We start from the raw sequence: 72,089 nt of genomic DNA on the forward strand, positions 1-72,089 counted from the left end.
ATGTAACTAACCTGCACATGTACCCAAGATCCTAAGAGTTTTGTTTTTAAGAAAGAAGGAAAATAAACGAGAAAGAAAACAATAAGGATATTTAGCCATCTAAGCTAGGAATATCAAAACACTTTTCTGTCTTTTAACATCTTCCTTAAGTTATTTGACATTGAGGAGAGGGAATAGAAGTTTCTAATTCTATATTTTAAAATAAGTCCTGTATTTTATGTTTATCTCATAGGTACTTGTTTCATGAGAAAATGCCTTAGCATAAACTTTGCAATATAAAGAACTCAAATTTCAAGCTCTGATTATGTCCACAAAGAGAATTTAATATATTGTACATGTGAGAATATGGTTTCTTTGAAGAACCTCAAGATTTGGGGGTTTTCTGTGGACGTGGAATGAGTTATTAAATAACGAAAGTTGGGCCAGTAGTTTTATTGACTTTATCTGACAAATTTCATTAATATTCATAAGATTTTATTAGCAGAAAATTTTAGTAATGCTTTGTTTTGTAATATACTTTGAATAAATAAAATAAACTCATAATAATTATTGTATCTGTTTTCATTGGGACCAACTAGACTTCAAGTGCTTAACATATATTAATTTTGGCTAATAATTCTCCAAGACATTCTCCAAGGTAGTTATTAACTCCATCTTACAAATAAGAATAACATAAATGTCCAGAGGTTAAGAAAATAGCCAAACTCATACAATTCATTAATCAACCTCAAGGTTGCCTTCAAAGCCTGTGCTTTTACTATTAGACTGTCTTTCCTGCAATCAGCATGTTTATTTTCAGCCAGTGCCAACTATTTTAGCGTTAATTTTAGGTTGCACTGCATGTGCTGGTAGTCTCTTTTCTATTTGGATCAGTCAGGGTAGACTACTAGGATTTGTCGTGGTAGCAATTTAACTCTAAAATGTCCATGGCTTAACAGTAATCATGGCTTATTTCTTACTCATGTATGTTGTCAAGTTGACAACGGGAGCTCTGCACTAAAGGTCCCAGGAAGACTGAGGCTCCATCTTCTGGAACCTCACAGGTGCTTCAAGAGAGGGAGAGAGAATGGGGTGTGCCACAGATTTTTCAGTGCCTTCACCTGCAATGATGCAGTCACTTCTACTCACATTTTATTGCCCAGAACAAGTCTGAGGGCCCCATATAACTATATGGTCTTAGGGAAGCACAGCTTCTCTTATGCAGAGAAGAACAGGGGAACTGTTCATTGGTGAACACAAGTATTATCTACCATAGCACTCATATTGTATGCTAATTCTAATTAGCCTTAAGAAGTCTGGTAGGTATTCATTGATATAATTTTTAAAAGACTATGCCCTCCAAATTATTTAGGGAAAAGCACACAGACCATATAGCACATAATACATTATAAAAGGATCAGAAGGAGCACAAAAACAAGCACATAAGCACACAAGCAAAAAGAATTAAATAAATGAGGGAATAAAACCATGCATAATTACTAAAAATATTGATTAGAAAATAACATAAGGACAGAATTAAATTTTTAAAAGATGGTGTCAGCTCTTTTAAAGAAACAAAGTCGAATTACAATGCATCCTATGTGGATGAGTCATATCTAAATCTAGTTAAAATATGACTAATGAGTATGAATTAGTCATATGAATAAAATATGAGTCAAATACAGGCAAAAAGACAGTAGGAGATGAAATCAGAGATGTACACAGAAAGGCAGGTATCTTAAATAGCTTCACCACCAAATATGAAAGAATTGAAATCAATTAATTAAGTGTCCAAGCCAAGAAATTGGGAAAGATCACCAAAATATATGTGAGGAAAGCAATAGGAATGATTTAATAAAAATATTAATGAATTTTCGAACAAAAGGGGAAGGCAGAATCAAACACACATTCCCTAGGTGTGATTCTTGGAAAACAGCAGCAGTAACAACAACAACAGCAAGATGTCAAGCTTTATCAAGCATCAATATCAAGCTTTATCAAGCATCAACTATAATTACCCAAAACACAAATGTTAATGTCACAAGAAGTAGCATACCTTTCTTCTTTCACAAAAAACCTGTATTTTGAATTTAATCATTCTCAGATATATGTCATTGCTAACTCCAGCCTATTTTCTTCTATTGCCAATAAATTTGATAATCCAAATAAAGAGAAAAACAAAACCGACAATAACAAGAAAATTAAATCATGAAAGACAGGAATATTTTAGAAATTAGAAACTCATAATTTTCTCAACGAATGAATAATAAATTCAATAATATATAATGAATAATAACTAAAATCCAATATAAACTGATATTGTTGATAAAATACAAATTATATAATTTGATATAAGAAGAGAAACATATCCAAAGTCCAATAACTGGAAAATATTTTGAGGAAGTTGTCAAGAGATCTTTGAACAATATTTCCAATCAAAATGATTTCAAAGATGTATTCTTTCAAAGCATGAAGAGAAATAGAAACATTGGTATTTAAACTGTGCCTGATTTCATAAAAAGAAAGAAATCTTTTCAATTATTTTGCAAAGTGAGAATTACACATACACTGGAATCTGAAAGGGATAATATAGAATTAAAAAAGAAATCTTTCTCTAATCTGTGCAAATAAAAAACCCCAGTAAAACAAATAATAATTTAAAAACAAAATTTGAATATTGATGCAAAAATATGGCATAGTCCCCAAATGGTTAACATCATAATGTATTTAATATTTTTGTACATGACCTAGTGGAATTATTCTTGGAATTAAGGAATAGTTCAACATCCAGAATCTATTAATTTTATTAGTTATTTTAAGAAGTTACAAGAGTAGGTAAATGATCTTACCAATGAGTACTAAAACAGGTTTGCTAAAACTCAACTATGATTCCTTTTTAAAAAATCATAAACAGGTTGGGCGTGATGGCTCACACTTGTAATCCCAGCACTTTGGGAGGCCAAGGCGGATGGATCACCTGAGGTCAGGAGTTTGAGACCAGCCTGGCCAACACGGTGACACTCTGTCTCTACTAAAATACAGAAATTAGCTGCGAGTGGCGGTGGGCGCCTGTAATCCTAGCTACTCTGAAGGCTGAGTCATGAGAATTGCTTGAACCTGGGAGGCGGAGGTTGCAGTGAGCCGGGACCATGCCACTGCACTCCAGCCTGGGGTAACAGAGTGAGACTTTGCCTCAAAGAAAAATAAAATCATAAACACAAGATGGATATCATTTCTATTTCTTATATACTAAAATGATATTATGTTTAAAAGTATCATTATATTAAATGCACCTTAATGTATAACTATGATATATATCTCACGGTTTGCAAAATGCTTTATAGTGAGCCATAAAAGTATTCTATTAAAGTCATGAACGAGAAAGACACAGATACTTGCTACCATCTCTGTTATTTAATATTGTCAGAGAAATGTTAAAGGAGTTAGAAGTTAAAGAAGGAAATACAATGTGTATGTACTAGAAAAGAAAATATAATACATGAATGTCTCTAAATGACATTGTTATATGCTATGCCTAGAGATGCCAAGAAATTAACTGAAAAACCAATAGAAGCAAATAAGAGAGTTTGAGAAATTAAATTGCCAAATAATCTAAATAATGTACAAGATAATGTAAAAGTCTCTTTAATGCCAACAACCGCCAGATAGAGGGAAATGAAGGAAAAAGAGATGTCATCTACAATAATAATACCATGATAATTTCCAAGGAAAAAAAACTTTAAATAAATTGTACAACATGCATATGTATAAGCCACAGACTTTACTAAGAAGTGTAAAATAAAATTTGAATGAAAATAGAGACATCTTCTATTCTTCATTTGAAATTCTTAAATTGGAAAGATGTTGACTTTACTAAATTAATTTAAATATGCAATGTAGTGCTACTCAAAATCCCAACAGAAAGTTTGGAACTTTATTACATGATTCTAAAGTTCATCTGGAAGAGTAAGCATGGGGAAAATTTAAAATATAGCAGTAATGTGGTATATAGCAATAAAGCAGTGTGGTACTGCCTCAGAATGGGGAAATCAATAGAAAGGGCCAGATGTAAGAGATAAATCAAGTATATGTGGGATAATTTTCTCATAAGGTATATGATAAAAGTAACATTTCAAATTAATGGCAGACAAATAGATTATTCAATAAATAGCATTGAGATAGCTAACTAGCCTCATAGGAGGAAGTGAAATTGTCTGTAATAGCACAGACGTAAAGCCTATTGATTTGGCTCCTGGCCCTTCCATTTCTCCACTGCTCACTGCCAGTAACCAGGAGAAGCCATCATCACCTCTCCTGGACTAGAAGAGTCTTCTAGCAACTCTCCCCAACCCAGTTTTTTCTTTAACTTAAGTTTAAACAAACTTAAAACCAACTATCCAGAGTTTAAAAGAATAAAAATTCAGATTAAGATATTTATATTAATAGGAATTTTCAGAAAAGTTTTCTGAGATGTATTACTGATTCCATAATTTTGTTTATGGTTATATTATAAAGCCAGTATTTTAACAGTATCTCACTAATAATATGATTTCAGACCTAGAATGAAATTTTGGAATATAATAAAGTAAGGCTTCTATGTTCAAATACAGTCACTTTTTGATTATTCTCTGATTTCACAATAAGAAGTAAACTTTGATGCAAATAATATACAACATTAGATGATACAGAAACATTTCCCTTGGTTCGGAATAGGTTGTATTTATTTTTGGAAGTAGATTTTTCTTTGCAACAGTCACATTTTTTATAGGTTCACATTGGGTGATGGACCAGACCTTAGCACTTACAAAGTATGATTCTGTGACCAGCTGTATCATCTTTTCCTGGGGACTTGCATGGAATGAAGAATCCCAAGAAACATCCTGTAACTATTGAATCAGAATTTGAATTTTCACAAAAACCGTATGTGATTCTTAAGAACATTAATATTTAAGAAGCACTGAACCCGAGTGTCTTCTGGGATAATCTCAGATTTGAAATTTTCTTTCCATAATACATGAAATCACAGAGAATAAACAGCTCAGTGTGTCTTTCTGTTTGTCCACCTCTTTTCTACCCCTTCACCAAATGTAAAAATTAATATATATCACAGAAAATGAGAATTGACAGGAATGTTTTGCCCTATGTTCCATGATATTAAGCTTAATCAAGCATCAAATATACTTACCCAAAACATAAATGTTAATGTCACAAGAAGTAGTATATTTTTCTTCTTTCACAAAAAAACGATATTTTGCATTTAATCATTCTCAGCTAGATGTCATTGCCAACTCCAACCTGTTTTCTTCTATTGCCAATGATATATATATATATTTTTTAAATTTACAATTCAAAGCATTGTGCAAAGATGAAAATATTGAAACAATTTGGTTCAGTCAGTACGTGCATGTGTTACTACTCTCTATGACATTTATAGTCTCTCCTGGCAACAAATATGACTTTACAGTTTATGAATGACCTTGAAAGTAGTATGAAATTGAAACCTGTATCCCAAATTTTGAGACTATGCTTCAAATTTGTCTATTTTATATATATCTACCTACCTTGGGGAGACAAATTTTTTGTCTTTTCATTCTTTCAGTCAAAGTAAATTGAACAATAATTATGGGTGTACTTTTGAGGCATAAGTACTTTCTAATCTTTCTCTGTCACAGCAGGAAATTGCTTATTGGTATTGTGTATTTCATTTAAAAGCAGATGATCTACCCAACAAGATAAATCTTAGCCATATGCTGGCAGCCTGACAAAAATATCCTAAACAGAAAATATGTTGAGAAAATAAGGTACTTATAAAATTGTCCAAGCTGCCATTGTTTTAGGGATTTGGATATTGCAAATATATGCTACTCTCCTGGATCTCAAGGTACACAATGATTTTTATTTTTTATAACAATGCTAAAACTCTCGTTTTCAACCACTGGAGTTTTCTCAATGTGTTTTCTTAGACCATGAAAGAAGGAGGAATTTCCTTTTTGTGCCAGAGGGAAACTTCATATTGAGTAATTCCTGTAGAGGAGACATAGAACTTCATGGAAGGAGGAGAAAGGGAGGCAGTGTTGCTGGTCTCTGAGCCACAGTGTGGTGGTGCAGGGTGAGTCTGGGAGAGGAGATGGCATCGCATAGCACTCATGTTGTGGCCTCAGGTACAATGGGATACCTGTGGCTACACTCTATCAGCATCTCTTCATTCGTCTTCTCAGCAACTCTCCATTGAACACTTACACTATTCTAGACACTCAAGAAAAAGCACTCATTAAAGCAGACAAAATTGCCTGCCCTCAAGAAGCTACTATTCTAGTGAAAGAAGACAAACAAAAATAAATCAACCAAAAAGTGGAATATTAGAAAATAAGAGTTAAGAGAAAAAAGTAAAGTTGGGGTGGAGCACAGGCAGAATTAGGAGGGGTCACTTTATATGGCTAGTCAGCCACCCTTCAAGAATTGGTTCAACACCGTTTGAATCTCAGAGTTCCCCTGTGCTTTATAAGATGAATGCTGATAAAAGATTCTCCCTGTCCATACCTATAGGAGATATTACAGCCCTGTGTCTCAGGACTAATTTCTTTTCCACTTTTGTTCATTTACCCATTCAGCTATTTTTAAACAAATATGTGCTTGATTTTATGATGTCTCGCCTCACAACCATCTAAGAGCTTACTGTCTCTGTCTGTGTAAAATCCCAAATCCTTATCATGGCCTATAAGTCCCCTAACTACGAGCCCATGATCTGGTCTGCCACTGTCTGACTTCATGCTCTGCCTTTCTCCTCCTCGCTCACTCATCTCTAGCCATCATGGCTTCCTTGGCACACCAAATCTTGCCTCATGGCTTTTGCACAACTGTTCCCTTTACCTTAAAGGTTTGTTGTCCAGATATCCACATGGCTTGCTCTTTGGTCTTTCCTCAGTATATTTTCAGAGAAGCCTTTTTTGAGCCTCCGCCCCCACCCCCATTCACCCCATTGATCTGTCCTCTTCCTGGATTTCAATTTTATTTATAAACACAGACTGGGTATTTACATCCCTAAACTGGATAATTTATGAGAGGCTTCTCCATGTAGCTGACACTTATGCTGTGGTGCTGATATGGTTTGAGCCTCTGTCCCCACCCAAACCTCATGCCAAATTATAATCCCTAATGTTGGAGGTGGAGCCTGGTGGGAAGTGATTGGATCATGGCAGCAGATTCCCCCTTTGGTGCTGTTTTTGTGATAGTGAGTGAGGGTACTAGTCTGTTTTCATACTGCTGATAAAGACATACCTGAGACTGAGAAGAAAAAGAGGTTTAATTGGACTTACACTTCCACATGGCTGGGGAGGCCTCAGAATTATGGCAGGAGGTGAGAGGCACTTCTTACATGGCAGCAGCAAGAGAAAATGAGAAAGATGCAAAAGCGGAAACCCCTGATAAAACCATCAGATCTCATGAGACTTACTTACTACTATGAGAACAGTATGGGGAAAACTGCCCCCATGATTCAAATTATCTCCCATTGAGTCCCTCCCACAACACATGAGAATTATGCGAGTACAATTCAAGTTGAGATTTGGGTGGGGACACAGAGCCAAACCATATCATCCTACCCTTGGACCTCCCAGATCTGATGTCTTCACATTTCAAAACCAATCATGCCTTCACAACAGTCCCCAAAAGTCTTAACTCATTTCAGCATTAAGCCATAAGTCCACCGTCCAAAGTCTTATCTGAGAAAGGCAAGTCCCTTCCACCTATGAGCCTGTAAAATCAAAAGCAAACTAGTTACTTCCTCGATATAATGGGGGTAGAGACATTGGACATTGGGTAAATACAGCCATTCCAAATAGGAGAAATTGACCAAAAGAAAGGGGTTACAGGGCCCATGCAAGTCCAAAATCCAGCAGGGCAGTCAAATTTTAAAGTTCCAAAATGATCTCCTTTGACTCAATTTATCACATCCAGGTCACACTGATGCAAGAGATGGATTCCCATGGTCTTGGGCAGCTCCGCACCTGTGACTTTACGGGATACAACCTCCCTCCCAGATAGTTTCATGGGCTGGCATTGAGTGTCTGTGGCTTTTCCAGATGAATGGTGCAAGCTGTTGGTGATCTACTATCCTGGGCTGTGGATAGTGGCCCTCTTCTCATAGCTCAACTAGGCAGTACCCTAGTAGGAATTCTGTGTGGGGGTTCCAACCCCACATTTCCCTTCTGTACTGTCCTAGCAGAGGTTCTCCATGAGTGCCCTGCCCCTGCAGCAAACTTCTGCCTGGGTATCCAGGCATTTCTATACATTATCTGAAATCTAGGCAGAGGTTCCCAGACCTCAATTCTTGACTTCTGTGCACTTGCAGGCTCAACACCACATGGAAGCTGCCAAGGCTTGGGGTTTGCACCCTCTGAAGCCATGGCCCCAGCTCTATGTTGGCCCCTTTCAGCCACAGCTGGTGAGGCTGGGACAGAGGGCACCAAGTTACTAGGCTGCACACAGCATGGGGACCCTGGGCCCGGCCCACAAAACCATTTTCTCCTAGGCCTCCAGGCATGTGATGGGAGGGACTGCTGTGAAGGGCTCTGATGTGCCCTAGAGATATTTTCGCCATTGTCTTGGGGATTAACATTCAGCTCCTCCTTACTTATGCAAATATATGCAGCCAGCTTGAATTTCTCCTCAGAAAATGGGTTTTTCTTTTCTATCACATTGTCATGCTGCAGATTTTTCTTAACTTTTATGCTCTGCTTCCCTTATAAAACTGAATGCCTTTAGCAGCACCCTAGTCACATCTTGAATGCTTTGTTGCTTAGAAATCTCTTCCACTAGATACTCTAAATCATCTCTCTCAACTTCAAAGTTCCACAAATCTCTAGGGCAGGGGCTAAATGCTGCCTATCTCTTTGCTAAAACATAACAAGAGTCACTTTTGTTCCAGTTCTCAGTGGGAACACATAGCCAAACCATATCAGTGAGTTATCCTGAGATCTGGTTGTTTAAAAGTGTGTAGCAACTCTGCCCTCCTCCTCTTCCTCCTGCTTCAACCATGTGAAGACACATCTGGTTCCCGCTGGCTTTCTACCATGATTGTACGTTTCCTGAGGTCTCCCCAGCCATACTTTCTGTACAGCCTGCAGGAACCACAAGCGAATTAAACATCTTTTCTTTATAAATTACCCAGTCTCAGGTATTTATAGCAGTGTGAGAATGGACTAATACATATGCAAATGACAAAGATGGATTCAGTCAGTGAAAATCAGAAGAAATGCTTTCTAGACAAGTGGAAATTGAAGCAAAAGGTCTAAAATGGGAATGAGCTTGACACCTTTGATTTACAAGAATATCAATGTGGCCAAAACAAGAAGACAAAGAGCAGCAAAGTTTTTAGATAAAATTGGAAAGATAAGCAAGGGCCAGATCATGTGAGAACTCGGTTTATGATAAAGAGTTTAGGTGTTATTCTACATCTGATGGGAAGACTTCGTAGAATTTTAAGTGGGAAAGTATTTAGGCAGGTAGTATTTTTCAAGAATCACTTCAGTCATGCAGTAGTGCTATTATCATAGAGACTAGGAAGTTGAGAGAAGGAGCTGCGTTGGAGGAAAATCATGAATTTTCCTTCACCTCTCCTTGGTATGATGCACATATAAAATATCCATATATAATCATTAAATATCCTGGAGTTCTAGGAAAATACTATAGCTACAATATTGTTAAAATGAAAGATGGAGATTGCTGGCAAGATGGCCAAATAGGAACAGCTCCTTTCTGCAGCTCCCAGTGAGACTGATGCAGAAGGCGGGTGATTTCTGCATTATCAACTGAGGTACCCAGTTAATCACATTGAGACTGGTTGGACAGTGAGTGCAGTCCATGGAGGGCGAGCTGAAGCAGGCTGGGGCATCGCCTCACCCAAGAAGTGCAAGGGGTTGGGGAATTTTCTCTCCTACCCAAGGGAAGCCATGAGGAAATGAGCCTGAGGAACCATGCACACTCCGGTTCAGACACTGCACTTGTCCCACTGTCTTCTTTGCAACCCGCAGACCAGGAGATTCCCTCTGGTGCCTACCCCACCAGGGCCCTCAGTTTCAAGCACAAAACTGGGCAGCTGTTGGGGCAGACACCAAATTATCTGCAGGAGTTTTTTTTGTTGTTGTTGTTGTTTTCCATATGCCAGTGGCACCTGGAACGCCAGGCAGATAGAACCGTTCACTCCCCTGGAAAGAGGTGCTGAAGCCAGGGAGCCAAGTGTTCTGTCTGGGCAGGTCCCACCTCCAAGGAGCCCAGCAAACTAAGATCTGCTGGGTTGAAATTCTCGCTGCCAGCACAGCAGCAGTCTGAGATCGATCTGGGATGCTCTAGCTTGGTAGGGGGAGAGGCATCCACCATTGCTGAGGTTTGAGTAAGCAGTTTTATGCTCACAGTGTAAACAAAGCAGCCAGGAAGTTCAAATTGGGCGGAGCCCACTGCAGCTCAGCAAGGCTGCTGTGGCCAGACTGCCTGATTTCTCCTCTCTGGGCAGGGCATCTCTGAATAAAAGGCAGCAGCCCCAGTCAGGGACTTATAGATAAATCCCCCATCTCCCTGGGACAGAGCACCTGGGGAAAAGGGCGGCTGTGGGTGCAGCTTCAGCAGACTTAAAAGTCCCTGCCTGATGGCTCTGAAGAGAGCAGCAGACCTCCCAGCATGGCGTTCGAGCTCTGCTAAGGGTCAGACTGCCTCCTCAAGTGAGTCCCTGACCCCTGTGTGTCCTGAATGTGAGACACCTCCCAGTAGGGCCGAGAGACACCTCATACAGGAGAGCTCTGGCTGGCATCTGGCAGGTGCCCTTCTGGGAAGAAGCTTCCAGAAGAAAGAATAGGCAGCAACCTTTGCTGTTCTACAGCCTCTGCTGGTGATACCCAGGCAAACAGGGTCAGGAGGAGGCCTCCAGCAAACTCCAGCAGACCTGCAGCAGAGGGGCCTGACTGATAGAAGGAAAACTAACAAACAGAAAGGAATAGCATGACCACTCAAAGACCCCATCTGAAGGTCACCAACATCAAAGAACAAAGGTAGATAAATCCACAAAGATGGGGAGAAACCAGCAAAAAAGGCTGAAAATTCCAAAAACCAGAATGCCTCTTTTCCTCCAAAGCATCATAACTCCTTGCCAGCAACAGAACAAAACTGGACAGAGAATGAGTTTGATGAATTGACAGAAGTAGCCTTCAGAAGGTGGGTAATAAAGGAGCTAAAGGAGCATGTTCTAATCCAATGCAAAGAAGCTAAGAACCTTGAAAAAAGGTTAGATGAATTGTTAACTAGAATAACCAGTTTAGAGAAGAACATAAATGACCTGATGGAGCTGAAAAACACACCATGAGAATTTCGTGGTGTACACAAGTATCAATAGCTGAATCGATCAAGTGGAAGAAGGGAGATCAGTGACTGAAGATCAACTTAATGAAATAAAGTGAGAAGACAAGGTTAGAGAAAAAAGAATAAAAAGGAATGAACAAAGCCTCCATGAAATATGGGACTATATGAAAAAAACCAAACCTACAATAGATTGGCATATCTGAAAGTGATGGGAGGATGGAACCAAGTTGGAAAACACTCTGCAGGATATTATCCAGGAGAACTTCCCCAGTCTAGCAAGGCAGGCCAACATTCAAATTCAGGAAATACAGAGAACACCACAAAGATACCTCTCGAGAAGAGCAACCCCAAGACGCATAATCATCAGATTCACCAAGGTTGAAATGAAGGAAAAAAATGTTAAGGAGAGCCAGAGAGAAAGATCAGAATATCCACAAAGGGAAGCCATCAGACTAACAGCGGATCTCTCTTCAGGAACCCTACAAGCCAGAAGAGAGTGGGGGCCAATATTCAACATTCTTAAAGAAAAGAATTTTCAACCCAGAATGTCATATCCAGCCAAACTAAAATCCTTTACAGACAAGCAAATGCTGAGAGATTTTGTCATCACCAGGCATGCCTTACAAGAGCTCCTGAAGGAAGCACTAAACATGGAAAGGAACAACCAGTACCAGCCACTGCAAAAACATACCAAATTGTAAAGAACATCTACACTAGGAAGAAACTGCATCAACTAATGGGCAAAACAACCAGTTAGCATCATGATAACAGGATCAAATTCACACATAACAATATTAACCTTAAATGTAAATGGGCTAAATGCCCCAAGTAAAAGACAGAGACTGGAAAATTGGATAAAGAGTCAAGACTCATCAGTGTGCTGTATTCAGGAGACCCATCTCATGTGCAAAGACACACACAGGCTCGAAATAAAGGGAGAGAGGAATATTTACCAAGCAAATAGAAAGAAAAAGAAAGCAAGGGTTGCAATCTTAATCTCTGATAAAACAGACTTTAAACCAATAAAGATCAAAAGAGACAAAGAAGGCCATTACATAATGGTAAAGGGATCAATGCATCAAGAAGAACTAACTATCCAAAATATATATGCATCCATACAGAAGCACCCAGATTCATAAAGCAAGTTCTTGGAGACCTACAAAGAGACTTAGACTCCCACACAATAATAGTGGGAGACTTTAACACGCTACTGCCAATATTAGATCAATGAGATGGAAAATTTAAAAGGATATTCAAGACTTGGACTCGGCTCTGGACCAAGCAGACCTAATAGACATCTACAGAACTCTCCACCCCAAATCAAGAGAATGTACGTTCTTCTCAGCACCTCACTGCACTTATTCTAAAATTGATCACATAATGAGAAGTAAAACACTCCTCAGCAAATGCAAAAGAACAGAAATCATAACAAACAGTCTCTCAGACCACAGTTCAATCAAATTAGAACTCAGGATGAAGAAACTCACACAGAATCACACAACTACATGGAAACTGAACAATCTGTTCCTGAATGACTACTGGGTAAATAATGAAATGAAGGCAAAAATAAATAAGTTCTTTGAAACACAACATACCACAATCTCTGGGACACATTTAAAGCAGTGCTTAGAGGGAAATTTATAGCACTAAATGCCCACAAGAGAAAGCAGAAAAGATCTAAAATTGACGCCTTAACATAAAAATTAAAAGAACTAGAGAAGCAACAGCAAACAAATTCAAAAGCTAGCAGAAGATAAGAAATAACTAAGATCAGAGGAGAACTGAAGGAGATAGAGACACGAAAACCCCTTCAAAAAATCAGTGGATCCAGGAGCTGTTTTTTTCAAAAGATCAACAAAATAGATAGACTGCTAGGCAGACTAATGAAGAAAAGACAGAAGAATCAAATAGATGCAATGAAGAATGATATAGGAAATATCACCACTGATCACACAGAAATACAAACTACCATCAGAGAATACTATAAACACCTCTATGCAAATAAACTAGAAAACCTAGGGGAAATGAATAAATTCCTGGACAGATACAGCCTCCCAAGACTAAGCCAGGAAGAAGTCAAATCCCTGAATAGGCCAATAACAAGTTCTGAAATTGAAGCAGTAATTAACAGCCTACCAACCAAAAAAAGTCCAGGACCAGATGGATTCACAGCTGAATTCTACCAGAGGTACAAAGAGGAGCTGGTATCATGCCTTCTGAAACTATTCCAAACAATAGAAAAAGAGGGAATCCTCCCTAACTCATTTTATGAGGCCAGCATCATCCTGGTTCAAAAACCTGGCAGAAACAGAACAAAAAAGAGAAATTTCAGACCAATATCCCTGAAGAACATTGATGCCAAAATCCTCAATAAAATACTAGCAAATCAAACCCAGCAGCACATCAAAAAGCTTATCCACCACGATCGAGTCAGCTTCATCCCTGGGATGCAAGGCTGGTTCAATATACTCAACTCAATAAATGTAATCCATCACATAAAGAGAGCCAATGACAAAAAACACACAATTATCTCCATAGATGCAGAAAAGTCCTTCAACAAAATTCAACACTCCTTCATGCTAAAAACTCTCAATAAACTAAATATCAATGGAACGTATCTCAAAATAATCAGAGCTATGTATGACAAACCCACAGCAAATATCATAAAAAATGGGCAAAAACTGGAAGCATTCCCTTTGAAAACTGGCACAAGACAAGGCTGCCCTCTCTCACCACTCCTATTCAACATACTACTGGAAGTTCTGGCCAGGGCAATCAGGCAAGAGAAAGAAATAAAGGATATTCAGATAGGAAGAGAGGAAGTCAAATTGTGCCTGTTTGCAGAGACATGATTGTATATTTAGAAAACCCCATCGTCTCAGCCCAAAATCTCCTTAAGCTGATAAGCAACTTCAGCAGTCTCAGGATACAAAATCAATGTGCAAAAATCACAAGCCTTCCTATACACTAATAACAGACAAACAGATAGCCAAATCATGAGTGAACTCCCATTCACAATTGCTACAAAGAGAATAAAATACCTAGGAATCCAACTTACAAGGGATGTGAAGGACCTCTTCAAGAAGAACTACAAACCTCTGCTCAAGGAAATAAGAGAGGACACAAACAAATAGAAAAACATTCCATGCTCATGGATAGGAAGAATCAATATTTTGAAAATGGCCATAGTGCCCAAAGTAATTTATAGATTCAGTGCTATCCCTATCAAGCTACCACTGACTTTCTTCACAGAATTAGAAAAAAACTACTTTAAACTTCATATGGAACCAAAAAAGAGCCCGCATTGCCAAGATAATCCTACTCAAAAAGAACAAAGCTGGAGGCATCACGCTACCTGACTTCAAACTATACTACGAGGCTACAGTAACCAAAACAGCATGGTAGTGGTACCAAAACAGATATATAGACAAATGGAACAGAACAGGGGCCCCAGAAATAACACCACACATCTAAAACCATCTGATCTTTGACAAACCTGACAAAAACAAGCAATGGGGAAAAGATTCCCTATTTAGTAAATGGTGTTGGGAAAACTGGCTAGCCATATGCAGAAAACTGAAACTGGACCCCTTCCTTACACCTGACACAAAAATCAACTCTAGATTGATTAAAGACTTTAACATAAGACCTAAAACCATAAAAATCCTAGAAGAAAACCTGGGCAATACCATTCAGGACATAGGCATGGGCAAAGACATCATGTCTAAAACACCAAAAGCAATGGCAACAAATGCCAAAATTGACAAGTGGGATCTAATTAAACTAAAGAGCTTCTGCACAGCAAAAGAAACTCTCATCAGAGTGAACAGGCAATCTACAGAAAGGGAGAAAAATTTTGCAATCTATTGATCTGACAAAAGGCTAATATCCAGAATCTACAAAGAACCTAAAAGAATTTTCAAGAAAAAAACAGACAACCCCATCAAAAAGTGGGAGAAGAATATGAACAGAGACTTCAAAAAGAAGTCATTTATGCAGCCAACAAACATATGAAAAAATGCTTGTCATCACTGGTCATTAGAGAAACGCAGATCAAAACCACAATGAGATACCATCTCACGCCAGTTAGAAGGGTGATCATTAAAAAGTCAGGAAACAACAGATGCTGGAGAGGATGTGGAGAAGTAGGAATACTTTTATACTGTTGGTGGGAGTGTAAATTAATTCAACCATTGTGGAAGACAGTGTGGTGATTCCTCAAGAATCTAGAACTAAAAATACCATTTGACCCAGCAATCCCACTACTTGGTATATACCTAAAGGATTACAAATCATTCTACTACAAAGACACAGGCACATGTATGTTTATTGTGGCACTATTCACAATAGCAAAGACTTGGAACCAACCAAGATGTCCGTCAATTATAGACTGGATAAAGAAAATGTGGCACATATGAACCATGAAATACTATGCACTATTCACAATAGCAAAGACTTGGAACCAACCAAGATGTCCATCAATGATAGACTGGATAAAGAAAATGTGGCACATATACATCATGGAATACTATGCAGCCATAAAAAGGATGAGTTCATGTCCTTTGCAGGGACAAGGAAGAAGCTGGAAACCACCATTGTCAGCAAACTGTCGCAAGAACAGAAAACCAAACACCGCATGTTCTCACTCATAAGTGGTATTTGAGCAAGGAGAACAGATGGACACAGGGAGGGGAACATCACACACTAGGGCCTGTCAGGGTGTGGGGAGGTAGGGGAGGGATAGCATCAGGAGAAATACCTAATGTAGGTGAAGGTTTGATGGGTGCAGCAAATTACCATGGCACGTGTATACCTATGCAACAAAACTGCAAGTTCTGCACATGTACCCCTGAACTTAAAGTATAATAAAAAATAAAAAAATGAAAGATATTAATCAGGTAGTATTTATTAAGTACCTTCTATGTGCTCTTCACAATGTGAGATGCCAGAGGAATACAGAAGATATATTAGACATATTTATTTCTCTAAGAAATTTGCAAGCTAACTAGAAGTATTGCTAAAATCACAAATTAATTATAGTAATTTAAGTGCTAAATTTGATAATCTCATCAATAAGAACTGGGGGAAGAGGATGATTTGTATTAGTGTTAGTTGTCAAATAACAGCTAATGTTACTTTGCCAGATTCTTTTTCTAATTTAGTTATTGTCAACTGCAAATTCATTTATTCTTTGTAACTGGAACATAGTAGTGAGGAAAATAGACCTGGTCCCACTTCTCATGGAGCTTATGATATAGTAAAAGATAAAATATGTACACAAAATCTGTGACTTAAAACTGTGATGATTGTTATGAAATAAATACTCCTATGTGTTATGAAAACATTTGAGGGGCCTGGTCTAATCTGTTACCAGGAAAATCTTCTGTGCTCAAGTGTCATTTGAGTTGAATGTGAATGAAGAGAAGAAGAGAAGATAGGGGATAGAGGTGGAAGGAAAAGCATTGGTTCCAGAGAATCATGGGTGAAGCCTCTGGATTGTTGGAAGCATGGTGTACTTGAGGAAGTGAGAGGAGGCTGTTTTGACTGGAGGTACTGGATGCCTGGCTGGAGAAGGAGAGTCAAGCAAAGGCTGGTTTAATAGGTTCTTATAACCATGTGAAGAGTAATGAAAAGCCAGTGAAGGATTCTACACAGGGAATGTCATGAACAGATTCTCATGTTTTAAGGATCCTCTAGCATGTATATATTCAATAGGTTTGGGAGAGTGTAAAGCAGGTTTCATAGGGATAAGAGGTTGGCGTAGTACAAGGACCTCTGGTAAATGAATGGAATGCTGGTGGTGAGGCTGTTAAGAAGTAGATAAATTTGCTATTACATAAATGCATAGATGGATAGATGGTTAAGTCAACCAGATGTGGTGATACATTGCATGAAGGTTTTAGGAAGATAGAGCTGTCAAAGATGATTACCTGGTTTGTGATTACCTGGCTTGACGATAACCTGGTTTGTGTAGTCACAAACCGGGGAGCTGGTAATCGTCTTTGACACCTATACCTTAGAGGATGGTGTTTCCCTTCACTAAGATGAGGCATTTATTTTTGTTGTCGTTCTTAACAAATTTAAATAAGAAAGTGTGAAGAGTACAGACAGGAAGGATTTTTAAATAATATTTATAAAACTCAGTTTTTAAAATGACTGGTGTTTATGACCACACATTAGACTTTTCTTATAACAAAAAGACTGATTTATTATTATAGTACCTTCTACCTCAAGAGAGAATAGAATTATCCCCTAATGACATATGGTATAATCTTTAGACCCGGGCTAAAGATTTTATTTAATGACAAAATATTCTGCCAAAAAATAATGTGTCTAAAGTGTTTGTTTCATGTGCAATTGGGAAATAGTCTGTCAAAAAAAGGTCTTTTCTCTGTGATTTCTTTTTTTTAATTATTTTAAGTTTAAGAGTACATGTGCAGGATGTGCAGGTTTGTTACACAGGTAAGATAGGGCATTTAGTAATGTCACACTGCTTTCCAAAACAATGTGTTGTATTGGTCACTGCACAGTGACCTTGTAAAATTAAATGAGGTTTTAAAGCTCACACCATAATTCCAGGTATTACTTTATTTTTGAGGGCTTTATTTTACAGTGCTTTGCATTTAAGCCAGATACATTCTATATATATAGAAACTCTTTTATACACTTGGCTGATGTTAGATATTTACTTGCTATAAGTTTACCAAGTTAATCTTGTTAATTTTCCTCACAAAAGCATATCCATAATACATTCTGACCATGAAAATCTTCTTAGCTAGTAATTATGATTAATGAAAACGATGCTGTTGGCCTCAACTCTCATCTGCTGTTTTCTCTCGTTATAAGCCATCTTTATCCTTTGGAGAGAGCAAAGGGAGAAATTTTATTCAATGAGTGGCACATATTTGCAGCTTTCTTACATTAATCTCAAGATAATGAAAATTTAAGAAGGCAAAGATTCTTTCCTCCTGTCTGACTTTTTCACATTATTTCCTGATAATTTTTTTTTAAATGAAATGCACATAATACAAAATTAAGTGTTTTAAAGGGTAGAATTAAGTTGCATTTGTTGTATTCACAATGTTCACCTCTATCAAGTTTCAAAACATTTTTGTCACCCCAAAATAAAATCTCATACCCATTAAGCATTTACTCCCATTCTTCCTTCTTCCCAGCCTCTGACATTCGCCAATCTGCTTTCTGTTGATGTTATGTCTTCTACTACTTCTCAAAATTAACACTTATGTTTAAGTATAAAAATATTTATTCAGAATATGCTTAACATTTAAGTATATTCTTTTGCTATATAAAATTTGAAAGCTTCACCAAATTAACATTTATATCTAACCTACAAATTCTAATTTAATATACTAATTTAAATCTCCCAATTGTTTTAAATATTCAAATTCATTCAACAGAATTATAATAACTCAACACCTTCTACATACTAGGGATCATAAGGATTAAAAGAAATGTAGTAGTCCAAGCCTGGTGGCTCATGCCCGTAATCCCAGCACTTTGGGAGGCCAAGACAGGCAGATCAAGGTCAGAAGTTTGAGACCAACCTGGGCAACATAGCGACACTACATCTCTACAAAAAATGAAAAGACAGTTGGGCATGGTGGCGCATGCCTGTGGTCCCAGTTACTCAGGAAGTTGAGGCAGGAGGATTGCTTGTGCCTGGGTGATAGAACAGGACTCTGTCTCTCTCACATACATACATACATACAAAAAGAAGTATAATACATGGTTCTTACATTCAGGGAATAAATTTTATTAAATTTATTGTGAGTAGTCAGTTTGAATTGTCAGTAGTCAGTTTAAACTCAGAATCCATCTCATTTCTCAGGTGGAGAAACTGAGGCTCATATGCTAGAAAATGTTTCTGTATCATGCTTTGTACCAACAAGAAGCTACTGGCTAATCAGGAGTGTTGGCGTTTTATTGTCTGAGTCTATGTATTGTCTGGCAGTCTACTATAAACATGTTTATTTGGTCTAGTATATAGGGAAAAAAAGAATCTGATTCTCTAGTGGGAGTTATAGTTGGAGTGGAATAATATTCATTCTAAGTAAAATTTAAATGCTGCTATCAATAAGAAAATGAAGCATTTCAAAATATGAGACTGGACTATCTCTTTATTGGATAAAGATGGATGATAGATAGATAGATGTTAGATAGATAGATAGATAGATAGATAGATAATAGATAGATGAAATTTATTTTAGTTGCCAACAGCTACTCCATTACTTTTGCAAACAAAAGGGAGGATGTGGAGGAGATAGAGAAAATTTATTGACAAGATACTGGACATTTTCAGTAATTTAGAAAGAATTGAGCAATCATATCACTTAAATCCAAGGATGCAGGCTCATTGTCTCTCCTTTTTAGATTTCAAATTCCTAGGGAAAATTTAATTTGCCTGGTTTGGACCAGGTATCTACCAAAAGACTGATTATTTATGGTGAGTGTTAGAGGAAGAAAACAGACATGCATGGCTTCTGGGGATATTCCATTCAGCACAGTCGTCTCTTCCAGTAAAGCAGAAATAATGTCTATAGGATAAATAGCTCCAGAGGTTATCTATTACTATTAATGTTTGTTTCATGTGCAATTGGGACATATATTGGTTTAAAGGATGTGATGTTACAAGGGTCAGACAAACCACATTTCACAATTAAGTAGCTTAAAAGGTCAGATAGGGAAAAGCAAGATAAAATACCATTAAAGCTGCTTTACACAACTATCAATCTTGATCACAAATACAGAATTGCAATGAAATTCTTCTATATCTTTTGGCTATGCAGTCTCTGTATTATAGCTGTATATTTTAGAAATAGGAAAATAAAAACAGAATACTAATGCAAAGTTTCAGATATTACATTTCTGGATTGAAAAATATGACTCCTAAGAGGAATACTGATCATATTCATATCTCTCTGAAATCCTGTGGAAAATGTGAATTTCTTCTGCACAACCTGATTACCTACCCAGATGAGCCAGGCTGGATAACCTGCAAACTTAGAGGATATCTCTTGTTCCTTGATATGATTTAGATTTGTGTCCCTGCCCAAATCTCATGTCAAATTGTAATCCCTAATGTTGAAAGAGGGGCCTGGTGGGAGGTGATTGGGTCATGAGGGTGGATTTCCCCTTTGCTGTTCTTGTAATAGTGAGTTCTCATGAGATCTGGTTGTTTAAAAGTGTGTAGCACCATCCCCTTCACCCTCTCTTCCTTTTGCTCTGGCCATGTAAGACGTGCCTGGTTCCCCTTCGCTTTCTGCCATGATTGTGAGTTTCCCCAGGCCTCCTTAGCCATACTTCCTGTGCTGCCTGTGGAACCATGAGCCAATTAAACCACTTTTCTTTATAAATTACCCAATCTCAGGTATTTCTTTACAGCAGTCTGAGAATGGACTAATACATCTCTTTAACTCAAGAGAAAGACCTGGATTATTTCTTTTCTCCCTCCTCTAAGTCTGAGTGGTACCTAAGTCATAGTAAAGATCAGATGATGCACAACAAATCCTGCAAACCTGCTTCTGCAGAGAAGTTCCACTTTTGTTTGTTTTGCTTTTGTTTTCTGCTTCAGGCTTAGCTTAAAGAAAGGGCTCTGCTGCTAAAAATAATAGTCAATCAATTGCAACAAACACGAAGGTTGCAGAAGTTTTTACAAAAGGGTAAGAATTGAAAGGGGTTTAAATAGATGACAAAAAGGAGGAAACTCAACTCCAGGTAAAAGGAGACTGTGAATGAAGTTCAATCACACAGATGAGGTAGTGATGTAAAGAATTTTCCTACAGCATCCCGAAATCACATTTTCTATGTCCCAACATTTTATTAATGCTTTCCCTTTTCAAGAACAATAACTGGAAGTTAAAGAGAAGAAAAGCGAGTAGGGCCTGAAGTCTGAAAACCAGGGTTCCATTATGATTGTGCTATGTAATTGTAATATTGGTAAGCTATTTATGCTTATAAACTTCACTTATGTACAAAGAGATCTTGTGACAATTGCTGATTTTTATTAACTAGGCTGCCATTGTAGAGCTTACATCCAGGAGGGAAATAGGGACAATAGAAAATGTAGACCGTGCTACTTGGTGATAAGGACAATAAAATGAAAAAGAGTAATGGTGGTTTGGTTCTGAAGGCCAGTGGAGTGGTATATGTCCTTTTACAAATAGCAGTTGGAGAGGGTCCCTGAAAGCTTAGCATTTGAGGGGAGACTCGAATGAAGTGATGCACCAAGCCATGTAGTTTTCTAAGGTAAGAATAGTTCAAGCAAAGGGAATAGCAAATACAAACACTCTGAAATGGGAGATTACTTGGTATAATCTAAGGAGCCAGGATATCTGAAGCAGAGTGACCAAAGGATGAAAATGGCATCAGAGAAGAAGTTGATCTGGGGGTGGGAGGACAGACCAAGTACAGTTTATAGGTTGTGGTAAGGATTTTGGATATTATGAGAGACATGGGAAATCATTGAAGGGTTATGAGCAGAGAAGTTACATACAATGACATATTTTAAAGAAACCACTAAGGTTGTTCTATGGAGAATAGATAGCATGGGGTCACGAATAGAAGTGGAGGGACCAGTTGGAAAGCTACTGCAACCATCCAGGTGAAATACAATGCTGTTGTACAGATTATATCTGTAAACTGTAATACACATATTTGTTATTACATTTTCCTTTTTTTCCATTCCATTCCAAGAAATCCAGTTTAGCTCTGAGTATTTCCTCCTATTTCTTGCTAGATCCAGGAAGAGAGGATTGGGCCACAATGCAATTTCCATAAATCTGACTCCTACAATCTAGTTTTCATTATTTTCTAGGCTCTGGTCTGTCCTATTGATAAGGATGCACAGTGTTTACTGTGTGAAAATGGCTGAGATGTCAGAAATCACCTAGTGGTATTTTGAAATTTACTTTTTACTTCATAAGTGCAGGGTTTTCTTTATTAGATGGAGGTAGATAAAAGACATAATTTCTCTTGGGGCAGATTCCTTTTAGGCATGCATCTGTAATGAAAAGCACCATAGTTAGGGAGGGCTGTTGTACTTTAGAAAATTGGATTGAAACTGGATTAAAGAACATTTTATTATAAATTATATAAAAACATAATCAGTTTTAAAAAATACAGTATAACCCACTCAGTTTAAAAGATAGCATATTACAACTTGCACTGCTTGGTTTTAATGGGTTGTTGTGGTAGTCATAAGCTATTGTGCTGAGGCTTATTAATGTAGTTATTCAAATTTTAAAATATGACAACCTTTAAAAAATATTTATCCCATTTCTTGGCTTAAATACTTATTTTGTGAAGGTGAACAATAAGAGGATTCTTAGTTTTTTGTTTTTGTTTCATTTTTTCTATCCTCAACATAGAACTGATTTGGAACAAAAGCTTTGGTCCAAGAATGGCGTAAATGTCAAACAGTCTCAAATCCGTAATCTTCAGAAGTCCCAGGTTTAGGGGAAGCTGCAGTGGGGAATATTAGTTGGGGCAGGGTTTTTAAAAAACTGCTTATAATTCTGTTTTTCAAAACAAAGAATCACCTTATTTGTCCCTCATTTCAAAAGCAGATGGTGATGATTTCAGAAGTGTTGTTTTCCATAGCCACTCACCACTCGTTTGCATTCATCCTGCCACTTCATCTTACAATATTTGCCACCATGACTTCTATGTTACAGGAAACCACACTTCAAAAAAATTGCCATTTACTGAATTTTACTGAAATGATTCACTTACCACCTGGGTTTTCTGACTTGTTGCCAAACTGCTCTCATTTCTCTACAGTCTCTTTTTAAAAGAAATTTAGAACGGCAAAGTTCCCACTTTTAATCTATTAATATTTTAAATAGACAGTTACCACTCCAGGCACTCCACAATCTTCTTAGCAAATAATACCATAGACTATACTGGTATACATATGGGTAGGGGAAGGAATAGAAATATAGAAAGAGGAATCAAGGTAAACATACGGATCAGTAAATGATTCAATAGAGGGATGCAAAGTTCAATTTCTATATTTTTCAGAGCAAAAGTACTTCACAAAACATTTTCTAAAAATGATACATGCAAAATTCAATGAAAAACACAACTGGAAATATAGAATATATTTTTATTTCTTTGAAAAGTTATATGAATAACAAAGTAATTTTTACAATTTTACGATATTACAGTAAGTGGTCTTCATATGCATACACTTTGTGCCTGTTATTGGATCTATTGAGTTGTCTTAAAGATTGCTGAGCAGAAGAAAAGCGTAGGATTAGAGCCAAAAGCTTTAAGTTTAAGCCTAGTGGAATGACTTTGGTCATTTAAATTTTCAGAACTTCCTGGATTTCCTTTATTTTTAAACATATAAATTTCCAGTCTCTTTATATTTATATCTGTATCTATACTTATAGGATTGATGTAAGAGTCAAATAGATTACAAATATATAAGCTTTTTGAAGGAGCAAAATATTCAGCAAAAATTTTTGATCGATTTCTTATATTATTACCTTTTCATAAATTAACAAATGATCTCTAGAAAGTGAGGGCAGAACTATGAGAATTTCAGAGGATAAAAATGTAATGCAAGGACTTCTACACCCAATTGTGTAATATATATACTATCTTAGTTCTTTCTGGCATATTTCAATCAAATTAGGCTTTCTTAAACTAAGGCATGTATAAAAGAAGAAATAATATCTTTCTATTGTGTACAGCATAGGAAAATATAAAAGCAAGCAAGCTTTGCAACAAATTATTATTTTTCATATTAATTGCATCAGAAATAGTGACTTATATCTTAATATTTCCAGGTGGGATAGGCTATTGTTTGACAGATATTTATTCCCTTCCCACACCTAATACCCCTGTGGAAGCAGATACTACCTTAAGCCCAGATATTGCCCTGGCCTGTGGACTTCTGCCCAATAGATGAGAGTGACAGTGCGCCAAACCTAATCCTTATGAACAACTATTCCCACTACCCTATCTGGGAGCTTCCAATTTTCCTTATGAGAAAATACACCTCAGGATTTTGCTGTACCTCCTGTCTGGGTGCAAAATGAGACACATGGAATGGAATATCTTTCCTAGCCTATCTGCAGACCTGCAAGCAAGTGACTAAATGCCTATTGTTGTATGCTACTGATTTTGGAGTGTTTGTTAGGTGGCATTATTATGACAATAGCAAATTATTAATATTATAATTAGTCACTACTAAGCCCTAAATGAGCCTCTGACTTCTCCCCAGCCTAATTTTTAGAGTAGTATTAGCAGGGTAGTCTTTAGAGTTGGAGGGAAGTTTTGGGTCTTCAGAGCAGACACTAGCACCCAAATCACTTAGTGGAGGGCAGGTAAGGGTAAAAGAACAAATGCTCTTGGTTTAAGATTTGGGAAAATTTAAGTTTACCTAAGTGAGAAAACAAAAACCAAAACCAGCAGATAACTCAGTCTATCTTGGTGGGAGGAATCAAGGAAGTGAATCAAGAGGTTATTAATGTTTAAGGACAATCCCTCCTCCTGGAAACTAGAAAATTCGAGATGAAGTGTACCCTCTTCACAAACATACACAGCTTGTGCTTTTAATACATTGGACTTAACAATTAAGCATAGGTCAAGCAGGAGCATGAGCAAGTACTGTTATGGGATCCTTTGGGTGTCACTTTTCTGGCAGGAAACCTCTGTGGCCAGTGGCACCTTTGCCTGAGTTCTGGTCCTGTGTTCAGGAAGAATGAGATATGCAGACAAATGGAGGGTGAGCAAGGTGAAGAGGAGCTTTACTGAGTGTTAGAAACAGCTCAGAAGAGACACACAGTGGGTAGCTTCTCTCTGTAGGCAGGCTGTCCTGTTGAACGTTCAGGTCTCAGCAGAGAGGAAGCCCTGGAGTGAGTGAAGGAGGAAGAGTGGAGGCCCTGGAGTGAGTGAGCAGGAGAAGGCTCCTCTCTGCAGGCAGATCATCCCAATGAGTGTCCAGTTCTCAGCGGAGAAGAAGCCCTGGAGAGGGTAGCTCCTCTCTGGAACTGGTAGTCCCATCATCTCTGCAGGTCTCTGAAGTTCTCAGCAGAGAGCTCCTCTCTGCAGCTGGTCACCCAATTACCTGCTCAGCTCTGGCTGAGCACAGGTCTTTTGTGGGCCTCAGAGAGGAGGAAGTGGATGCCAATTGCTCCATGAGTAGCCATGGGGGCCTGGAAAAGGCACCACAAGTTCCCACTTTGGTCCACAGGACTGGCAGCCTGACCCTAGCCTCAGGCCCTGCCTGGCCTGAAGGTGGAGCCTCATGAGGGACCCGCTCCTCTGTCCGGAAATCTGTCTGCCTCGTGCTGCTGTTCATCACCTCCCAGGCTCAGCAGGACTCTGCCCTGAGATCGAGCAGGTGCCAACAGCAGGGATAAGCCAGGCAGCGGGAGCAGGCACTTCTGAGCCTGTGAGAGCAGTGGGAACCTTCCCAGGCCCCCAAGAGCACAGGGAGGCTGGATCCACAGCTGCAATTTGGGCAGCTGCAACCCCTCCGAGGAGGGCAGGGCTTCAGCCTGGTCCCTGGAGCAGGAGACCTGGGTCTGCAGCCACAGTTTGGGTGGCTGCAGCAGCACCCAGGAAGTTCCCACTCCAACTTGGATGGGGCCGGGCTCCCGCTGGCTCCATGAAGCGTGCAGCCTGGGCAGCGCCTCCCCACTGCAGGCAGGTGATGGCAGAAACAAGCTTTCTGGCCTCTGTCATCAGTTCCTGAAAGACAGAGGTCCGCAGCCTGTCAGGCAGTTCGGTTTCTACCTTCATAAGCCCCTCCTTCTATTCCAACCACTGCCCCTCTCTAGATACTCCTGGTAGACAGTACACACTTTACTCAGGAAGACTCTGAAGTGACTCATTATTGTAATTAATTAAATCGAATCCAAGGTAATGCTAAATTCAAAGCCAAATGTTTATTTTTGATTTATGTTCTCTTCTAAAATATGACTACACGTGTGGTTAGCATAACAATGAAATTAAGATCTTCTAGTAATCAGTGAAAACATTCTTGAGATGCTAAAAATTTTTACTGTAAACTTTGTCATATTACCACATTTCCTGGGAGAAATTAATTCTAAAGATTAACTGTCTTTATAAATCCAAAATTAAAGTCTAAAATGAATTCAAATCTGATATCAAATTATCTTGTCTTATGAATAAAATGTTCAAGGAAATAAAGGTCTTCCATCTGTCCTCTGAAACATTTAATTCTGCCCCCTCTCAGCTAGAAAATTCATGTTGTGTGGATTTGGGGTTTCTTCAACTGCTGCATTCTAGACTGTCTCTTAAGAGAATGGGGGGATTATTTTAATGGAATGAGGGATTATTCCATAGTCTCAGAATCAACTAATTATTTAGTCACTGACATTATGCTAAGGAAGCTCAAAGATTTAAGAAGGACATGAAAGATTTTATAGCTGTGCTCCCCTTTCCAAGATTTAAAATGAATGACTCTCTAGCCCTTAACGAGTTAACTCAGGCAGCGCTGTGATCCTAGACACCTGCTTGTACTTAATGTTGGCCACAACAGCAGCAGGAGCACAGTGGCATATGGGTGAAGGGGATAGATAAAAACAAATCTTGATTTTAGGCTGATTCTATGCAGTTTGCCAGAATCAATGGCCGGTGGAATAAAACTTACTGGAGAGAAATCCCTCTACAAGAGGTTAATTTTGACATTATGAAATTCTCATCTCTAGGGAAATAAAATATATTTTTCTGTGTAAAATCTCTTAATTTCCATTTTGTTTTGAACACTGAGTTTCTGGTATCCTCACACTGAATCGATTGTGGGTGTAGGATCTATCCACACACCCTCAAGAGCAGGCTTTGGCAGACTTTTTCCATCATGGCTATTGTCACTGCTTTTTGCACACACCTGTTTGGACCTATCTCCTGAAATCTATCTCCTAGGAAGGTTTTCTCTTCATCCCTACATTTGTTTAAATGGAGAAATCCTTTCCTCAGATTCTTAAGTTGTTGATGCTATTTTTAAAATCTTATTTATTTGTTCGTTTGTTTGTGCTGCAGTTATAGCTCACTGCAGCCTCAAACTCTTGGGCTCGAGCAATCCTTTAGCCTCAGCTTCCCAAGTAGGCACATGCCACGACACCTGGCTAATATTTTTAATTTCTGTCTTTTTTTTTTATAGAGACAGGGTTTCACTATGTTGCCCACGCTGGTATCAAACTCCTGGGCTCAAGCGACCCTCTGGCCTTAGCCTCTCTAACTGCTGGGATTACGGATGTGAGCCACTGTGCCAGCCAATTGTTGTTGCTATGGATGCTTCTGAAGCTGTGTCCCTGAGGGCCTGAAAAAAATCAATACCTCTGCCTTGTGCCCGCAAGATTCCATACACATTGGATTCGGTAACCCTAAAGCCATGGTCAGAGCTTGTGTTATTAACTAATCCAGACCAGTTGGAGACCACATGCCGGGGGCATCATACTGGAGCATCTGAACCAGCCACATGAATCCAAGATTTGTCCCTCCACAGGACTATGGGTGTAGGATGGGATTTGGAGCAGTTTTCTAACACTCTTTAGGGCTAGTACCAACAATTTCAAATCAGAAACTCACTAGTTCACAGGGACACCACCTTCTTTGCAATTAAAAGTAGCAACTATAATGCTGCCTCCCAATGGATGAAAATAAATTGAATTCTATGTCAGCCTCTCCAGCAATGGCAGAGCAGACTGCCCCTTTGGGGACAAGAGGATAAGCTGCAGCAGCTTAGGGTCTATGAGCCCTGCATGCTTTTTAGTTAAGGCCACTTGCCTGCAATCCTTCCTATATAAAAGCAGCCACTCACCTCTGGGCAAACCTGCCATACCTGCAGTAATGCAGCAAGGTCAAAATCTTGCCTGGTTTGCCTGCTTGATGTCCAAGGCTTAAAGCCACTGGCTCAGGCTGCAGCCATCGGTATACCTTGAAAAATACGGCATGATATACACCAGCAACACCTGCTAGAGTCATGAACCCACATGCTCTGTACTTTGTCAAGCCTCAGCAAAGCTTGAAAGCATTCACTCTAACAACACTAGAAGTCTATCTTTTTTTCTTTCCTTAAGCTAAATACCAGACCTTGTTGATCTTTCAGGTAGCCTCACCCACCCAGTCACAGGAAGCACAAGACAATATAGGTGCCTACTGGAGGGAGAAGGCAGTTACTACCAGTTTACTGCATATTTGAGAGTAGATCAATGGCATGCTTTCTGCAGGCAAGCCAATTCCAAGGAGAAAGAAAAGAGTAATAGGTGGAGCTCAACCCAGTTCTTCCTGTCAAATCTAATAATGACTGTGAGGAGGTGTTGAGAGGCAAGAAGTGCTTAGAGAAATTCAGAAGGAAGGAGGAGGAGTCTCAGTGATCCCTCAAATAAGGATTCAGATTTATTTTTTTTTCTAAGTATCTGTCATTAAAACACACTTTTCCCCATTGATTTGAAGTACCACATTTCAATTACTTCATTTATTTTTATTCATAGGCCTACAATTGTCCATTCATTCACCAGTTCCCAACTGTTTAAATTATAAAGGTGTTAAAGATTATATTTTAAATATTTAAGTAGATCATTATTCCCTCTTGCTCTTTTCCCACACTAATTTGATGGATATTTATGTGATCATTTTCCTACATTTAAAAGTAATAATTTTCTGATATTTTGAAATCAGATTATAGATATGGCATAGGATTCTAATACAATAAACACTTTATACCATACTTATTTGTACTTTTTTTCCTTCAACTTCCTTGACTTTGAGCTCCAAAAGGACAAGGACTTATTTTCAGCTCTGCATTTTATACAGTAGTTCCTACCTATGTTGTGATTGAAACAACAAGTTTTTTAAAGAATATATCATTCTTTGTACACCAGTGCCTTTTTAAAAGTATCCTCTACTTAGATTCCTTTTCTCTAACTTTTCTATCAGCCATATTCTGTTTATGCTGCCATAACCACACAGAATGTAAACTCCTCTGAGAAGCCTTCATTTATGCTTGCCCAGGTAGAATCTTAGCCTCTCCTCTAGAATGCTGTATACTATCTATTGGTCTCTATTTTATCCTCTTCATCTTTAACTGTGTTTTTATTTATCTGTCTTCCTAGAGATAACAAGTTAGGCTATCGATAGAAGAACTGTAATAGTCATGGTTTTTTTTTTCACCCTGCATATTCCCTGACATATACATTTCATAAATGAATGAATGTAATAAATACAAATTGCTTTTGCTTTGTAACATTTGTCACAATTGAGAATAAATTTTGTGTAACTATTCTATTTTTTAATGAATGCTGTTAAAAATAATTGTAACTGGGGGGTTATTAGATTGGCATGGCTCTAGCGCTTTAAGTTCCTACCAAAGCAAATCAAACCTCTAGCCATTGAGAAACTATCAACTAACCTCTAACTAGGAACTTGCCACTCTAACCAATTATATAAGTGTTTGTCTTGCTTGTGCCAACACTTCATAAGTTTCCTTTCTCACTTCTCCAGCAGAGTGCTAAACTATTTGCAGTCCAGTGCTGCCCGATTTATGAATCACTGAATGCTCAAAAAAACTCTTTAAAATTTGAATGCAACTAAGCTTATTTTTTAACAATATCTTTCTCATTAGATAGTAAGCTCCAGAAGATCAGGGACCATGTCAGTCTTGTTTACCATTGTATTGTCTGGTTCTGGAACAGAGTAGCTTGTCAAAAAATATTTATCAGATAAATTGTTATTATTTCTTAGGGATATTATGAGACCTTAGCAAATGTTTATGTGAAACATTTGCATAGAAAAATTATTATATATAAATGATCAATACACATTTCAGAAAATAATCCCATTTTATAATAGGAGTCTTTAAAGTCCTTATTTTTTACATTTTTATTTTTGTTTTTTGAATAAATAAATGTTTATGAAGCTTACTATACAGTAATGTCCAATACTGTGCAAAACTGTACAGTAATGTCCTAGGTCTTAACATTCACTCAGCATTCACTCAATGACTTACCTGAGAGAAACTTCCAGTCCTGCAATCTCCATTCATGGTAAATGCCCTATATAGGTGTGCCATTTTTACCTTTTATACAGTATTTTTACTGCTGTGCCTTTTTTTTTTTTTTTTTTTTTGGAGACCAAGTCTCACTCTATCGCCCAGGCTGGAGTGCAGTGGTTAGATCCTGGCTCACTGCAACCTCTGCCTCCTGGGTTGAGAATAAATCTGGATATATACCCCTGGAATATTATTTTTCAGAATTATTGATTATTTTACAGACCCTTTCTTATTAAAACAACTATAAATATTCAATACAAAAATCTAAATGCAATGACAAGATTTCTTCGGGAAGTAACAAGTGAAATAGAATAGTCCGTCTCTACTAAAAATACAAAAAATTAGCCGGGCGTGGTGGCCTGTGCCTGTAATCCCAGCTACTCAGGAGGCACTGTCGCCCAGGCTGGAGTGCAGTGGTGCGATCTCAGCTCACTGCAACCTCTGACTCCCAGGTTCAAGCGATTCTCGTGCCTCGGCCTCTTGAGTGGCTGGGACTACAGGTGCCCGCCACCACACCCGGCTAATTTTTTGTGTTTTTAGTAGAGACGGGGTATCACCATCTTGGCCAGGCTGGTCTTTAACTCCTGACCTCATGATCCACCCACCTCTGCCTCCCAAAGTGCTGGGATTATAGGCATGAGCCACTGCACCTGGCCTAAAGTCCTTATTTTAAAAGTCATCAAGAGACTGATCACAGAAGATATCCTTCAGGAAAGTAACACATTTTGCTCTAAGTCAAAATATGATGGGAAATTTATTCATAAAACATTGATAGGGTACATATAAATAGGCTTTTATCCATTCATAAAACATTGGTAGGGTGCATATAAATAGGTACATATAAATAGGTACATATAAATAGGGTACATATAAATAGGCCATTGAAACAGCAGCCATAGGTTTACTGTGTCAACAGAAATTTATTAACATGACAGCTGGATAAAATAACATAAAATGAGCCATAATACTGCTTCATTTTTATTTCACTTGTTACTTCCCGAAGAAATCTTGTCATTGCATTTAGATTTTTTTATTGAATATTTATAGTTGTTTTAATAAGAAAGGGTCTGTAAAATGATCAATAATTATGAAAATAATATTCCAGGGGTATATATCCAGAACAGCACACTTCTAAGGGAAAAATGCTTCCAAAAATATAGAAATTACTGGATCTCCATATACATGACAGAAAATATCTAGATGCCATTATTAAACAATGTACTAACCATGAACCATCAGTAAGTCATTATTGTTAATATATATGATATATATTGTACTTAATATATGATTATAGGAAAGGAAAAATAATTTTCTCTTATTGTTTCTGAGTTCTCAGCTGGAAATCCCTGTAACAAAAGACAGATTAACAGGAGAAAAACAAGCAGAAGTTTTTTAACATGTATATTTTATATATAAAGTCATATATCACTTAATGACAGGGATATTGTCTGAGAAATGTGTCATTAGGTGATTTGATTGCTCTGCATACATCATACAGTATACTTACACAAACTCAGATGGTAGAGCCTACTATACACCCAGGCTACATGGTATAGCCTATTGCTCTTGGTCTACAACCCTGTATAGCACGTTACTTTACTGAATACTCTAGGCATTATAACACAATGGTAGGTATTTATGTATCAAAATATATCTAAACATAAAAAAGGCACAGTAGGCCGGGCTTGGTGACTCATGCCTTTAATCCCAGTACTTTGGGAGGCCGAGGTGGGCAGATCACAAGAGGTCAAGAGTTCGACATCAGCCTGGCTATCATGGCAAAATCCCATCTCTACTAAATATACAAAAAATTAGCTGGGCGTGATAGTATGTGTCTATAATCCCAGCTACTCAGGAGGCTGAGGCAGGATAATCCTTGAACCCAGGAGGCAGAGGTTGCAGTGAGCCGTGATCGCGCCACTGCACTCCAGCCCGGGTGACAGAGTGAGAATCGGTCTCCAAAAAAAAAAAAAAAAAAGCACAGTAAAAATACTGTATAAAAGGTAAAAATGGCACACCTATATAGGGCATTTACCATGAATGGAGATTGTAGGACTGGAAGTTTCTCTTGGGTAAGTCATGGAATGAATGCTGAGTGAATGTTAAGACCTAGGACATTACTGTACAGTTTTGCACAGTAATGTACACTACTGTACAGTAAGCTTCATAAACACTGCATACTTAGGCTACGCTAAGTTCATTAAAATATGTTTCCTTCTTTAATAATGAATTAACCTTACTTACCATAACTTTTTTACTTTATAAACTTTCCAATTTTAACTTTTTGACTCTTTTGTAATAACGCTTAGCTTGAAACATAAACACTTTGTACAGCTGTGCAAAAATATATAAATTTTTTTAGATGGAGTTTCACTCTTGCCGTCCAAGCTGGAGTGCAATGGTGCGATCTTGGCTCACTGCAACCTCTGCCTTCCGGATTCAAGCGATTCTCCTGCCTCAGCCTCCCAAGTAACTGGGATTACAAGCATGTACCACCACACCTAGCTAATTTTTGTATTTCTAGTAGAGACGGAGTTTCACCACATTGGCCAGGCAGGTCTCAAACTCCTGACCTCAAGTGATCCACCCACCTTGGCCTCCCAAAGTGCTGGGATTACAGGTGTGAGTCACTGCGCCCAGCCAAAATTATTTTCTTTATGTCCTTATTCTATAAACTTTTTTCTACTTTTAAATTTTTTATTTTACTTTTTAATTTTTAAACATTTTTGTCAAAAACTAAGACACAAACACACACATTAGCCTAGAGCTACAGAGAGTCAGGGTTATATATATCCTGTCTTTTCATGTCTTGTTCCACTGGAAGATCTTCAGGGGCAATAACATGCATGGAGTTGTCTCCTGTGAATGGCTTCTTCTGGAATACCTCCTGAAGAACTAACTGCCTGAGACTGTTTTACAATGAACTTATGTTTCTAATAAGTAGAAAGAGTACACTCTAAAATAATGATAAACAGTATAGTATAGTAAATACACAGACCAGTAATACATTTATTATCAAGTATTAAGTATCATACCTAATTGTATGTGCTATAATTTTATATGACTGACAATGCAGTAGGTTTGTTTACACTAGCATCACCACAAGTATGTGAGTGCAAGGAAAAGAGTCAAACTGTAAAATATTGGAAAGGATCTATTCTGAGCCAAATATGAATGACCATGGCCCATGCCACAGCCCTTGGGGAGTCTTGAGAACATGTGCCCAGTGTGTTTGGGGCGCAGCTTGGTTTTACACATTTTAGGGAGGCATGAGACATCAGTCAAATACATTTAAGAAATACATTGGTTTGGTCTAGAAAGGTGGGACAACTCAAAGCAGGGGCTTCCAGGCTATAGGTAAATTTAAACATTTTCTGGTTGACAATTGGTTGAGTTTGTCTAAAGACTGGGGTTTGATAGAAAGGAAATGTTCAGGTTAAGATAAAAGATTGTGGAGACCAGGGTTCTTTTGAAGTCTTATAGTGGCTGTCCTTAGAGACAATAGATGACAAATGTTTCCTATTCAGATCTTTAAAAGGTGCTAGACTTTTAGTTAATCATTTTAAGATTGGGAGGGCCTGGAATAAAAAGATCTAGCTATGTTACTAGAGATTCTTTACAGATGCAAACTTTCCCCATACAAAGGACAGCTTTGCAAAGCCATTTCAAGATATGGCAAAGAAACATATTTGGGGTAAAATATTTTGATTTTCTTCCTTGTCTTGTAATGTTATGCCAGAGTTGGGTTGGAAAAGTAAGTCACGATATATAGGGTTAAATAAAACTCATCTGATGAGAATTTGTGATTTGTAGGGCATGACTCCCCAGACCCCTTAGATAGGAATTTGGGCAAGATAAAACTCTGAGTTTAGTCCTCATGAGCAATGTGTTGCACTGTGATATTATGATGGTTATGACATCAGTAGGCGAAGGAAATTTTTCAGGAAAGGTAGGACCACTGTCATATACATGGTTCGTTGTTTACTAAAAGGTTATTATGTGGTGTATGACTGTACATGGGAGATACCCAAAGAAGTGAGTGAATCTCAAAGAGGTAGCTTAGAATTGAGACTTAAATACTTCCATGTGCGTCCGTGTGAAGAGACCACCAAACAGGCTTTGTGTGAGCAACATGGCTGTTTATTTCACCTGGGTGCAGGTGGGCTGAGTCCGAAAAGAGAGTCAGTGAAGGGAGATGGATTATCATTAGTTATTATAGGTTTTGGGATAGGCAGTGAAGTTAAGAGCAATGTTTTGCGGGCAGGGGTGGATCTCACAAAGTACATTCTCAAGGGTGGGGAGAATTACAAAGAACCTTCTTAAGAGTGGGGGAGATTACAAAGTACATTGATCAGTTAGGGTGGGGCAGGAACAAATCACAATGGTGGAATGTCATCAGTTAAGGCTATTTTTACTTCTTTTGTGGATCTTCAGTTACTTCAGGCCATCTGGGTGTTTATGTGCAAGTCACAGGGGATGCGATGGCTTGGCTTGGGCTCAGAGGCCTGACAAATACCATCCTCAGAGGAAACAAAGAAACGAGGGTAAAGGAAGGCTGGTTAGGGAGGTAACCAGAAAAAGTAGAGTAAAACAAGAGTAAGGTTTGTTATGCAGATTTAAATTGGTTACTTTTCCATTGATAAGATTTTCTGGTGATTTAGTCATCCTTCTGCTGATACAGAAAGAGAGACATCCTTACAAATGCAGATTTCCTTTATAAATGTAAATTGCTCTTACAAAAGGGTAATTTCTACTCTCTTTTCAGGGCTTCTTATGTGTTAGCTATTTCTAAAAATAATCAGCTCAAAATAATTCTTATGGCAAAGAGGCATATTTTGGGGTGGCATATTCTGGTTTCCTGCATGATCATATATACTATATTTGTATGAATAACTGCAAGCATAAATGCTAATAATAAAATCCCAGGAACATTTAAAATAAATCTTTCTAGATCCTATTAAGAATACATTTGAAAACTTAACTGTAAAAACTTTTTGGAAAACTTGGTTATAATAATAGCCCAATGGGTTCTTCCTGTCCACTCCACAGACAATGATCAATTCACTGAGACAGTGACATTGTAGTAGAGAAAGCTTTTAATTGACATGAGGCTAGCCACATGGGAGACTGGTTTATCACTCAAATCAGCCTCCCCAAAGTCTCAGAGGTTGGGGTTTCTATGGACGATTTGGTGGGCACGGAGATAGGGAATGGGTGCCGCTGATTGGTTGGGGATGAAATCATAAGGGAATAGAAAATTATCTCTGTACACTAAGTCCACCTCTGGGTGGGGCCACAGGACCAGTTGAGTCATGAGTCACGTGTCCAGGTGGGGTCCCTAAGTTGTAAGAATGCGCAGTCTGATTAAAAAAAAAAAAATCTCAAAAGACGAATCTCAGGCTCTACAATAGTGATGTTATCTGTAGGAGGAATTGGGGAAGTCACAAATCTTGTGACCTCTGGCCACATGACTCCTGAGCAGTAAGGAATTATAGAAAATATACCTACATCTTATCAGAATTTAAGTCCCTCTCATAATCCTAACTTTGAGCCTTTTATTAGTTTTACAAAAGTGGTTTAGTTTTGGGAAGCACTATTGTCATCCTTGCTTTAAGGATAAACTATAAACTAAATTCCTCTCCAAATTAGCTTGGCCTATGCCCAGGAATGACCAAGGACAGCTTGGAGGTTAGAAGCAAGATGGAGTCATCTATGTCAGATTTCTCTTACTGTGATAATTTTGCAAAGATGTTTTCAGCATGATTCATTCATACTAATAATAGTTCATATATATTGAGAATTCACTATGTATCAGGTGCTGTTCAAAGCAATTTATACACATTCCCTCATTATTTGTTTCATACTACAACATATGGAGTAGGTGTTATTATCCTTTGATTAAAATGGGATCTAAGACTGATAGTGGTCAATGACAGGGCCTGTGTTAAAACTGTCAGCAAGTGGCAGAGCTAGACTTTGAAATCAGTTTTGTCTGTCATCAAAAACTGTGGGTTTTTAACCACTGTGCTCTTTTCACAGGACAAACTGGTGGTGTAAGAAACAGATCTTTCTTGGTCAGGAGACTGTTAAAAATATACATGAATCTGAACACATTTTGGCATGGCATCACTTTGCATCTCTTTGCATGTTTGCATTTCTTATTACTCTCTATTGCCTTATTGAGCAGCTGATTTGGCTCAATACAGTTAGTTTACCTTCCTGGTTACAGAAGACATTTGATTTTTGAGACTCCTGCTCTACTGGATCAAAGAAGTAGTAAATTTGGAATCTGGGAGGGAAAATGAAAGGACATAGGATCACTAAGACTAGTTGAAAATCCAACCAAAAAGACTCTAAAGAACATCTATATCTGTATCTGTCTTTGCGTCTATCAACTTCTCCATCTGAATTGACTTTCAGTGTAGATCTCATCAATTTTGACCACATGTATGTCAGGACTTTTGTATGAAGATACTTCAAATTGGGATTACACAGAATGGAATTGACTTAGAGGACACAGACCTTGCCCACAGTCATTTTGTGATCTAGATTAGGAGACTTCTGGTTGAAAGCAACTCAATAGAGATGGTATAGAGATTGAAGTAAATGACATTTATCCTCCTAGTCTAGTATGATCTTTTTTCTAATCGATAATTTAGCTGCATCTGGGAGGGGTTAGAGTTTGAGTAAATTTCAAGGCGCTACTTGTTCCAAGCAATTTGAGGGCCCTCTTAGGACTCTTGCTCAAGCAGAACTTGACTGATTTATGCACCCCAAAAAATCTTATGATGTCTTAGTGCTTTATATGTATTGCTTTTAACATTAACAGGAAACTTTCTCTGCTCTCCAGTCCTATTTCCAGCTTTCATCATTCTATACATCTTTCTCTGACCTTCTGCTCTGAGGAAGAATTGGCGGGTGGGTACAAACTTGCTCTGCATCTGGAGCTCCTCAAGATTTTAATGTCATGCCAGCCTGTGTGTGCCCTTTAAAAGTTTGGCTGGCTTCTCCTTACCCTGTAAATTTCACCGTCTATGTTGGGCCTGCATCTTCTCCCACTCTGTTTCCATGGATGAACTTATCAGGAGTTGCCTTTTCTCCCAGGAGGAGCTTGTAGAGCTCCGAAATTTAGTTCCTTTAACTTTTTTGTTCACCTCACCTCTCTGATGGGTATTAAAAATTATAATTTCTTTGTACTCTCTCCAAAAGATTCGTTAGGTGTTCTGTTGGAAGCAATGATTATTTGTGATTTTCTACATACAAACTGAGAGAATCTTACCTTAACCATTCTGAGTCACTATTTTGTTCTCTCTATAAGGGAAAATTTTGAGAGGATTTAAATATGTCATGTGAAAACTACTTAGTTTGGAGCCTGACATTGGTAAGTGATACCTGATAAGTATTAATATCCTTAGCCTGACATTGGTAAGTGATACCTGATAAGTATTAATATCCTTTCTCCGTTAAGTTTGATATCAAGGGATGTCAAGTAGAGATACATGCAGCTGTGTGGGTTTTGCCTGGATAGCATTTGGAAGGGGTTAAGTTTTGAAGACAGCATAGATTGACAGTGAGGAAAAAGAAAAACTGAGTTTCTGTCTACTTCATTTATTTTTTCAACAAATGTTTACAGAACACTTACTTACGGACTGTCCTTATGATAAGCATTGTTCTTGAAGAGACTTCTAAACCAGAGATCTTGTAGTTATTCTTTTAAAATCTTATGAATATAACCACTATATTCTACAGACGCAAACACAGTTATTTCCACTTAGATGCCTGTTTAAAAAGGAATGGGAGATAAAGTGGGAGTTACGGAAACATAATGGAATCTGGTAAAAGAAAAATTAAACCAAGAAACAAAACAAGCACAATGGGTAACAAATGAAAAGAGGAAAACTGTCCAAGGACAACAGACAATGGGTGGATGGAAATGAATTTGTAACACTTCGTGATATTCTAGAGAAGAGCTACAGATCAGTGCTAGGATTCATCTCAGTGCTCCACACCAGGAAGAATGAATTGGCTTACTGAGGGGGTGGAGGAAAGATCAAAAAGGGAAACTGCACTGTCAGTTACACTTAACCCTGCTTGAGTTTTCTCTTTATGGTTTTCATTTACTCTGACCAAAGAGAATCTTCTTGTTAAAGCTTCTTTTTCTCTTACCAGGATAGCCAGATGGGTGACCCCAATAAGAAGATGAAGTAAGCCTTTATGTATGAAAAGTGTTGTTGAGCGGAATAATTACATTTTGGAGTATGTGGATTTTTCAAATCAGCCAGTTTTATTGTGAATACATGATTCATAGAAACAAAAGAAAGACAGGAAATAAAACATGAAGGAAGAAAGTAAGAGAGTCCTGTATATTTTATTTGGGTCAGAAACAAACTAAGACCTCAATGAATTAAAATCCTATGGGATAGGAGTAGAGGTGGATTTATCCATTTGTGATCTTGACCTATCAGCTGTTACATGAGGTTTCCCAGCTGCTGGCAAAACCACTCATACCTCCCTGGAGGCAGCAGCTGGGCTCTCATCATCCTCTCTACAATTTCCTGCTTGATCTGGGAGCATTTGATTAAAATTACAAATATAAAAACAAACAAACAAAAAAATTCTAACAAACATTAACGTATATATACAGGCCAGATACTTTATTTCTCCTAAAGTCACTCTTTCTTTTTCATAAAGAGAGTTCCGCTGTGTCATCTGCATTGCTACCATGTTATCCCTTTTTCCCATTTCCTGTATCTCCCTGGAAGGAGAAATTCCATCAGAAGTCTGCTCTCTGAACATGGAAACTAAGATTCTCCTGATTGTACCATTTACTTTGTTGAATATAGCATCGTATTTTTAAAATTTTATTTATTTTTATTTATTTATTTATTTATTTTTGAGACAGAGTGTCACTTTTTCACCTAGGCTGGAGTGCAGTGGTGCGACTTTAGCTCACTGCAACTTCTGCCTCCTAGGTTCAAGCGATTCTCCTGCCTCAGCCTTCAAGTAGCTGGGATTACAAGTGCCCACCACCACACCTGGTTAATTTTTGTATTTTTAGCAGAGACGGGGTTTCACCTTGTTGGTCAGGCTGGTCTCAAACTCCTGACCTCGTGATCCACCTGCCTCGGCCTCCCAGAGTGCTGGGATTACAGGCAAGAGCCACCGCCTCTGGCCCCATATATATATATATTTTTTAATTACACTTAGGAATATTACTCCTTGATAGCCTATTTGTGGCAGTCACTACTCTAGGAAATAAACATATTCTGAGTGTTTAATTTGTAAGTCACTGACCTTGATAACTATTTCATGACTGCCCTCCTTGGCATACTTGAAACCATAGTTCCCCAGGCTTACCTACATCCAGCACTTATCACATTATATTTCAATTGTGAGATGTGATGGCATATTAGAAAGTATGTGAGCCTTGTAATTCATCACAACAGCTTAGATACTAGCTGTTTGACATTGGACAAGTTACTCTAAGTTTCACTTCTTTCACCTACAAATTAGCATAATAATAAGATTTCTTTTCTGCATGTGGGGTTTTAGGGAAAGTTAATGCTAAGCAGAAGCGGATGGCGCTAGACTGGCTGCCTTAGAAATTTTTATTCTTTCCTTTATCAATTCATCAGTTTCTGTGTTCTTTCAGGTCAAACAGAACATCATAGTTGTACTAATTCCTCAAGATGCATGTGGCTTGTCTTTGAATCTTTGATGCAAACCTTCCTTATGTTCTCAAATTGATTCTGGTTTGAGCATTGAGAAGCCCTGATCTCTGGGATTTGAGTTAGGCACAAGATCCAGTCTCTTGTGATCTGTGAGCCTTCACTGAGAAACATCTGAGAGGGCACTCTGCTTTATTTCCCCATTTAGAATCTTTGGTGGATGTTAAACAATCCCTGATAGTGGCTGTGGATGTTACAGACCCAGAGGGAAGGAATAGTGGAATTTATCAATTTCCCCATGAACAGATAAAGAATAAATATTCTCACTACTAGAGGAATGTGATTTCTTCTTAAACAAAGTGGAGGAAAACTAAATAAAATAATCACAAACTCAGAAGCCCCATACTTCATGCAATGTAATTTGATCTACCATGTCCGTGGAAGATCTCTGAAAATCCTGCTCCATTCCCAGAGATCTTGCAGGATTCTCAGTCTCTGTAATAAAAATGTAATCTAAAAAAATTTGACTTTTGCTAATCAAATATCGAGCCCTATTTATATGCCAATATGATCTGCTCTATTTACTTTGTATTTAACTAGCACTTAAAAAGGAAATGCTAGATATTAAGAGAGAAAGAGTCCTCAGGAACAAGGATCCTGAACAAACACACTTGGGCTTAAGTAGTCACAAGTTTCTAAGCATCACAAAAGAAAGATAATTTGTTCCTAGGGAAAAATATTGGCAAAGGAATACTTTAAAATTCTCAACTACTATCTTAAATTTAGTTTTAACCCCTATCTAGTGCTAGTTCTCCAAGGAGTTAAAAATCATCACATGAATAAATATTTCTTGCCTACAATAGTGTAGACTCCTGACAAGTCAAGAACAGGTTTGCTCTTCCCAAGGCTTGCCTCTTACTATTCCAACAGCAAGAAAAAGGTATCTAGAACATATGTAAATGGAAAATAAAAAAATGTTGACCTCAAGGTCTAGGATGAACTGTCCTAGGATTCCTTCGCAAGGCCTTCCAATGCTGAGCAGCTGCTGTGGCCCCAGAGCTCCCCTTACCTCATCAGTGTTTGGAAAAACTCCCTAAGCAGGCAAAAGAGGGAAGCCAGAAAGACAGAGCAATGGCTGCAATTTCTTCCAACAAGGAGCTTCAATGTCTTTATTTCTATATCAGCTACTGAGAAAAACTACATTAAGAAACAGAGGTGTGGGTACTGAACTTTAATCCATTTCTACTTCAAAAAAAACTATTATATATATTGTAATTCTCTTTTTTCTGTTTTACATATCTATTTTATATCCAATCCTTTTAAAATTTCTGTATTCTAGAATAACATGTTAATTTTTTAATCAAACACTGAGTTGTCTTTCTGTAGCTTCAATTCTGCTGTATATGACCTCAACTGAGTTTAAATTGCTTATATTTCATTTTAAGTTTTCTAGCATTTTAAAGTTATTTCAGCCTAGTTATATTCACTTAGCTATCATTCATGAAATTCTAGTTTATTTTATGGCCCTGAAGATCGGATCTAAGCCAATTCTAACTGAGATATTATATAGTTACAGTAGACAATTACTTAAAATTTGGTGATGACAAATTAATGTTACTTGGGAAAGTTATAATTTCTAATTCTTAATGTATATGTTGCTAAGAAGGGATATCATAACTTATATACCCTGTTGTCTCAATATGATGTTTCTATAATACAAAAATACTGAATGCAATAAGAGAAAATGTCCCAGAATGTAAAGCAAAAAAGACAAAGTATTAAGAATATAAAAGAGAGTTATGAGACATGGAAAATCAAATAAGGAGGCCAAATGTACTTTGAAAAAAATGTTCAGGTCTATTGAGCTGGAAATAAAAGAAAGAAAACAAAGAAAGAAAGAAAAGAATTTTTAAAGAAAGAGCAGAGATAATACAGGAATATAGGAGAGACATTAGTCAAAGGAATAATATAAGACTATTTACCAAAGGTAAGAAAAAATACAAGCCTTCAAATTAAAAATATCCAGCAATATAAGTTAAAAAAAAAAAAAGACCCACACTTAGGCACATACTCCTAAGTTTTTTGAAGCTGGAAAGAAGGATCCTAAAAGCTTATGAAAGCATTTTAGAATAGAATAAAATTGGAGGAGCTAGGAAAAATGGCTGACTAGAAGCAGCTACAGTGCATGGCCCTCACAGAGACGAACAAAAGGAGAAAGTAAATACAGCAACTTCAACTGAAACATCCAGGTTCTCACATTGAGACTGATAGGGAAAACAGTTCAAACCACAGAGAATGAGAAAATCAGGGAAGAGTGGTGGCCCACCCAGAAGCAACACAGAGGCAGGGGACCACCACCCCCAACCCAGGGAGGCAGTACTGGAAAATCCAAAGTGACTGGGGACTGGAGCAGATGCCCAGCAAATCATAGCAGCCCTACAGAAAAGTGGCCAGACAATTAAAAGGAAGAAGAAAACAAAACAAACAAACAAACAACAACAATAACAAACCCAAACCCCATCCAAAGATCAGCAACTTCAAAGATTGAAGGTAGATAAATTCACAAAGGAGAAAAAATCAGCACAAGAACACAGAAAATTCAAACAGCCAGGATGTCCTCTCTCCTGCAAAAGACCACATCACCTCTCCAGCAAAAGTTTGAAACGGGGTGAGGCTGATATGGCTGAAATAACAGAAATAGACCTCAGGATGTGGATTAAAATGAACTCCACTGAACTAAAGGATCATGTTCTAACTCAATGCAATGAAGCTAAAAATCATGATAAAATATTACAAGAGCTGAAAAACAAAATACCCAGGATAGAGAATAACATAACTGACCTGATAGAGCTGAAAAACACAATATAAGACTTCTATAATGCAATCACAAGTATTAATAGCAGTATAGACCAGGCAGAGGAAAGAATCTCAGAGTTTGAAGACTGTCTTTCTGAAATAAGACAGGCAGACGAGAATAGAGGAAAAATTATGAAAAGGAATGAAGAAAACTCTGTATGTAAAGAGACCAAACCTTTGACTGATTGGTGTACCTGAAAGAGCTGGGGAGAATGGAACCTATTTGGAAAATGTATTTCAGGATGTCATTTAGGATAACTTTCCCAACCTTGCTAGACAGGGCAGTATTCAAATTCAGGAAATGCAGAGAACCCCAGTAAGATACTGCATGAGAAGATCATCTCCAAGACACATAATCATCAGATTCTCCAAAGTTAAAATGAAAGAAAAAATATTAAGGCAGCCAAAAGGAAAGGCCAGGTCACCTACAAAAGGAAGCCATCAGACTAACATTGGACCTCTCAGTGGAAACCCTACAAACCAGAGAAGACTGGGGCCAATGTTGAACATTCTTAAAGAAAAGCAATTCCGGTAAAGAATTTCATATCCAGACAAACTAAGCTTCACAAGTGAAGGAGAAATAGGATCCTTTTCAGACAAGCAAATGCTGAAGGAATTCATTACCACCAGACTTGCCTTTCAAGAGCTCCTGAAGGAAGCACTAAATATGGAAAGGAAAAACTCTTGTCAGCCATTACAAAAATACATTGAAGTACACAGACCAGTGAAACTATGAAGCAACCACACAAACAAGTCTGCAAAATAACCAGCTAGAATCATGATGACAGGATCAAATTCACACATAACAATATTAACCTTAAATGTAAATGGGCTAAATGCCCAAATTAAAAGACACAAAGTGGCAAGCTGTATAAAGAACGAAGTCCCATTGGTATGCTGTCTTTAAGAGACCCATCTCATGTACAAAGACACACATAGGCTAAAAATAAAGGTATGGAGGAAAATTTGCCAAGCAAATGGAAAAAAGCAAAAAGCAGTGATTGCAATTCTAATTTCCAACAAAACAGACTTTAAACCAACAAAGATTAAAAAAGACCAAAGAAGAGTATTACATAATGACTTAGGGTTCAATTTAATAAGAAGAACTAACTATCCTAAATATATATGCACCCAACACATGAGTACCCAGATTCATAAAATAACTTTTAGAGACCTTCAAAGTAACTTAGACCTCCCACATAGTAATAGCATAAGACTATTGGGGAACACCCCACTGACAATATTAGATGGATCATCAAGACAGAAAATTAACAAAAATATTCAGGACCTGAACTCAGCTCTAGATCAGTTGGACCTGATAGGTATCTACAGAACTCTCCACCCCAAAACAATAAAATATACACTCTTCTCATCAGCCACGGCACTTACTTTAAAATCAATCACATAATTGGAAGTAAAACACTCCACAGCAAATGCAAAAGAACTGAAATCATAAGTCTCAGCAAATGCAAAAGAACTGAAATCATAAGTCTCAGCAAATGCAAAAGAACTGAAATCATAAGTCTCTTGGACCACAGTGCTATCAAATTAGAGCTCAAGACTAAGAAATTCACTCAAAACCATACAAATAAATACATGGAATTGAATAACCTGCTCCTGAATGACTTTTGAGTAAATAATGAAATTAAGGCAGAAATCAAGAAGTTCTGTGAAACTAATGAGAACAAAGATACAACATGCCAGGATTTCTAGGACAAAGCTAAGGCAGTGTTAAGAGGGAAATTTATAGCACTAAATGCCCACATCAAAAAGCTAGAAAGATCTCAAGTTAACAACTCAACATCTCAACTAAAAGAACAAGAGAACCAAGAGCAAACAAACTCCAGAGCTAGTAGAAGATGAGACATAACCAAAATCAGAGCTGAACTGAAGAAGATAGAGACATGAAAAACCATTCAAAAGATCAATGAAACCAGGAGCTGGTTTTTCAAAAAAAAAAAAATAATAATAATACAATGGATAGATCACTAGTTAAATAAGGAAAAAAAGAGAGAAGATAGAAATAAACGCAATCAGAAATAATAGGGAAGATATTTCCAACACCACCACTACTGACACCACAAAAATACAAACAACCATCAGAGAATATTATAAATACCTCTATGCACATAAGCTAGAAAACCTAGAATAAATGAAATAATTCCAGGATACATCTCCCCTCCCAACACTGAACCAGGAAGAAACTGAATCCCTGAACAGACCATGAATGAGCTCGAAAATTGAGGCAGCAATAATAAATAGTCTACCAACCAAAAAAAGTCCAGGACCAGATGGATTCACAGCTGAATTCTATCAGATGTACAAAGAAGAGCTGGTACCATTCCTACTGAAACTATTTCAAAAAATTGAAAAGGAGGGGCTCCTCCCTAACTCATTCTATGAAGCCAGCATCTGACAGAGATACAACAAAAAAAGAAAACTTCAGGCCACTATCCTGGATGAACATCAATGAAAAAGTCCTCAGCAAAATACTGGCAAACCAAATCCAGCAGCGCATCAAAAAGGTTATTAACCATCATCAAGTAGGCTTTATGCCTAGGATGCAAGGTTGGTTCAACATATGCAAATCAATAAATGTGACTTATCACATAAAAAGAACAAAAGACAAAAACCACATGATTATCTCAATAGATGTGGAAAAGGCTTTTGATAAAATTCAGCTTCCCTTCATGTTAAAAACTACAAATAAACTAGATATTGAAGGAACATACTCCAAAATAATAAGAGCCATATAAGAAAAACCCACAGCCAACATCATACTGAATGGGCAAAACCTGAAAGTATTTCCCTTGAAAACCGACACAAGACAAGGATGCCCTCTCTCACCTCTCCTATTCAACCTAGTATTGGAAGTTCTGGTCAGAACAATCAGGCAAGAGAAGTAAATGAAGGGCATTCAAATAGGAAGAGAGGAAGTGAAACTATTCTTGTTTGCCGATGAAATGATCCTATATCTGGAAAACGCGATTATCTTATCCCAAAAGCTTCTTAAGCTGATAAGCAACTTCAGAAAATTCTCAGGATACAAAATCAATGTGCAAAAATCACTAGCATTCGTATATACCAACAACAGTTAAGCTCAGAGCCAAATTATGAATGAATTCCCATTCACAATTGCCACAAAGAATAAAATACCTAGGAATACAGCTAACAAGGGAAGTGAAAGATCTCTACAAGGAGGACTACGGGCCACTGTTCAAATAAATCAAAGATGACACAAACAAATGAAAGAACATTTCATGCTCATGGATAGGAAGAATCAATAACATTAAAATGGCCATACTGCCAAGGGCAATTTACTGATTCAATGCTATTCCCATTAAACTACCACTGACATTCTTCACAGAACTAGAAAAATCTATTTTTAAAATTCATATAAAACCAAAAAAAGAGCCCCAAAAGCCAAGGCAATCCTAAGCAAAAAGAAAAAAAGCTGGAGGCATTATACTATTTAACTTTAAAATATACCACAGGGTTACAGTAACCAAAACAGCACGGTACTGGTATGAAAGCAAACAGATAGACCAATAGAACAGAATAGGAAACCCGGAAATAAAACTGCACACCTACAACAATCTGATTTTTGGCAAACCTTACAGAAATAATCAATGGGGAAAGGACTCTCTATTCAATAAATGTTGCTGGAGTAACTGGCTAGCCATATGCAGAAAATTGAAACTACACCCCTTCCTTATACCATGTACAAAAATTAACTCAAGATGGATTAAAGACTTAAATGTAAAACCCAAAACTATAAAAACCATGGGAGAAAATCTAGGCAATACCATTCAGGATATAGACACAGGCAAAGATTTTATGACAAAACATCAAAAGCAATTGCAACAAAAGCAAAAATTGATAAATGGGTTTTAATTAAACTAAAGAGCTTTTGCACAGCAAAAGAGACTATCAACAGAGTGAACAGACAACCTACAGAATTGGAGAAAATTTTTGCAAACTATGCATCTGACAAAGGTCTAATATCCAGCATCTACAAGGAACTTAAACAATTTACAAGATAAAAACAACCCCATTAGAAAGTGGGCAAAGGACATGAACAGACACTTCTTAAAAGAAGACATATATGTGGCCAAGAAGCATATGAAAAAAAGCTCAACATCACTTATCATTAGAGAAATGCAAATCAAAACCACAATGACATGCCATCTCATACCAGTCAGAATGGCTATTATTTAAAAGTCAAAAAATTACAGATGTTGGTGAGGTTGTGGAGAAAAAGGAATGCTTTTACACTGTTAGTGGGAGAGTAAATTAGTTCAACCATTGTGGAAGGTAGTGTAGTGATTCCTCAAAGATCCAAAGACAGAACTACCATTTGACTCAGTAGCCACCTTACTGGGTATATACCCAAAGGAATACAAATTGTTATATTGTAAAGACACATGTGTGCATATGTTCATTGCAACACTATTCACAATAGCAAAGACATGGAATCAATCTAAATGTCCATCAATAATAGACTGGATAAAGAAAATGTGGTATATGTACACCATGGAATACTATGAGCCACAACAAAGAATGAGATCATGTCCTTTGCAGTGACATGAATGGAGTTGAAGGCCATTACTCTTAGCAAACTAACACGGGAACAGAAAACCAAATACTGCATGTTCTCACCATGAGTAGGAGCTAAATGATGAGAACACAAGGACAAATAGGGAGGAACAATACACACTGGGGCCTATTGGAAGTTGAAGGGTGGGAAGAGGGAGAGAGGCAGGAAATATAACTAATGGATACTAGGCTTCATACCTGGTTGATGAAATAATATTTACAACCAATCCCCATGACACAAGTTTACCTATGTAACAAACGTGCACATCCTGCACATGTAACCCTGAACTTAAAAGTTAAAAATAAATGAATAATATTTTAAAAACATAATAAAATTGACTATTTTATTCTAGAAGTAAGAAATTGAATGACAACATGTTTTTCAATGGCAACACTGGATGATAAAACAGGAGACATCCCTCACTTAAAAATTTTCAGAATAGGCCAGGTGCAATGGCTTATGCCTGTAATCCCAGTGCTTTGGGAGGCCAAGGAGGGAGGCCAAGGTAGGTGGCTCACGCATGTAGTCCCAGCTACTCAGGAGGATGAGGCACCAGAATTGCTTCAACCCAGGAGGTGGAGGTTGCAGTGAGTTGAGATTGCACCACTGCACTCCAGCCTGGGCCAACAGAGTCCAGTCCCCACCAAAAAAATTTCAGAATATCAGGAAAATAAAACTTACACAAGAGTGGGCATAACATTTCTCTGTAACAGCTTAGTTACTTATGTGGTTTGGCTGTATCTCCACCCAAATCTCATCTTGAATTGTAATAATCCCATGTCTAGGGTGGGGCCAGGTGGAGATAATTGAATCATGGGGGTGGTTTCCTTCATACTGTTCTTGTGGTAGTGAATAAGTCTCACAAAATCTGATGGTTTTATAAATGGGAGTTCTTCTGCACAAGCCCTGCTGCCATGTAAAGTGTGCCTCTTTTTCTCCTTTGCCTCCTGCCACAATTGTGAGGCCTCCATAGCCATGTGGAACTGAGTCAATTAAACCTCTCCTTTATAAATTATCCAGTCTCAGGTATGTGTTTATAGCAGTGTGAGAACAGACTTATACAGTTAGCTAATCCTCAGCTATAAGGAGATGTTTTTCAGTGAAGTCCTTAATAAATGGCTTACTTTTCTGTTAAAAAGCGGAGAGTAAAATTTCTTTCTTTTCTTGATTATGCCTAAGAGACTGTAGCTATATAAATAATACATGGAATATTTCTCAGCCAAGAGGTGAACAGCCCAGCAACAAGCACTCAGGACCCATGGGAGAAAGACTCAGAGTAGTTGCATCACAAGACCTATTCTCTCAGTTACTACAAATCAGAATGTTGGAGAAAAGCAAATCTTTCCACAGACTTTAATTAATATATTGAAATCATCACAGATGTATAAGTAAAGTCGTAAAAGTTTTAAGCACCCCCAAACCAAGGTGATAGATTACCATGGGATAGTTAGGGATGAGACTCTGATGGAACATGTAGGAAGTAGAGGACCAAGAAATCCAAAGGATTTCCAAGTAACCCCTGTAGCAATTTTCCCTTAAAACTTGAAATAGTATAGTTACCAAATAGCATGATAGCATGTGCTTAAGACAATGTGTGGTAATGACCTTATTAGTTCATGGTCCCTATGCATTGACAAAATCTGGAGGAATATATACCAAAATGCTAGCAGGAATTATCTCTGGTTGGTAAAATTACGCAATATTTTTACTTTTTTTCTTTTTACACTCATTTATAAAGAGAAGTAAATACTTTTATATTCAGAAAAAAATAAAGCAATTATTTCCAACTGATAAAATAGAAATTAGAACTGTTAGTAATGGTAAATTCAGGCTGCCATAACGGACATACTGCTAGAGGAGCTAAGAGTAGTCCAATTAGAACAAAAGAAAGTGGAAATGATCAGTAACAACCTAGAGTGATTTTTTCACTCCAAAGTTTTATAGCCTATGTTTATCTCACAATTTCTGTTCCTACCAAGAGAAAAACATACTGTCACAGCTCTTACATGACATGACCACAGCTCTGAAATGCACGGGGAGATTTTCTGATTCACCATGAAGCACCCAAGGTATACTGCTGGATATCAGCTATGCTGCTCCACATTTTACAGTGGACTATTGAATATCACACAAAGCCTTAGGACATGGCCTCAGTTTCCAACATGGTGTTTGTGGAATGTCTGGGTTCTGAATTAAGATTTCTAAAGAAAAAAAGACATTTACCTATTCTTTCAGGTGGAAGAACTTACTCATCCCCTAACTTCTTCTCCATATAAGAAATTTCAGTGGGACAGATTTCTCAGCCTCATGGGTAGTTGGCTGTGGCCTTTTGAATATGGTCTGGCCAATCTGGAAGTGATGTGCATATATCTTTAAAAGGATAGGACATACTTTCCTCCCACCCCTTTCCTCATTCTTGTTTCCCAGAAAGCAAACCTGGTGAAAATGAGCCATACTGGGCTACTTACATGAAGGAGACATTGTGGGATGACACAGTAATGTGACAGAATAAGCCTAGATCTTCAGCACTGGGCAGCTTTACCTGCCCTAGACTACGTACACCTGGACTCTTACTAAGTGGGAAATACAATTCTTTGTTTTGTTTAAACTACTGTGATTTTAGTCTTCTAATTTAGTCCTTTAATTTATATACTGAACTCATCACAAATGGAAAAGTAAAGTCATGAAAGTTTTAAGCCTTTCCTAAGTGATCCACTTTTATGTTCAAAATTGTTGGAATAACAAGGGAATAGCGTTTTCCTGGCAGAGTCAGTTTTTAAACACTTTTGTCATATTTAAGAACTCACTATTGTCAACCTAAAAGGAAGAAGCTGAGGCAAAATTAATGTAAGCAGAGAGTTTATTTGGGCCAAGCTTGAGGATCGCAACCGGGAAGCATAGATTAAAGTGGTCTTGAATATACACTCCAATTAGCAACCATTACAAGCGGGTTTTTAAAGGAAAAGAAGAGGCAGTACCTAAGTTGTTTACCAAGAATTCACAGTAAAATAATGTAAGTATTGTTTGGCTATCCTCATTCCTTGTATCACAAATTCTAAGAACATGAAGATCGTGGGTGAAGAAGATAGTCAAGAACAAAGTAACTTTAAACAATTGCCCCCAGGCATGCGTGTGGGGACATGACCGAGGTCCTATGCTCCTGTCTCTCTGGGCCTGCATTCCTCATGGAGCTCAGGCTGCTGTGAGTCACTTTTCTTTTCTCACTCTGAAACCAGTAGGTTTTTGCATGCTCCTTCCTTACCTGCTGGAAAGGTAACACATTCACTTATTATTTTAAAACCTCATAATTTAAAAACCAAGGTTAGAACTTTACAAAAAGGAAACTTTTATGTTTAGGTTTTGCTCCTCCCGTCTCCTCTCCAAGAAAATGCATCATATAAGCTACCAGTTTAATTACTATGGGCTGGTGAAAAGATAATCTAGCCAAATATTCTCTGAAATTAGGCACAACCCATTATGACAGTCCTCTAGAGCACACAAGGTTATTGGAGTTATTGAAGATTTTAATCTCTTTTTGTGAAATTCCTCAATAGAAGCTGTAGTCAATCGCCAATGCAGTTATTTTATTGTAGAAGATGCGTTCATGTTTATGCAAGTGCTTGGGACACAAGGGGACAATTAATGTAAATCAATTAATACAGAAGATGGTATTAAAACAATATATAAATGGTAATAAAATGTGGAATACTATTGTAGGGATCTCTGGCAATAATAGAATAGCACTTGTGCAACACAATTTACATTAATTTTGCCTTGCAAACATTATGTGACTTTTTCTGCTGGTATTCACATACTTTAAGAACAAAATAATATTATAAAAGTAGTAATGCTGCCCATTCCCCTCTCAATTTTTTTGCACTAATGATGAATAGATGTAGCGAAGTTAAGGCAAATTTCTGATCTTCCCCCTAAATAATTGCTAATGGGATACATTATTTGGTTTGAGGGATGGGAAAAGCAGCAGATTTACCTTCCTAATTATGTTTTTCTGAGACTAATATTAACATTAATTAGCATTCAATTTGCACCCACAAGGAAAATGATTCTAGAATTTAAATTTGTCAAGTTAAGCTATGTACAAATTAAGTAGATTTTTCTGTGCATATTATTTTCCATGAGAAAAATTTTTAAATTTCCCCTAAGTGGGGGGAAAAAAACCTTCCAGAATAAATTATATTTGAATAACTTGAAAAATTCTTTCAAATTTTTGTCTATGTTATAGCAATGTAGAAATTGTTTCAAGATTACACAGCTAGTAACCGTTCTTAAGATTTCCCCCCAACAATCTCATCATCTTTTATCACCACAAAACTGCTAACCCAGATACCAGCTAGTACCAAATGTATATAGATAAGTATTCAATCTGAAGTAGCATGTGAGGCCCCACTCTTAACACCTTGGTAGCTATTACCTAATGTATTAGTTTGCTAGGGCTGCCATAACATAGTACCACAGACTGGGTTGCTTACACAACAGTGGTTCATTTTCTCACAGTTCTATAGGGTGGATATCTGAGATCAAGACATCAGCAGGTGGGTTTCTTCCAAGAGCTCTCTTCTTGGCTTGCGGGTAGACATTTTCTATGGTTTTCTTTACGTATGTGCGTGTGTCCTAATCACTTCTTCTTATAAGGGCACCAGAAAATTGAATTAAAGCCCATCTTAACAGCTTTATTTTACCTTAATTACCTCTTTGAAGGCCCTGTCTCCAAACACAGTCACATTTTGAGGTACTGGGGGTTAGAACTTCAACATAAAAATTTTAGAGGAAAACAATTCAGCTCATAACACCTAGAAAATTTAGTAGTCTCCCTTTTTTCTTTTCTGTCACATCTATCTCAAACAGTTTCTGAGACAGGAGCGTGCAGTTAACCCATTTGGTTGGGAATTCAGGTCTGGAGGATCAGGTTCCATATTCACAGCCTATTTGGAATGGACAGTACTTTAAAAAGTCCTCTTCATACACAATATTGAATTTGAGCCTCAACATGAACTTGTGTGGTAGGTATTATTATTACACTCATGAAATAGATGACAAAATTGAGAACCCTGCAGGCTAAATGCCTTGCACAAGGTTCGTAGCGACTGATAAAGCTAGGACTCAGGCAGTCATAGGACACTGCACCTTCTGCAAGGAATTTACCAACCAACTTCTCTGTTTCTTCCCTTCCTTCCTTTCTACTTTCTTTCCTATTTTTTTTTCTTTTTTGTTGTTTTAGATGCTCTATTTAACTTTTTATTTTTTTGAATGCTATAGAGTCAACAAGGATTGGTCTTTAATTAAACCAAAGGAAAGCACCAGACGAAAGTGCCAATTTGATCTACAAAAGCGCGATTCCATATGATTCAGTTTAGAAATAATTTACAGCTAACACTCGGTTTTCTGGTTTTGTCTCCTTTGCACGTGTTCACTTGAGATTTACCCTCATTGTTTGCCTTTCATCTGACCCCATCTCAAACCTAGCCATTGGTCAGCCAGTTGTGCCCTTCATGATAACAACCTGAGACCAAACTAGAAGGGTCAAGGCAGACATGACAGTACGTATGTTGGGGAGTAAATAAGTTAGTGGATCATGAGCAAACAGTAAAACACAGGAACCACCTCTAAGATTACTGCTGGGTGTTCCCCTTCCCAGGATGGTTATTTCTTTACAAAACACAAACAGACCAAAACCAACTTCCTTCCTGACTGATATCCAATATGCTAACGTATCACCAACAATGTTTATAGCAGTTATCTATTACTGTGCAAAATATTACCCCAAAATTTGATGGTTTCAGTTAATACAGTTAATATCTCACAGATGTTGTGGTCCAGGTATCTGGAGTAGATTAGCTGGGTGGTTCTGACTCAAGGTCTCTCACGTTGATGCTGTCAGGACATTGGCAGGAGCTGCTGTTATCCGAAGGCTTGGCTGTGGATGAAAGATCTGTTTCCAAGGTTCCTTCCTCACGCGACTATTGGCAGGAGGCCTCACTTCCTCACTGGGTTGTGGCAGGAAGTCAAAATTCCTGGCCACGTGGGTCTGTCCTCACAGCATGGCAACTGACATGCTCTAGACCCAGAAATCTAAGAGTGAGCCAGTGAGCAGAAGGCCACAGTGCTTTCTGTGACCCAGTCTCTGAAGTTAAACCCCATCATTTCTGCTATACGTTATGCATTTGAAGTGTAACTAAATTCAGGCCACAGTTAAGAGCAGGGGAATTAGGCTTCACTTCTTAAAAGGGGGACCATCATAGAATTTGTCGACATGTCTGTAACTACCACCCATATATACGGTGTGAAAAAACAATCAAGTTCAGAAAATTCAATGGCTCTCAAACAGCAATTAAAGTTCAAGGATGGGCTTATTTAGGTCTTAGCCTTGTCACATATAATGGAATACATTAAATAAGTTAAATAAGCCTGAACCATTTCTGAAAAGTATGTCAACAAAACGAAATATACCAGCAGTAATTTGTCTTGGCCTATTTAAAAGTACAAAAATATTTTTTGGTTCTAAAACATTGTACACATTAGACAACATTGGCCTTTTATTTATGGTTAGCTCATCCCTTGCTGACATGTTCTGCTTCTATTCACCTTTTGATTTTATTTAAATCCCAAAGGCATGGGTAACTTGTACAAAATTAAAAAAAAAATAGAACAAAATGTATAGTTTTATGAGCAGTATGACAAATCAGTGTACAAAAGTTATAAAAAACTCCCTCTTACCTTTGCTCCAGCTCTCCAAAAGACCGCACCAAGAGCCAAAGAATAATGTCTTCATTTTCAAAGGAGGTCCCTGATACCTTATTCTAAGATCTAAAAATATTTAAAATGATGTTTGCAATATGCCCTTGTAGTATCAATCCTTACTTTCATTCCAGTTTAATAAATATCATATTTCCTTTTTCATCACTCATTCACTGTACATTTTAAATTTTGTAAAATATTACATAGTGTTACATGTAGGGAGAAGAGAGCGAGGCTACAGGAACGAACGCCCTGGGTGACATGGGCTGACAACACTTGCAGTGTAGCAGGTGTCTAAGGGCTACATGACCCACAGCTGAAGCAAGAGCCCCAGTCATTAGCTTCTCCCTCTCTCTCCCACCTTTTTCTCCTTCATCTTAAATTTTTGGGGCTCTCATTTTGTTTGTTTTTCATTATCGTCAGTTAGGATTAATCTTTTATTGTAGAACTACTTCACAGTCAGCTCTACTTTTCTTCCAAGGCTTATATGAAAGTGATTTGCAAGGAAGTTCAGAAACTCCTCCATCTCTTCCAATCCTTTCAGTCCCCACTGAAGTCTCCCTCCCTGCATTCGCTTGCTTCTTGGATTTTGTAGCCTGGCAAAGTGGCTGTCGCTAGTGTAGTGCTGGCAATAAAGCCCAAAGTCCAGCTACTTTCTCTTGTGTCAGCTCCGTTCGACCTCTGTTCAATGGCCCCTGGGAATACAGGCCACTTTTCCACGAGCCCATTTCTTCAGCCTTACCATTTCTTTCTAAGACTTTAGTGAAAGTGTCAGAGTAAAATTGAAAAACATGTGCATCCCCAAAATAAATGGATAATTTGGATATCGAATTGTCATCACACAGATTTCTTATCATTATGCTAAAAAATTAAAGCATACATATAAAGAAGTAAAATAAAATGTTTTAAAATGAATTTTATTAATGAAATTCAAATGTCATGCTGACGCATGGCATAAACTTCACTAGCTAAATAACATTGTATTAGATATGAATCCTTTAAAAGCCTTATATCTGGAAAACCTTATATATTTAAATATTACATGTCTGTGATCACTTCTTTGCTTTTGCCATAACTGCATTACTGCATCATGCAATGAAAACCTCTTAAATTAAGTATGTAGTGGGGAATAATTTTTGGTGACAATAATGTTTCATGAAAGTATAATATTTATAATTGCAAGACCATTGCTCTTTTCCATTTAAGCTTCCCTATGCATTACAGCCTTCTTTTAAATTACCAGGATTTTTATATATGCTTTTATACTTTTATTTTTATAAAAACTGAACTACTACTGACATATTTTCATAATAGGACATTAGAATGTAGGGCAGGATGTGCGAACAATTCTTTACTACACGTTGAACTGTCCTGTACATTGTAGAGCAGGTAACACCCTTGGGCATTGTGCCTACCTATCAATAAAGGGTCTAACTCATTATGAAAACCCACTTTCCATATACCATTTCCAAATATTCTCTGAAGTGAGACATTCTACGGAAAACTACTGAACTATGAGGAGAGTGGTGCTTTGGCTCCTCTCAGGAAGGAGGCTGATCTCAAATGTTTATAGCAAATTGAACTTAGGATATGGGATACGTCAGCATTTGGACCTGGTCATGATATTGCAATACATGAAAAAAAAATTACACTTCCTCACCTATATGGTTTGGCTGTGTCCTCACCCAAATCTCGATTGTAGCCCCCATAATTCCCCCACGTTGTGGGAGGGACACGGTGGGAGGTAATTGAATCATGGGGGCGAGTCTTTCCTGTGCTGTTCTCATGATAGTGAGTAAATCTCATGAGATCCGATGGCTTTATTAAGGTGAGTTTCCCTGCACATGCACTTCTTCTTGCCTGCTGCCATGTAAGAAATGCCTTTGCTTCTCCTTGCCTTCCATGATGATTATGAGGCCTCCCCAGCCATGTGGAACTGTGAGTCCATTAAGCCTCTTTCCTTTATAAATTACCCAGTCTCGGGTATGTCTTTATTAGCAGTGTGAAAGCAGACTAATACACTGACCACTTCAGTTTCATCTACAGAGGAATTTATATATGTGTTCTGTTTTGATGGGTTATAGGATCATATTCATTTTTGCACATCATTCTCTGCTAGTGATTCCATATAAACATCTAATTTTGACTCTGTAAGGTCTTCAGGTTTTGCCTACTTGGCTGTTTGAAAGGAGGTCAAACTATTTGCTTGTGTATTTTTTTCATAAGGATTATAATCAAAGTATTAATTGATAATTCTGTGTAGATGATTCTACTGTTTTGACCCATGTATACCTAAATCAGGTATTTCATATTAAGATTTTATTTTGAAATTTTTAAACCATATAGCGGGGATAATGTGGAAACTCCTTGGAATTTGAGTTCCTGCTGCAGCTTAGGTTTCAGAACCTCTTCCTCCTTCCCATAATCTTGGAGGCAGGAATACCTTTGAAGGGGTTATTGACAAGCTTCTTAATAAAAGGCTATCTCAGAAAATGCTAAAAATTGTGATGGAGCTAGGGGAAGGACAGGTGCAGAACTGTAGGGGATGATGTTGCCATGGTACCCAGTGAACTCTAACATACTGTTTCTAGTCAAATGTGTCTCTGTCCAGCAGATATAATCAAATGTTTGTTATCTGATTATGTGTGCACTAGGGTAGAAGTGAAATGTTTGATAATCTCTCAAGCCAGAGGGAACATTTAAAAAGGAAGGATCCTTGTAGATGCTAGATGTAATGTAAGTGGAAGATATTGATGTTTTCAAACAATTACTCAGGATGCCAGATGTCAATTCCTGGTAAAGACAAAGTTAGCTTTGTAATGAGAATTTATTGAACTTCCACAGAGCATGTAGCCATGTACAAACTGGATTACGAAATCATTGTATTCTTTCCTCCTATCCCAACAGGCAAATATGTTTCCAAATCATCAAAGCCAAGAGTTTAGTAGAAGTGACAAAATTTTTCCCTGCTTCATCTTTGTAGAGGTAAGAAAGCTCTGGGCATTTACCATTGGAATATGTATTATTGAAAAGAAATAGACTGTTCCTTTAATACTTACATCATGTATCCCTTTTGACATACATTGATGATTTAACTATGGAAACATGTAAGGTCATAGGCTTGTTACCATCTGAAGTGTTTTATGGTCATTGTAGTTAGGAAACAGGTGCAGTATTTGCATCATGCACAAATGTCTTTTTAGATCCAGAGTTATTATTGTATTACCTCACTGATGCATCTTTTTCTATTTGTCCCCATTTTCTAGTATCTACCCCTCTTCTCACAAGCTCTTCCTCATCCCAGAACTTCTCAGTGTTGTTTGAGAACCCCATAATATTACCTTTACTTGATTGGATGATACAGCTACAACTGATCCCTATTTAACCAGCAAACCCTGAGGTTAATGTCAAGCACTTCAGGATCTTTCTCCTCTCTCCTGGATCAGTACCACTCACCTGTTTCAGTTCCCTCCACTTAACTTTGCTTCTCTGACGTTCATTCCTCATACACATGACAAGATCTATGAGTTCTAGTGTTCTCTTCTTTCAGTCTCATTATGTCCATGAAGGATTGTAAGAAATACAAACTATTATCAGAGAATACTATATACACCTCTATGCAAATGAACTAGAAAATCTAGAAGAAATGGATAAATTCCAGGACACATACACCCTCCCAAGACTAAGCCAGGAAGAAGTCGAATCTCTGAATAGGTCAACAACAAGTTCTGAAATTGAGGCAGTAATTAACAGTCTACCAACCAAAAAAAAAAAAAAAAAAGCCCAGGACCAGATGGATTCACAGCTGAATTCTACTAGAGGTTCAAAGAGGAGCTGGTACCATTCCTTGTGAAACTATTCCAAACAATAGAAAAAGAGGGCTTCCTCCCTAACTCATTTTATGAGGCCAGCATCATCCTGATACCAAAACCTGCCAGAGACCCAACAAAAACAGAAAATTTCAGGCCAATATCCCTGATGAACATCGATGCCAAAATCCTCAATAAAATACTGGCAAACCAAATCCATATCCACCATGACCAAGTCAGTTTCATCCCTGGGATGCAAGGCTGGTTCAACATATGCAAATCAGTAAATGTAATCCATCACATAAAGAGAACCAATGACAAAAAAACACATGATTATCTCAATAGATGCAGAAAATGCCTTCAATAAAATTCAATACCCCTTTATGCTAAAAATTCTCAATAAACTAGGTATTGATAGAACATATCTCAAAATAATAAGAGCTATTAATGACAAACCCACAGTCAATATCTCACTGAATGGGCAAAAGCTGGAAGCATTCCCTTTGAAAACCAGCAAAAGAAAGGGATGCCCTCTCTTACCACTCCTATTCAACATAGTATTGGAAGTTCTGGCCAGGGCAATCAGGCAAGAGAAAGAAATAAAGCATATTCAAATAGGAAGAGAGGAAGTCAAATTGTCTCTGTTTGCAGATGACATGATTGTATATTTAGACAACCCCATTGTCTCAGCCCAAAATCTCCTTAAGCTGATAAGCAACTTAAGCAAAGTCTCAGGATACAAAAATCAATGTGCAAAAATCACAAGCCTTCCTATATACCAATAATAGACAAACAGAGAGCCAAATCATGAGTGAACTCCCATTCACAATTGCTACAAAGAGAATAAAATACCTAGGAATAAAACTTACAAGGGATGTGCAGGATCTTTTCAAGGAAAACTACAAACCACTGCTCAAGGAAATAAGAGAGGACACAAACAAATGGAAAAACATTCCATGCTCATGGATAGGAAGAATCAATATTGTGAAAATGGTCACACTGTACAAAGTAATTTATGGATTCAATGCTATTCCCATCAAGCTACCATTGACTTTCTTCCCAGAATTAGAAAAAAACTACTTTAAACTTCATATGGAACCAAAACAGAGCTTGTACAGCCAAGACAATTCTAAGCAAAACAACAAATCTGGAGGCATCATGCTACCTAACTTCAAACTACACAAGGCTACAGTAACCAAAACCACATGGTACTGGTACCAAAACAGATATATAGATCAATGGAACAGAACAGAGGCCTCAGAAATAACATCACACATCTACAACCATCTGATCTTTGACAAATCTGACAAAAACAAGCAATGGCGTTGAGAAAACTGGCTAGCCATATGGAGAAAACTGAAACTGCACCCCTTCTTTACACCTTATACAAAAATTAACTCAAGACAGATTAAAGACTTTTAAATGTAAGACCTAAAACCATAAAAGCCTTAGAAGAAAACCTAGGCAATACCATTCAGGATATAGGCATGGGCAAAGATTTCATGAATAAAACACCAAAAGCAATGGCAACAAAAGCCAAAATTGACAAATGGAATCTAATTAAACTAAAGAGCTTCTGCACAGCAAAAAAAAAAAACTACAATCAGAGTGAACAGGCAATCTACAGAATGGGAGAAAATTTTGGCAATCTATCTATCTGACAATGGCTATTATCCAGAATCTACAAGGAACTTAAACATATTTACAAGAAAAAAACCAAACAACCCCATCAAAAAGTGGGTGAAGGATATGAACAGACACTTCTCAAAAGAAGACATTTATGCGGCCAACAAAAACAAATGAAAAAACCTCATCATCACTGCTCATTAGAGAAATGCAAATCAAAACCCCAATGAGATATCATCTCATGTCAGTTAGAATGACAATCATTAAAGAGTCAGGAAACAATAGATGCTGGAGAGGATGTGAAGAAATAGGAATGCTTTTACACCATTGGTGGGAGTGTAAATTAGTTCAACAATTGTGGTAGTCAGTGTAGTGATTCCTCAAGGATCTAGAACCAGAAATACCATTTGACCCAGCAATCACATTATTGGGTATAAACTCAAATGATTATAAATCATTCTACTATAAAGACACATGCACATGTATGTTTACTGTAGCACTATTCACAACAGCAAAGACTTGGAACCCACCCAAATGCCCATCAATGGTAGACTGGATAAAGAAAATGTGGCACATATACACCATGGAATACTATGCAGCCATAAAAAAAGGATGAGTTCATGTCCTTTGTAGGGACATGGATGAAGCTGGAAACCATCATTCTCAGCAAACTAAAACAGGAACAGTAAACCAAACACTGTATGTTCTCTCCTAAGTGGGAGTTAAACAATGAGAACACATGGACACAGTGAGGGGAACATCACACACTGGGGCCTGTCTGTGGGTGGAGGGCTAGGGGAGGGATAGCATTAGTAGAAATACCTAATGTAGATGATAAGTTGATGGGTGCAGCAAACCACCATGGCACATGTATACCACGTAACAAACCTGCACGTTTTGCACATGTATCCCAGAACTTAAAGTATAATATATGTAATATTTATAATTATATTATCTATAATTACTATAAATATAATTATATAAAAAATATATAATTATTATAATTATATTTATAATTATAAATATAGTTATATAATTATAAATATTATTTAATTATATAATTATATTTATATTTGTATAATTTGTAATGTACATATTATATTATATAATTATATAATATATAATAGAATATATTTTACATTATATAATTATATAATATATAATAGAATATATTGTATATTATATATAATATATAATATATGATATATTATGTATACTTATATAGTATAATTATAATATATATTATATATTATATTATATATACTTATATAATATATCATATAATATAATTATAATATATTATATATTATATAATATATAATATATATTATATAATATATAACATAATATAAGTATATATAGTATATAATTATAATTATATAATTATAAAACCGTTACCTATATTGGCTTTTTAATATAATATAATATATAATTATATAATATGTTATATAATATATATTATTTATAATTATATATAATTATAATTATATAATACATATTATAAAATATAATCATAAAACCATTACTTATATTGGCTTTTTTAGATTGTGTGTGCATAAGCAACATATCCATAGCAGTGCATTAACAATAATCAAGGGACACCAAGTTGGAACATGTTTGGCCAGCCCGAACTACCGTTGTGTATTTCCTTTCTTTTTAAGTGTATATAAAACATTAGAAATATCACACACACACTTTTGCAGTGATGTCAGCTTTATGATATGTATGTAATTCCTATGGTATAATGAGTAAAATTAATAATTTAATTGAGCCATAAATGCTAAATTGGTAATAGCTTCTTTCAACAATGACTTTAACAAGATTATGGCTTAGTGCTCAGTCATTACAATTACCTTCTTGGCGTCTGCCTCCTTTTTTATGATTGCAATACTTTTCTAGTATCCTTCTAGAAAATGATCTAAGGCACTCTTGTGTATTGGGAGGCAACGATATCAGGATAGTAGGGGAGGGTGGGTAATGAAATCATTTTCATTTAGTTTTCAAACTTACAGATTGTTTAAAATATTTTTTAATGAATGAGAAGTACAAGAAGTGAAACTCTTTTAAGAAACTATGTTTTGAAAAAAAATTTAGCAAAAATCTGAAAGTAAGGTAAAATGCACTATTTTTAATATTTATGGCAAAGAAGTTTAGCCTTAGCATGAGCAACATTTACCTAAAGACAAACTTACAAATGATGGACTGTAGACAATGCTTTCTTTATGGTTGGGTGAAAAGATATCTAATATGCTATTTCTACCAGTCATTTTTCTCTAATCTGGGGGAAAAAAAAAGATTACGGCAGTGGGAAGAATTTGAAATTTTAATTTTAGACCACAAGTAAAAGAGGAAGAAGCTCCTAGGTAGCTGAATAGGGCTGGCAATGGGAAGCACAGATATGAGAGATTTTGCTATTGAAAGTTCTCAAGATTATATAGAGCAAGAGAACTGGAGCACAGCGGGATAAATGACAACCTCTAATGCCAAATCATGCTGCTCTCTAAACTGAAACAATTCTGGTGTTTGGGGAGCAATGGATGTTCTTTAGAAGGATTCTAACAACTGAAAAAAATGCTTTAGGGTGAGTTGGGGATGTAGCTAAATTATCTGTGGAGTACATCCAGGAATCCAGACAGTTAAGCAGAGACAGAAAATAGTTGGGACTGAAAGTGGGGAAGGCAGAAATGGGGACTAGGTGTTTTAAATTATCTTTAAATGGTATTCTGACTGATGTTATGTAGGAACAGAGGTTGTTGGTCTATTAATTTACTTTCAATGATGTTAACCTATGCCCCAGTTGGGTAAACTAGAGACTGGATTAAAAAAAAATGTTGCATAGCATTCACTCATCTACCTAACCTTGCATAACTAAGAAGGGAAACCCAGGCATGTCTCTTCTTTCCCAACTATTGCACCAACTCCATCCACTCTATACTTAATTAGGTAGGTGAGAATATAAAATCCTATTCTGACCTGGTTTCCTGGACCCTCCTTTGTTAGCTCAACTTCTGGACTTTCACAGACCCACGTGCATTTTCCATGTTCCATGTCCTTGGTCTCTCAAAGCAATGAGACAAAACCAGCAACCTCTGCTGGATCATCCACCCCACTCCCCTGTTTTCTTCCTAGACAGCACTTTTTCTTTTTCTTACAAAAAAGAGACTTCTTTTTCTCATTTTAAAGTAATAAATATTTGTAATGTTTAAAAAATACTATAGCAAAGTTTTTAAAATTTCATTTATTCATTTCTATTTGAATGCCTTCTATGTAGCAGACATTGTTTTAGGCTCTGGGAATACAATGGTGGTGAAATTATGTAATCTGTTTCCTCATGAATGTTACATTCCAATGATCTGAGAAAACAATTAGCAAATAAGTGAGTAGAGTATTTATGGTAGTAACTGTGGATAAATGCTATGGAGAAAAACAAATCAGGAGATGAGGGTGAGGTCTGGTGATGGCAGATGGGGCCTCATAATTTTCCTTATAATATTGCTACTTATCTGTTAATATTTTAGCTATAAATTACCATACATTTTCTTTTTAACATTTATTTTAGTTTTTAATCTATTAACACATAGCTTAAAAGGTTAAAAAAGTGTTGAAAATTAAAACAAAAAATTGCAGTATACTAATTCTATGTCCCCCTACTATAAAATAACTTTACCTGTTCTGTATGGCCCTATTATGAAATAACTTAATCTATTTCTCCAAGTAATATGTGTAGACTGCTATGTTTTGACTTATAAATGTTAAATATTATCTGTTGATTTCTTTTTAAGAGAATTAGGTGTCTAGCTTTTACCCCTACTCCTTTTCCTCCTAACCATTCTCTTATAATAGACGGATTACAATTTTTGGCAAGATATATATAATGTCTTTATTATTATTATGACTACATAGATTCTACTCAAGTACTGTACCATGGGTGAATGAATATCCTTTTTTTCACAACTTTTTGCTTAGTTTTCTTTAAATATCTGGCTAACTCTTGAAACACAATTTAATAACTCTGTTAAAAATATCGTGCTACAATTTTCTGCATGATCAAATATATCAAATAATCTATTAATTACTTTTTTCCTCTGAATCCTTCAAGTGCCTTTTTAAAAATTTTGTTTTAAGTTCGAGGATACATGTGCAGGACGTACATGTTTGTTTCATAGGTAAACGTGTGTCATCGTGGTTCACTGCATGTATCAACCAGTCACCTAGGAATTAATCTCCGCATCCATTAGCCATTTATCCTGATGCTCTCCCTCTCACCCCTACAGGCCCCAGTGTGTGTTGTTCCCCTCCCTGTGTCCATGTGTTCTCATTGTTCGGCTCTCACTTATAAGTGAGAACATGCTGTCTGGGTTTCTGTTCCTGTTTGCTGAGGATAATGGCTTCCAGCTCCATCCAAGTGCCTTTTATCCCCTTGTTTCAGATTGGTTTATTCAGTCTCTAGGTTTGGTCCACAAAAGTTGTCTTGAAATTTTCTTTTGCAACCATCTTGGGAATTACCTTTTCTTTCCCTTTCTCCTGTGTTATAGTGCCTGTATTGACCTGTATCCTAGGTCTCCTGTTCTTGGTTTATTCTTCTACTTTGGTGGAAAAAACCTTACTGTACATTCTCACAAAAGCATATGTGTTCATTTTCTATTTTTTTTCTGTAACAAATTACTGCAAATTTAGTGGCTTAAACAACACAGATGTATTACCAGGTAGTCCTGTAGTTTAGAAGTCTTAGATCTCATTGGGCTAAAATCAAGGGAAGTATCACTTTTTTTTGTCTGTTCTAGTGTCCAGAGGCTCCCCACATTCCTTGACTGGTGACCTTCTCCTCCATCTTCAAAGCCAGCAATGGTGGCCTGGATTCTTCTCACATTACATCTGACCTCCTCTTCTGCACCCCCACTTCTACTTTTAAGGACCCTTGTGATTACACTGAGTGCATCTGGATAATCTAGGATAATCTCCATATTTTAAGGACAGCTTGTTAGTAAACTTTATCCCATCTGCAACCTTAATTTTCCTTTGCCATTTAAAGTAACATATTCACAGATTCCAGGGATGAGAACATGGATATGTTTAGGAAGTCCATTATTCTGCATACCACAAGGTGCCTGGAAAATGTGTCTTAAAGTTTCCATTGTACATGCACATCTAGTTAATGGATTGGCTGGGTGTACAATTCTAGGTTGAAAATAATTCCAATAAAAATTTATAAAGCATTACTTCATCTCTTGTATCTTGCAAATTGCTCAACTAAGATGACGTTCTGAGTCTCAATAAGTTTTAAATCTCAAGGCCTTGTTATTGTCGGTATTACAACATTTTGCAAACATTAGTCTTGGTTTATATTTTTTTATTTATTGTTTTTGGCACTTAAGTGGGGTTCTTCCACATTTTTCTGTTCTGAATTTTTTCTAATTATTTGCAATTATTGATGACTTCATCATCATTTTTCTATTTTCTCCGTGTAGAGCTCTAACGGTTTGGATGTTGGATTTCCTGAATATCACACATTGTATTAGTCCATTCTCACACTGCTATAAATAACTACCTGAGACTGGGTAATTTATGAAGAAAAGAGGTTTAATTGACTCACAGTTCCTCATGGCTGAGGAGGCCTCAGGAAAATTACAATCCTGGTGGAAGGCGAAGGGGAAGCAAGGCATGTCTTCCCACTGTGGAGCAGGAGAGAGAGGGAGGGAAGGGGGAAGTGCCACACACTCATCAAACAACCAGATCTCCTGAAAACTCTATCATGAGAAAAGCAAGGGGGAATTGCCACACACTTATCAAACAACCAGATCTCCTGAAAACTCTATCATGAGAAAAGCAAGGGGGAAGTCCACCCCCATGACTCGATCACCTCCCAGTCGACCCCTCCTTCAACACATGAGGATTACAATTCAACACGAGATTTGGGTGGGACACAAAGCCAAACCATATCACACATATATGAGATAGAAGAGATGTTACACAGACATATGCATACACAGTGTATAAATATATAAAAAGGGGAAATTATATATATACACACACACATTCAACATTCTCTGTTGTTTTATTAATTGTTAACTCCTTGCTTTCTGAAAGATTTCCAAAATTTTCCTAAGTTTTATCTTCCAGCATTCTCACCGAATTTTAAATAATAAATTAATTATAAAATGTGTAATTTATAAGAATTGCACTTAGTCCCTGATCTGTCTTTTTTCATCTCATTCTTTTCTTGATTTAGAGATGCAATGTTGTCTCTTAAAAAAATTTTTTTTGAAATTTTCTTCTGTGTCCTGCACTGTCTCCACTTGCTCTTAATTTCATTTATTTCTGCATTTTTTTTTTTTTTTTTTGAGACAGAGTCTCACTCTTTTGCCCAGGCTGGAGTGCAGTGTCATGATCTTGACTCACTGAAAGGTCACATATCTCTGTTTCTGCAGAATTGGTCCTTGGTAACTTATTCAGTTCATTTAGTGAGATCATGTTTTCCTGGATGTTTTTGATACTTGTAGATGTTTGTGTCTCAGCACTGAAGAGTTAAGCATTTATTGTAGTCTTCTCAGTTCGGACTTGTTTGTGCCTGTCCTTCTTGGGAAGGCTTTTGAGATATTCAAAAGGATGTGGGTGTTGTGATCTAAGCTGTATCTGCTTTAGGGGGCCCCCCAAGCCCAGTAACACTGTGGTTCTTGTAGACACTTAAAGGTACCACTTTGATGGTCTTGAACAAGATCCAGAGAAATTCTCTGGCTTACCAGGTAGAGACTCTTGTTCTCTTTTCTTATTTTTATTTCAAACAAATGGAGTCTCTCTGTTCTGAGCCACCTGAAGCTGGGGGTGGAGTGTCACAAGCAGCCCTATTGCCACCACCACTAGGACTCTGCACTGGATCCAGTCTGAACTAAGCGCAGCTTTGGTCTCATCCAAGGCCTGCTGTAACCACTTCCTGGCTATGTCCTATGTTCTCTGAAGGCCCTGGGGGGGGTCTATAATCAGCAGGTGGCAAAACCTTTCAGGCCTGTGTCCCTCCTTTCAGGGTGGCAAGTTCTTCCAGGCCCCAGGTGGGTTCAGTGGTATCATCCAGGAGCCAGGGACTAGAGTCATAAACCTTAGAAGACTTCCTGGTGTTCTGTTGTACTACAGCTCAGCTGATACTCAAACCCAAGATGCAGTCCTTCTCACTTCTCCCTCCTCTTTCCAAAGGCAAAGAAGCCTCATCCCATGGCCACTGCCTCAACAGACCCATAGGGAATACTGTCAGACTACCACCAAGGTTCCCTTAAGGCCCAAGGGCTCTTCAGTCCACTTGTGGTATGGCCTGGGGCTCACTCTTCAGCGTAGTGGGCTTCTCTCTGGCCCAGGGGAAGTCCAGGAATGCTGTCCAAGAGCCAAGTCCTGGAATCAGGGACCCCAAGAGCCCAGTTGGTGCTCTACCCGCACTGTGGCCAAGCTGGTTCCTAAGGTGCAAGACAAAGTCTTCTTTATTTTTTCTTCTGCTTTTCTCAAGCAAGAGTCTCACCCATTAGCCACCACAGCTGGAAATGTGCTGAGTCTCATCCGAAGCCAGCAAGTCTCAGAGTCTCACCCAAGGCCCTCGACGTAGTACCTGCGTATCACTGCTGGTATTCAGGGCCCAAGGGCTCTTCAGTTAGCAGGTGATGAATCCTGCCCAGACTGGGTCGTTCCCTTTAAGGCACTGGGTTCGCTTTCAGCCCAGAGTGTGTCTAGAAATGTCTTCTAGGCTTTAGGGCCTGGAAAGGGGAACTCATGACTCTGGCCAGTGCCCTATCCTTCTGTGGCTGACCTGTTATCCAAGATGTATGACTAAGTTCTCCCTATTCTTCCCTCTCCTCTCCTCAAGTAGAAGGAAGTCTCTTTTGGAGCCGTGCAGCCTGAGGTTGGGGGAGGGGTGATGCCAGCACTCCATTAGCTGCCCTGGCTAGTGTCTCAGTAGGTCATTTGCTCCCAGAGTCCACTGTCTCTGAGTCTAGTTCGGCACTAGGACTCACCTAGGAGTTGCAGTCCTTGTGGTGTGGACTGCTTTTCAAGTTTATTTAGAACCCCAGCGCAATTTAGCCTATGGTGGTGAGGCTTTCGGGAACTTGAGTTCAGGAACTCAAGTTTGGGCTACTGGGATTGGTGATTCACCTCTGGCTAGGGCTGATTTAAATACTGTCTCTGTAGTTGGGCATCAGCGGAGTATGGTCCAGTTTGTTTTCTGTTATAATAGGGGAGCACTGAGTTTAAGGCCTCAAAATTGCTGTGCTCTCCCTCTCCCCGGAACACAGAAATGCTCTCCACACCACTCTGTCACTGCCAGGAAAAGGGGAGGGGTGGCACTGGCAACTCAAGACTGTTTTTCCTATCTCTTCAGTGTCTTTTCCAATTATATGAAGTTAAAACCAGGTACTGTGAGTGCTCACTAAGATTTTTTGGTTCTTACGAAGGACAAAAAATGTTTTTGTTGTTGTTGTTGTTTTTTTTTTTTTTTGAGACAGAGTCTCACTCTGTTGGCCAGGCTAGAGTGCAGTGGTGCGATCTCGGCTCACTGCAATCTCTGTCTCCCAGGCTCAAGCAATTCTCCTGCCTCAGCCTCCTGAGTAGCTGGGATTATAGGCATGTGCCACCATACCTGGTTAATTTTTGCATTTTTTTTAGTAGAGCCGGGGTTTCACCATGTTGGCCAGGCTGATCTTGATCTCCTGACCTCAGGTAATCCACCCACCTAGGCTTCCCAAAGTGCTGAGATTACAGGTGTGAGCCACCACCCCTGGCCTCTTTTTTTTTTTTTCCAATTCTTTTTTTGTGTAGATGGTTGTTAAATTGGTGTCCTTGAGGTGGGGGGACAATCAGTGGAGATTTCTATTCCACCAACTTGCTCCACTTCAAGTCCCTGAAAGTAATTTTATTGGTGGGATTTTTTTTTATAAAAATTTAGAGTGGTGGTGGTATTCCAGATTCTTTTCTGTGAAGTCTGGTATAGGAAGACCACACAGAACAATATTTTATTAATTAACTTTTGTAGTGATAAAATCCTAAACTATTAAGCAGCATAGTATATAAAGAGGAAATGATGCATCTAAGGTGTTGTTTCTAAGGGAAATATCAATAGTCACTCAATGATTAAGTACCTAGAAAAGAAAATAGAGAAGTTAAAGATAACAAAAACTTCAAGCTTAGAACCAACTTCAAGAAATTTGAGTGCTAAGAAATATTTTCAGTATTAGGTAGCATTCTAATACTGAAACCATTAATAGTGTTATTATATAGAATATAGGTGATCTATACTCTCAGCATTTCCTGTTTACATTTAAAAAAATTTTAGTCATTCTCCATTTAGTCTTACCTCTTTCTCGTCTCCATTTTTATGACCAAGTTTCTGGCTTCTTCCTGAAAAGTATTATATCTTAAAAACAACAACTCTTTAATTACTTAACACTCTGTTTGTCTGTATGAATGAAATGCCCACATAATTTATATTCACTTCTGGATATTAAAAATTATTATTCAGATCATATAGTGATTTGAATATTATAACATAGTTTCTTCATATGGAATAATTCCCAAGCTAAGAAATGTATACTTTTTATGCAAGTTTTTATAAATTGATAATATTTTTAAAATCCATCTTTTTCCCTCCTATTTTTAACATGGGTTAAATTGCTAAATAGTATTAATTATTTTAGTCCTATGCCCAAGTTTCATTAGCACCACTTAATAAATAATTGTGGATGAGCAAGTGACTATACCTAAATGTCATGAATACTATAGAATAGTGGGTGCCATCATTCCCCAAAATAAACATAACCAGGTATCTACTAACGCATGGTATAGTAACAGGCACTAGGGGTACAGACAGATAAAATATTACAGTTGATTAGGAGAAAAAATATATACCTAAGATGGCAAACAACTATTGACAGTTGCCTGAGGCCAATATAAGATTTCATGGCTTATATTAAATCTCAACCTTCTCTTTAAAACAAAGTCTTAAGTCAAATTGTCTCTGTATTCTCTGCCAGAAAAATCTTACGTATCTTAATTCCTCAAAACTGTCAGAATAGAGGAATGTGTAAGCAAACAAAATAAATGAGGAAATGGAGCAACATTTCCAACAGACTACTTTTATGTGTTTGAATTTGTCTTATGTTTATTCAACTTACTAGGTAACTAGAACACATACTGTCTCAAAAATTCACCACGAATAAGTAGATAGTGCTTTCTATTCTGTTTCGCTATAAGACAATAGGATATTTATCTTATTTATATTCCATCTGACACATGTTAAACTCAGTTGGCTCTTGAAAATTATTTGTGACTCCTGCTGATCCTTCACCCCTTTCTCTCATGTTTCTTTTTATCTTTAGAGAAAAGACATTTTTCAAAAGTTACTTCTAAAGCATCAAAGAGCAATGTTGTTGCCATATGCAATACTCTTTCCATCAGACAATTTGAATTGCTTTGGTAACCTAGCAATTTACATTCACTCCCTTCAGGTAACATTCGGACTCCACTAAGGCATCTTCCACAGCAGGCTTATTGCTTTTTCAATCCTATGGAGTCTTGTATAAAGACAACTTCTGACAACAGGCCTTCCACCCAATCACAACTCCTGGACCCAGTAACACCCTGCTGTGATTCTTATATTCATCACAAGATGACTTGGTGGTTATCATTGCTAACTTCCCAGAGAAATGGTAAGAGCAGAAATGTTTAGAAGATTTGGCCTTTAAATCTCTATAAAAATTGGCCAGTTAAAAACAATTATTAAAAAAACCCTCCAAACAAAAGTTTTTCTTCATTCTGATGAAAGACATAATGGAACACCTTGTAACATCTACTTCACCAAAGAAAGGCAATCTGTCAAGTTCTGTATAAGTAGCTGGATGTATGTATAGTGATGAATGCTTGCTTTTACTCAGTTCATTTTTTAGAGAAGAAAAATAGCTGTAAATTTAAATGAGACTACTAAATACTAATACAAATGATGAAAGGGCAGTGCGTTAGAGAGGAAGACTGCTAAGTTGAGATGCTCAGGATCCCTGGGAAACCTGGGATCACTTGGTACAGAATAAGTTCTAATTTGTCGATAATTTGGGAGTTAGAGTCTTAGATTCAAATTCATCTCAATAGAAGTGAAATCTTAGGAAGTTACTGCAATCTGTCTCTGAGACTCAGTTTTCACATCTGTAAAATGAAAATAATTATAGTGGCTACCACAGAGGATTGTTGTAAGGAATAAATAAATTATTTTATGTAATGTATTTATCAACATGCCTGATACATATTTGGTTCTCCTTAGTGTTAGTTACTTTTTTTATTTATTCAAAAAATGTCTACTCTGCTACTTTCATGTTATAATCCTTTCTAGATATTACAAATTGAACAGTTCTGCACTTGAGGAGTCTGCAATCTAATATAAAAGATAACTTCACAGACAAGTCATTTAAATGAGCAGGACCTATAGTGGCAAGCCCTGGAGGCTGTATTTGTTTTTTGTGATCTTGCTCTTTTGATTAGGTGATTGTACCAGGTGTTGCTATTTGATTCAAAATGAACCAGTCAGTTTATGGCTTTAGGTAATTTTGAATTGACATTCAAAAATGAAAATTGGCCTCTGATTATTACCTGAATTGAGGACAAGCACAGTCAGAAATTATGGGATTCATGGTCAGCTAATTCCAAAATGAATCAGAAAAATTTGATAAGGTAGGAGTGAAAAAGACTTTGAGTACAGTTGCTTTGCTTTCTGTAAGTTTTCCAATTTCTGGTTCCATTTATTTGTAAAAGCAAAATGTACTTGCTGTTTGTGGGTTAAATTTAAAAATCTGTAACTTAATCATCTTTTTTTCAGTTTGTATGATTTAATTTCTATTACTTAAAACCAAAGTGCTTTAACTAAGACACACGATTTGATGTGAGGGAGTGAACTAATACTTAAACATCTGGAAACCAAGTCCAATCTGATGTAAGATTTGTTGTTAGTCGTAAAAAGAGAAGCTATAGGAAGAAAAGACTGAAAACTGAATCAAAACTGAGTAGCAAAGTTAGTGCATGCCCGGGACCCAAACCAAATTGTGTTGAACGTATTTTTGCTTTCTCAGCAGACTTTTATTCTCAACCATTTCCTTATGGAAATCTAATCTATGAAACTGTGGAACTTCTAATAATGGTGGTGGTCAAAGTTCATTGATACTATAACTTGCAAATAATATTTGTTAGTAAAATGATAGAAATCCCTGCCTCAAAATTGTGTGCCCCAGCAATGCCCTGACTCATGTTCAACATGGAATACAGTAGTGAATATATAGTAATTGCTTATTAAAATTTATATTTTTGCATAATTAATATATACTGGGTTCCTGGAAAATGTTTTTGAGAATATAAGGTAATATTTTATACTAATGATATATATTAAT

The sequence above is a fragment of the Pongo pygmaeus genome, chromosome 1 (assembly GCF_028885625.2).
Source record: "Pongo pygmaeus isolate AG05252 chromosome 1, NHGRI_mPonPyg2-v2.0_pri, whole genome shotgun sequence".
Taxonomy (NCBI): domain Eukaryota; kingdom Metazoa; phylum Chordata; class Mammalia; order Primates; family Hominidae; genus Pongo; species Pongo pygmaeus.